At 33.2% G+C, this 60,948-nt stretch overlaps 3 protein-coding genes across 3 annotated transcripts; all 3 read left to right on the forward strand.

Moving 5' to 3' along the window:
* The first annotated feature begins 40,878 nt into the window (after positions 1 to 40,878).
* Positions 40,879 to 41,589, forward strand: LOC139431655 (uncharacterized). Its single transcript, XM_071199691.1, has 2 exons — positions 40,879 to 41,048; positions 41,109 to 41,589. Exons 1-2 carry the CDS (start codon positions 40,920 to 40,922, stop codon positions 41,583 to 41,585), a joined length of 606 nt encoding a protein of 201 aa, XP_071055792.1. The 5' UTR covers positions 40,879 to 40,919; the 3' UTR covers positions 41,586 to 41,589.
* Positions 41,590 to 42,051: 462 nt separating this feature from the next.
* Positions 42,052 to 47,424, forward strand: LOC139431654 (uncharacterized). The gene is made up of 2 exons (XM_071199690.1): positions 42,052 to 47,259; positions 47,313 to 47,424. The coding sequence occupies exons 1-2, from the start codon at positions 42,989 to 42,991 to the stop codon at positions 47,329 to 47,331; spliced, it is 4,290 nt and encodes a 1,429-aa protein (XP_071055791.1). The 5' UTR covers positions 42,052 to 42,988; the 3' UTR covers positions 47,332 to 47,424.
* A 16-nt stretch (positions 47,425 to 47,440) lies between these two features.
* LOC139431796 (uncharacterized) lies at positions 47,441 to 48,082 on the forward strand. The gene has a single exon (XM_071199976.1). The coding sequence runs from the start codon at positions 47,441 to 47,443 to the stop codon at positions 48,080 to 48,082; it is 642 nt and encodes a 213-aa protein (XP_071056077.1).
* Positions 48,083 to 60,948: the final 12,866 nt, after the last annotated feature.

A 60,948-nucleotide genomic window follows, 5' to 3' on the forward strand; every position in this document is an offset into this window, starting at 1 on the left:
CGAGAACATGGAGAAATTTGAAATTTAAATTTAAGTGATTACAATTTTAAAACTTTTTCATATTTTTACTTAATTCTAATTCTGGCTGTAGCTCTAAACCTAAGTTTGAATAATCTATTTGATTGTGTTCTTTCAGAGTATCTACAGAGACGCAAATGCATCAACCACAGAACCAGGTTTTTTGTTTTGTAACTCAGATTTAAGAGCGACTATGTTTATTGTACAGTTTTAATTTCAATAACTATTGATAAATTGTCTTTCATTATGTAATTTAAATGTTTTATGATAATAAGAAAGAGGTTATAATGATATAATGATATTCTTTGTCTGCTTTTTAAAAAAACACGAAAAGAAAACGTTGTGAAACATAGTTACAAAAAACTTTGTAAGTCTTTTAACGACCAATTATCTTTAAAAAAGGTGCATATATAACATGCTTAAATTGTAACAAAGCTAATAAACAATTTTCTATTTAACAGAAAATATGTCTATAAGTTGTACCGCATATTTCTTACAAGTACTTCTAATGGTTAGTTTGATTCGTGATTCCATTGAAATCGCGGATGAAAGATGTCATAAAATACCATTAATTAAGAATTTTAATATCAAAAGGGTAATTATATTTAATCTTTCCGTTTTTTTCTTTTAAACTATTTGCTGATTAATAGATCACTGGTCATTGGTATGGTCAAGAAATAGGAGATCTCGACGGTAACGAAAGCTCAAAACGATGTTTACATTACTTTACAACTCTTGATGAACAGAACTCGAAGACAACAGTTATTGGGTTTAGAATATTCAATGGAACGAGTACCATTGGGAATGTTGAAATGTTTAAAGCACACCAAGTAAATAATTCTTCGGAATTTTTGATAGAATGGATGGAGGGTCAAGCAATACTAAGTGATTGGCTAATTGGAACCGACTATGACACATGGTCGGTGTATTATATTTGTCGACCGGAACAAGTTGATAGAGGAGATATGTTTATTATAACAAGGGCTAGAAATCCGTCAAATACTACGCTGGAGATAGCACGCAATTCAGTTAAAAAATGTGGATTGAAACTACCAAAATCATATTTTAAACGAATCGATCAGTCCGACTGTGTCTATTGAGTTTCGGATTAATAGATAAATATATTATTTGTTAATAAAAATTGTTAATAAATATGTTAATAAAAATAAATGTCAGTATCAAATATTATTGTGTTTTGAATAGTTATACTATGATCAACATTTTATATTTACCCAGCTTTAATAATTAAAACGCTTCTACTGCTTTTTAAATTTCCTATGAAGGGAATTCCCTGATGTTGAAACACTTGTGAAGAAGCTTCGTCATAACATTTTTGGGAATAGCATACAATCTGTAACTGTTGATGAAACTTAATTTTATTTTTATGTAGTTTCGGAATAATGATGGAAGAAACCTCCTGAAATATTTTTCAAGAATATACAGGGTGAGTCTCAACCTATACGCATAAACTTGGGGATTTATTCCTCGAGACAAATAATGGGTAATAGGTGAAAAAAGTTGTAGTAAAAGATTTTTGGTTTCATAGTTATATCCGACGACATCTAGATAAGGTACTTCCCGGAAGATGGAGAGGTCGAGGTAGCTCATAGGCCTAGCTCATCTCGATCGCCCGAACTCAATCTCAGTCTCTCGAAGTTAATACTGAGCAAAGATTGCGAAATCAGATACAAACTGCTGCCGACAATCCACCAACACACAGCAGTTAACAGTAGTTTACTTATAACTCAGCATCACTCCCACACAGTGTTACCAACTTAAAGCTATTATATTCAACACCCTCTCTCAGGTTACAATAGCTTTGCGAAGATTTATTGCCAGTAATGGCAATATATATATTATATATTCCGATAATGACACTAATTTTGGTACTAAAAATCGGTTTTCCAAATTGAATTGCGTGGAAACAACAAATTTCGGCACAACGCAGAGGATCAAATGGCGTTTCAATCCGTCGTCTGCACCGATCACTGGTGGAGAGGTTGGTGGGAACGCTTCATAGGACTTCTCAAACAGCTCTTGAAGAAAGTGTTGGGAAAGATTAAATTGACATAAGAAGTATCATCCGTGAATCTTAGTTTTGTCAAATAGTTTTTAGTTCTTAATTGTGTTCAAATGTACCTGGGTTAACAATAAAGTTAATTAGAAAACCACTCAGTGCGTGTTCCTTTGTATGTGATCATAAAACAAAACTTATTGATAAAAGTGCAATCTAATGAACCACAAATACATATTGTCTACAGAGAACCAACAAAACTGGAGTCGACTTTAATGGACAACATTAATATCATCAATTTCGAAGAATCCGAAAAGGATAATATTATTAAGAAAATGATCGACAGAAAGAAGTTTACACTAGGCGACATATACATTTTGTCGCAGATTTGTGAAATCCATCAACTCAAGAGTAAGATTTAAATCCCACTCAGTCGTTGGACGCAATGATGTTTATATCAGTTTATATATAATATGGGAAAGCATTCTCATATAAATAAAATAAAGTTAAGATCCGAGTTAGCAAATTTTCTAGATCAAGAAGATATATGGACAAAACCCATTTATGGGACGGACATGATTCCATGCCACCATTTTTATGGTGGAGTAATTTGAGGGGAACCTGCGAATTGGCTGATATTGCCATTCGGATATTAAGTATACCCATAACATAAGCGGCAGCAGAAAGAACGTTTAGCGTGTTTAGCTGGCTGCACTGTAAAAACAGAAATCGGTTGACTACGACAAATGCCGCTAAATTAACGTACTTAATTTATAATTATAAGTTATTAAATACATATAAAAGTGACACAAACCAAAATGTAACAGATTCCGAAAAAATTAAGAAGAACTTGATGAAATAGACGAAGGTGAGGAATTGTCAACATATCATCAGACGCATCTGTCTTAATTTAGATCATATCAATTTACTATGATCAAAAATTAGTATATTATTTAGCGTTTCTTGTTTTATTTTTATGAGTTTTTGTGTAAATAACCAGTGTTAATGATTTTTATTAAAGAAAAACTTTTAATTTTGAATTAAACTTGTTTACTTTTTTAGTGATCTTTGTACTGTTTTTGAATTTTATAAACACCTATTTAGATAACACGTTTTACTTTATTTAATGGTTGTCAAAAGCTGTCGCCAAGTGTGTTTAATGGTTGTGATCTGTAAAAACTTTTTTTGAAATGTTAGAGAATCTCGATCTTTTTTCGCCCCTTTTTATTCCGAATCGTCACCGATGTAAGACGTGATAAGATCAATCTTGAATTTATTCAACGAAAGAGAAGAATTAAACATAAGTATATTTTACACAGTGTTTTATTCCTGAATTGGTACGGCACCTAATTAAAGTACAGTTGTGAAACTAAAAGAAAATTTAAACATATTTTGGTCCCGGTAATTGCCGCGCGTTCAATACCCTTGGGTAAATACCCCCGGGTATATATCCAGGGAATTTTCCCTTGAAAATAAATATCCGGGTGTTTAACAACACTGATTCCTAGATTATTTTTTGAATTATATGAAAAATGTAAAGCGTTAACCCTCTGGTCACACTATTCTATGTTGAAATCAACGTTCATAGTACATCAAAATATCGACATTAGCAAATATTGTAAATTAAATTTTAAATTAAATTGCTTTATAAAGCGTTCGTCTGGAAATTACAAATCAATAAAATCAAAAATCTTTGCTGAAGAAGATATTATAATTGAAGCCCCGGATAGTTCGTTCGTGATGTTCAAGGTAAATATAACGAGAATAAAATTTTGTATTAAAAATAATGTTATTTAGGTTGTGACAATATTGGAAATTGCAAGAACCTGCAGGCATCATGAGTTGTGCTTTGATAGTGAATATAAAAGAATGTGAAAATAAAGTTCCAAGAATATTTATGGTAATGGATAATAACAATCAAATACCCAGTCTTTTAGAAATTTTTAGGAAATATACATCCTTGAGGCCAGTATCAATAAACCACAAGCGATTGTTTATACGATACGTTAACGGAAAATGTACTAGTCAACCTGTAGGCATCAATCAATTTGGAAAGATTCCCTTTAAAATTGCACAATTTCTGTCGTTGACAAATCCGAACTCAAACACCAAACATCCGCCTCTTTACTGGCAGATTCTGGTGTCGATATTTCTGCAATCAATCGTTATGGGGGCTGGAAGTCAACTGTCGTTGTGGATACGTTCAAAATTTTTTAAGAAATAAAACGGAAGCTTCAAATAAGCTTTGTTCGTTGGGACTGCACTACTTGCACAAAGCAGTTTCGTGCAGTTGCACTCATACTGTTCGTTGGGCCATGCGCAGTACAAATTCGTGCAGCCGGTGCAAGTTAGTGCAGATTTTGTTGCACCTGCTTTCGGTTAAGTTTAACAAATGCAGTGTAATTCAGTGTAACTAAAATGGCGGAATATTTGGAAGCGTGTTTTGTAATAAATGAAGATGGAGATAAAATCATCGAAAAGAATTGTTATTTGATTATTGTTGTCGGTAAGTAGCTATATTATATAGCTATTTATTATTTGTTATCATATTATTTGATTGTTTAAATTTAAAAAGGAAAATTTAAGCAAAGGCAAGAGTTAATCGAAGAAATGAAAACTCGTAATGAGTATTTTTTAGTAATAGTATTTTTTTATCTATGATTTATTTTTTATATAATTTTTTTTCACCATTTTCTGCGACTATTCTGCTGACAATCTTCCGTTCGTCCATTTCAAATATTATACACTTTCTTGATAAAAACCTATTCGTTGCGACCACGCTTTACACACTTTTCTAACCTGCACTTAGTTACACTTAATTGCACTATGACGTCATAATAGTGCCATGTCGTGCAGAGTAGGGAAGACCCAACGAACAAAGCTATAGAACCTCAACCTTCATGCTCTTATAATGTTACACATAATAACACGTCGCCAGGGTTTGTCGACATTTTTGTTGACACTTGACCTCGACGTACTTGCTCGACACTTCGACAATGTCAAATGTCGACAACGTCAACAATTTGAGGTTATATTTGAGGTTATATTCGTTTGATGTATTGTGCGATTAGTTCGTGGTGATCTCATGATGAGTGGCAGAAACATCGATGGGTCGACAAAAATGTTTGTCGACCTGACATTGTCGACACGTCGATAATTGATTTCTTGACATGGTAATGTCGACACAGCATAGATCCGGTACCTAATATTTCTCTAAGAAATAGAAGTAATTGTACCAACACGGCTATAAATATAAACAACTGAAACATTATATTACTTGTTTATAGATAACATTTAAGTTTATTATTTATTATTTTGTCGATTGTGAACAATTAATATTGACTACGTTACTAATAAATTGCGTTCTCTTTTTTCTTGACTAAAAATACATTTTTTTTCATTTGACCTTCAGAGCTCTCTCCAGAAAATAATTAAGTACGTTCAACTTCAACACGTTTCTGATACTTTCAACTACCTTCTCAAAAATTAATTACCTAATAAAACCTTTCTGAAAGCTCGCTCAAAGAACGGTACTTGATAGAGAGTGCGGTTTGATCAAAAACACCAACAGTTATTAAAATTCCTAAAAATTCGCGATTGATTGAACTTCTTATTGAAGAAGCTCACCGTGTGTTTTTATATCCTAGTCGCACCCTGTCATCAATTTTCGCAGAACAATATTAGATTCAATCACTGCTCAATCAAGTATTATCAAGGTGTCGCTGTTGCTTTTGAGTCAAACCGAAGTAACAAGTTCCATTTATGGCCGATCTTCCTACATTCAGAGTTTCTGAAATGAAAGCATTCACCGTTCCAATCGACCTTGCTCGTCCGATTTTAACACCAATTCACTCATTCAAGGAGCTACGACTGTCATATCCTATATATGTATGTGTTTTTGTCTGTTCAGTTACTAAAGCTATACACCTTGGGTTCATTTCACACTTGTCCACGGCGGCCTTTATAGCAGCTCTTCGTAGGTTTATTACACGTAGAGGTCAACGTTCTATGATATTTTCGGATCAAGGAACCAATATTGTGAGAGCTGAAATTACTGGATCATCATTAAATATCGTATGACGTTTCATTCCTCTTGAGGCATCGCATTTTAATTAATTATGATGATCAAAACCTTACTTTTGAAGAATTATCAACAGTTCCTACACAAATTGAAGGTCTTAAACTCCCGGCCATTGTATCCATTGTCGGATGACCCTAATGATTTAATGCCGCTAATTCCGGCACACTATTTGATTTTGGGACCACTTGGGGCGCCAATTCTGCATCCAAATGTAACTCGATGTACCACAAAATCGATTGGATTCTTTGGAGTTTCTTACATCGGATGGTCCAAGACTTCTGGGGCAGTTGGAGGACAGAATACCTTCATACTTTACAACAGCGTCATAAATAGACCAAGGAACAGAAATACCTCTCAAAATGGACAACGGGACGCATAATCGAATGTTACCCTGGTCAAGATGGACACATTAGGGTAGTAGCTATCAAGACACCTACCGGTCAACTTACTCGTCCCGTATCTAAAATACATATGTATATTACCATTGAAATAACTGTAATTTGGTAGAAATTATGTTGCGAATTTGTGAAAAAATAATATTTTTGATGGGTGGAATGTGCTAACAACTTTTTAAACATACCCATTTTTACAAGCAAGAATACTAACACAATCTAGTGCTTACTGTAATGGGAAGAAAAACTGTGAGTTGTAGCGAGCGCTGCCTTATTCGTTCGATCGTGATAGTGTGAAGGTTCGATTCTTATTGTATTTACGTACCAAGGATATTATAATATATAATTGAGAGGGACGTGGACCCAAAAATATCTAAATTTACATATGTTACGTAGAAATGTTCAGTGATTACAACAAACTTTACCGCAATTTTTTTGATCTGGCGGTTGCTAAGATATCGATCTCTAAAGTAAATCAGAAAAGAATAAGGAAATTGTGCAACCCAATAAATTTAAGAATGACAATATGGGGACCGATCGTCGGTAACCTGTGTTAGCTACCGGCCCAGGTTGAGATAAAAAAAAGCGGTGTAATATTTTTTCACATGTCTTGAATTTAGTTGTTGTAGCAACATTCCGATTCTATCAACACTTGAATCACGAAGAGAACGTTTCACACTTTGTTATTATTATTATTATTGCTGCCGGGCTGAGGAGAGTGGCCGCTCTCGTTACCGCGACCTATAAGATCCATTGTAACTTTAGCCCTCCAAAGGTTTAGGGCAAATGTAGGTCCTTAATGAACCTTAGTATTGTCCTGAGGTCTTGAACCTTTATGTCGGTAGGTAACAGGGGAGTTTTACCGAAGACGTTGTGCCTTAGACGGCCTCTGGCGACGCAATTGCACAGTATATGTTCAGCAGTTTCTGACTCGTCGTTGCATAGTCGACAAGTTTGATCCTCAGCTTGTCCAATGTGGAAGAGGTGGTATTTTAGGAGCACATGGCCGGTCAGGTAGCCTGAGAGCGTTCTTAGATCCCCTTTGCTGAGGCATAAAACCTCTTTGGTTTTGTTTTGCGACGGAGTTATCATACTCTTCGCTTGTCTGTGACCTGGAAGTTCTTTCCAGCGTAAGGCTATGCGTTTCACACTTAGAATTTCGAAGAATTATTGCAATGGCTCTGCTGAAAGTTGATTCAATTGAGCGAAAATGAAAAAAAGGTAAGCTATCTGTACAGGTACAAAGGGATATCAGATTTAATGGTATAAACCACATACCTGTTACCGCCACTCTAGGACGACTTATCATTTCCTAGAAGAATACTATACCATTTCAATCTCAAATTGGCTCTACTCAAACTCAATATGGCATTAAACAAGACCAATAAAAATCGAAATGACATTAATCAATTACAAATATCCCGGTAAACCAATTCCAGATCGAAAAACATTTATAAATTTGTGCACAAACCTTACCAATTTTCGATCATTTAAGAAACCAAACGAAGAGAGAAACAGAGAGAAAAACGACTTCGAAGTGATAAAAATAGGTTTTTCATATATTTGCAAATAATAAATGATGACCCGCAAAAATCATTGCGGCAACTAAAAGAAGACACGGAAATTACTGTTGCGTCGTGCCATCGAATTTTAAAAACCAATAAATTTTTACCGTATAAGTGCAATTTTGTGTGCAACATTTACGACCAGGCGATGATATCCGTAAGCTTCAGTTCTTGGCTGAATTTTCAGTTTTGTCTGAAAGAGACAACTTTCTGAGTAGCATTCTACGGTGCGACGAAAGTCGTTTCTATAATAATGGAATAGTATGCAAACAACATAATCAATATTGGTCTCAGGACAATCCTAGATGGACTGCACAAACAAAGAATCAAACGATTTTTGGGATAATCAATGGAACTTTGGTAAGACCTTATTTATACCACGATACGTTTCAACAAGTCAGCGTTACCTGGAGTTTTTGCAGAACAACCTTCCTGAACTGCTGAATGATTTGCTGGACGCTTTAAAAAGAACAATGTGGTTTCAACAAGATGGTGCACCTCCACATAACGCACAGGATGGTGATTCAGTATTTGGATCGCAGGTTTCCAGGACGATCGAGTGGTACAAATTGTCTTGTCAGGTGGCCTCCGAGATCCCCTGATTTAGCGCCGCTTGACTTTTTTCTTTGGAATTCTTTAAAAGCGAATCTGTATAAAGTACCCATAACCGATATGTCGGATTTATACGCAATATTATTGATGCAATTAATCGCGCCACATTACTTAGAGTATGTAATGTTGAACTGATAAGACGATTCGAATTGTGCGTGCATGAAAATGAAAGTAATTTTGAACAGTGATTATAAGTTTTTTTCGTTGTACCAATTATTATTATGGTGAAAAAGTTATTTGATGAACATCTTAGTTTGTTTTTATTTTGTTAATTTATTTTGTTATTTATCTTAGAAAATAATGTTGTGGCCATTATGTTGGTTTCTATAAATAATTTTATTTCGTGTTTTTTTGCTTTCCTATTAAATATTAATAACGTTTAATACTTACGTTAATAAGGAAAGTGCACAGTTTTTGATGTTCTATCACATGCACCTAATAAAAAGTTTGCGTTGAAAGGAAAGTTTCTTTTGACTGCAGCGCCACCTTTATTTTTGTACAATACAAAATAATAATACTTAAGAACTGAAGTCATTTACGAACTCTAACAAAAACTTTTTACAAAATTAAAATACCTCAAGCCATTCCAGAGATACTTGACGGAAGTTTTAAGTGAAACATCCTGTATATATAGTTTGTTGTATATATTTTTATAGTTATTGAATAATTAACAACATTTGCTTTTATTCTTTCTAAAACTAGATTGTATTTAATAGTTAATTTTTGGGTAGCAGGTTTAGGTCGATATTAAATTGTTTCAAAATACGAAGTTTAACGCTCCTATAACAGCTGAATAAAACTTTACAACGAATTTCGAAAATTATGAAAAATATAACATGTTGAAATGCTATATATCAAATAAAAATACGACGCTAGTCGCAGAATTATATTGCACAAGACATCCGAGTTTGGGTCCTTCACGAAACGCATATCAACGCATATTTCCAAAAGCATGTTGGCTATAGTTGCGGTAAATCCATCTACATCTTGTACAGAAATTGAACAAGACGTCGGAGTACCCTAAAAGCCGCTGCTCTCGAATTACTACTTAAGAATCATTTACGTGCCGGAGATCAATCTAGATTACCATTTTATCGATGGTATTTGAAAAAATTAAATAATGCACCCAAAATGTGATTTGGACCGATAAAATTCGTGTTAGTAGTGCGGGAATATTTAATAGTAATAATGAACGTTTTTGGATCGATACTAATCCAGATTATACAATAGCCAGACGTTCTCAAGGAAGATTCGGGCTCTATGTGTGTTGTGCCCTTAATAATACAATTTTGACATATAGTACGTACCATGAAAATTTAAATGCAGATATATTACAGCGGCACATTGAGCTTTAATTGACTTATCTCGACAATTTGCCATTAAATATATCCCAAATGTTATAAACTGACCGGCAAAAAAAACCGGCCACTAAAATTTTGCCACAATTTCAAAGCTGGGTTTCTCGCGAACCACTCAATCGATTTTGATGATTATTTTTTTGATGGAAAGGTTGATTCTTCTGTAATAATGCTGCGATAGCAATTTTCGTTCAGATTTTAATTTGAGCATATACGGGGTGAGAAAAATGAGAAAAACTTTTATTCTCGAAATTTGTAACACCCTGTGGAGTGCAGATGCTACAGCAGAGGGTGTTAACTGGAATCAAACGGTAACCCAATCTTTTCTGAACATTTTGTTTTTTTATTCACTCTATTATCTCTGTTACTAACGAAGATGCAGTGTTTTAAAGCGAACGCCTGTGAAAACAAGACAAACAAGCATACAAAATCTAAGGTGGCGCGCTAAGTAGCGTATGTCAGTTGTTTCGAATAGTAAATTGACAGTTGTCAAAGATGCCGTTGTCAATAACTGATGTTGCGCGTATTATTAGTTTAATTGAAGATGGCAAAAGTCAGCGGTACGTTGCCCATACGTTGGGTATACGCTGAACAACAGTTCAGGATGCCTGGAACCGATATGTGGAAACAGGAAGTTTTACTAGGCGGCAAGGTTCCGGTAGAAGACGAGTGAAAACAGCAGTTGATGATCGATTTATTGTGCTAAACACTCTGAGGAATCGTAGAACGACTGCTATAGAAACTCGGCATCGTCTTCAAATGGTGCGTGGGATTGACGTAAGTGAAAGAACCATTCGTCGAAGACTTGCTGAAAGTGATCTAACTGCAAGAAGACCTGCCAAAAGACAGCGGCTGCTCCAGAGACATCGGCGAGCACGTCTTCAATTTGGGCGCCTACATACGAATTGGGAAATGGAACAATTTACCCCATTGTTCCATTTGTAGTGCTCTTCACTGACGAGTCCCGATTATGTCTCCGGTCTCCTGATGGTCGAGAACGAGTGTGGAGACGTCGTAATGAAAGGTTTGCGACCTGCACAATTTCGGAAAGAGTACCTTTCCATAGAGGTTCGGTCATGGTATGGGCGGGTATTTCGATGGAAGCGCATACAGCGCTCATCTTTGTTGAAAATGGCACGCTAAATGCCCACCGTTATATCCAAGATATTCTGCAAGAAGCTGTCGTGCCCTATTCCCATTTTATTGGTGACGAATTCATGCTAATGCATGACAATGCGCGACCGCACGTAGCACGTGTGGTTAGCGAATATCTTGATGAGGTGGGTATTGAACGGATGGAGTGGCCAGCGTGCAGCCCGGACCTTAACCCTATCGAACATCTTTGGGATCAACTTCAGAGACGCATTCGTCGTCGTCCTGTTCTACCGGACAACCTTCAGGAGTTACGAATTGCTCTTGAAGAAGAGTTTACCGCAATTCCTCAGGAATCAATTACAAACCTAATCAGTTCGATGCTGCGTCGACTACATGACGTTATTTTGGCTCGTGGAGGGCACACACGTTATTAATTTTCGTGTTATTATTAATTATTACATTAAATTAAATTTGTTTTCTTGTTTATGTGTCCTTGTTTTTACTGCATATTAGAACTGAGACCAGATTATTACTATAATGAAGGACGTACGCAATTCTGTAATTCTAAGAAAATGTAAGTGCTTCTGAAAAACTGTTTCGGGTGCCCAGTTTTAGTTTTCAAGGTCAGTGATTTAAGGGGCCACTTTTAACAATGATTAAAATTCTGTATAGGCTTCTTTGGAAATTCCCGGCCACACCATCACAGAACCATCATCGAAACTTTCGAGTTTCATAATTGTATAGTCCACAAATCTTTCATTTCAACGTCTTCATATTCGCTCCTGACTATCGGGTGATAGTAGACAAAACCACTACTCATCCGTAAAAAGGACCTCCATTGCACTACTCATTCCTGTATTGCTCGATCTCCCAATTCATATGTAAGCGCGCAGATTGAAGACGCGCACGTCGATATCTAAGAAGCAGCCTCGGCCCTTTGGCAGCCTTCTTGCAGCCAGACCAGTTCTAGCAAGTTCTCAGCGAATGGTTCTCTCACTGACATCAACAACACGTACCATTTGAAGACGATGCTGAGCTTATGCAGCTGTCGTTCTACAATTGCTTAGAACAATAAAACGGTCATCAGCTACTATTGTCACTCATCTTGTTTTCACAGGCGATCGCTTTAAAATGCTGCATCTTCGTTAGTAACAGAGATAATAGAGTAAATAAAAAAAGAAAATGCTCAGAAAAGATTGGGCTACTGTTTGATTCCAGGTAATGCCCTCTGCTGTAGCAGCTGCACCCCACAGGGTGTTACAAATTTCGAGAATAAAAGTTTTTCTCATTTTTCTCACCCCGTATATGCTCAAATTAAAATCTGAACGAAAATTTCTATCGCAGGATTATTACAGAAGAATCAACCTTTCCATCAAAAAAATAATCATCAAAATCGAATGCGAGGTTCGCGAGAAAGTTGTGCCAGCTTTGAAGTTGTGACAAATTTATAGTGGCCGGTTTTTTTTGCCGGTCAGTTTATTTTCAACATGTTCTTAGTGAATTTTTAAATATAAACTTTGGCAATAATTGCATCAGAAAAAATATTATACATAGATGGCTACCACGATCACCCGATTTATCGCCACTAGATTTTTTTCTTTGGGCACATTTAAAAAATATTTTGTATGAAATCACATATGAACATTTAAATAAATTAATAGAAAGTTTTGAAACTGTATTAAATTCTATCTACCATGTTCATATTTACAATGCTGTAATCAATTTAAGAAAACGTTGTCATTTGTATTAGTAATGGAGGCGCTAATTAGAGCTTTTGTAATTTGGTTATAAAAATATTTTACTTTTTTGTTTGCTTTTTTTTGTTATAAATGTTTATTGTTAATGGTTTGTTTGATTTTCTTTGTTTATTGTTTGATTAATTAAATAAATGCTTGTTATTTTTTTAATTCTACTGTGTTAAAACACATTCTTGTTATTTTGCAGAAACTGCGTAGAACAGGCAAAATAAATTATTTGTAGCGACTTAAAACAGTTATTTTTAATTTTTTGGAGATATATCAAAAATACGTTGCTCTACGGCCAAAAAATGTTCATACAAGAAAGAATATCACAAGAAAGAAATTCATACTATTGGAAGTACGCCGAAAAAGATTGCCCAATACCTTAAATTAGAACATCCTCGGAGCTACACGGGACAGTGTTTCCGACGGACGTCCGCAACTATTCTAACAAATGCTGGTGTAGTTTCGTCAGTGCTGAAGCGCCATGGGGGCTGGAAGCGCTCGTCGGTAGCTGAAAAATATGTTGAAGATGCCGTGGAACAGAAAACGAAAATTGCTAGAATGATGAAGAGGGTGAAAATGTTGTAGAAGTTTTACAACAACAAGAAACATCTCACAATATTTCCACTTCATCAGAATTTATCACTATTCTAAAAATTGTAACTGCAAATATTAATAAGTATTAGCTTCTAACATTTAGAAAATATTTTATTAGGTAGTTTAAAATTTATTAAAAAGTATATATTTTATACTTATTTAATAATATTGTAAACACAAATTTTTAAACATTTGGGTTTTTGTTTAAAAAAGAGAAATAGTCCGGTAAGTATTGCTTAGTAACACTTACCGCCCTTGTGATCTTATAGCTCACTTAACGGACTCAAATTACTGATGTAAACATCTATATATCTGTTAACAAAAAAAATGTCGGTTTGGCGCTGGCTAAGTGCTACGCAAAAGTGAACTTTTAATAGCAGTTTTCGAAAATAGTTATTTAAGTCATAGGCAACGTATGGGTAGTATGAATGTTATTTCTTCCGTTGCGCGTGACTTATTACGTTTTTCCCACTAGCAGAAGTTAATATGAAATTACCGGAAGCAAGTTTTTATACAGGACATTGTTTTCGCCGGAGCAAAGCAACGTTACTGGCTAACTCAGGAGTGGACATTTTAGGATTAAAACGTTTCGGTGGCTGGAAAAATTCGAGTGTTGCCGAAAGCTATGTGGCAGAATCACTTTATAATAAATTGAAAGTATCGAATCAAGTTTTTTATTTAGGCAAAATTTCTATCGAGGCATCTAAAGAACCAAAAGAGCATTTCTTAGAAGAGTTGGACAGTGCATTATGTTTTCCAGTTCCAACTGCATCAACTGCAGCTTCGTTTAATGAAAATAACTGACTTTGTAAATGAGAATTTGGTTCTAGGCAACTCATCTTTTTCGAACTGCTCCATTGTGTTCAATATTTATAAAAATAATGATAAATAAATAAAAAGAATGATTTTTGCTAATTTTGTTCATCTTTATTATTTTTCTAGGAATATAATGAATTAAGTTCTGTCGTCAAAGATTAATAAATAAGCAAATGATATGGCAACCTTACGATACTTGTAACCATGAATGCAATTTCATCTTACGAGATTGCCAGTGAGAAATAGTATACTATTATACGAGCTGAATAGCCTAATGAGGGCTATTATTCACTAAGGTCATAATTAACCTGAGTGAATAATAGCTCATTATATGTGAGTCCACGACTACTATTGAAATTGATTTCATAAATTTATTATAATGTGACAAATTCAATGTCACCAACTATAACCAACTTCACAATTTGTCAAAATTAAATGTCAATTTTATAAAACGTCATGTTATTTTTACGTAAATTAATTTATGGTTTAATCATACGAAAAAAGGAATTTGTTTACGTTTTCTTTAATGTCAAACCTTTAGAAAGTCCTAAAAAAATTAAATACATTGAGGTTTTTTGAAATTTTGACGTTTCATATAATTATTCAAGTCTGTCAAGACTATCGCTATTATTCACTCTATAAAAAATGACTACCCTTTTGTTTTAAACAACTCATTTATAGGGTATATATTATAAGGTAGTCGTGGACAAACATTATCTTCTATCATAGTATGGTTATTACCATAGCAACGTTAGCTTTTAATAGTTATTTTGAATACAAGATAGCGAAATGACATTTTTGCATTCGAGAACGAAAGTTTTTCATGCGAGCGATAACGAGCAAAAAAAATTGTCTGGAGCAGAATGGTTAAAAAGTTGTATTTGAACATATACACCTTCATGTTTAGAATGTTTACAATATTTAGAAAAATGGAGAAATAATAATGAGTGGAAACAAAAATAAAAATGAACTATGTAATAGACCTTAAAAAAGTAAAATAAAACTTGCAATGAGAACACCGAATGAGGAAACTGAGAAAATGACGACAATAAACGTCACGAAAAGGCGGCAATTAATGGAGTACAGAAGTTTCACTACTTATTATCTGCTTTAAATGGCGATGATCGCCAAGTTATATCCAGTTTGGAAAATAACAATTCCAAATTATGACGTCGTTTCGATAATCCGCGGGTACTTGTTCAAAATTATGTTCAATTGTTATTTGAAACGGAGAAAGTAAGCAAAAATTCTCAATGTATTCGAAAATTTATAGACCATATACGAAAATACATGAGAGCGTTATAACGCCCTCAAGATAGAAAAACCAACACTCTCCAACTTCAAAGTGAAAACACGCCCATAAATTATTGAGACGTGTTAGATTATATACATTTATTAATAATATGGTAATGCCATCTAGCGGATGGTTTAGTTAAGATAATGGTTTAGGAGCGATCAAATAGTTATTATACAGGTGTATCTGAATGACTGGAACAAACATCAAGAGGTGATTCTTTAGCGACTTCGGCTTGCCTAAGGAGCTACACCCTTCCAAAAATGGCGGAAAATTTTGGTTTAATTTCTCATAATAGGGCACGTTTTGACCCTTTTGTACTTTCAACCTATCCAACCCAACCTAACCCGCTTTACATTTTTGCTAAAATTTTTTTATGCAGGTGATAAATACATTAGAAAATTTTTAAATAGGTAGATGAAAATATCCTAAAACGTCTGTCTAAAATTTTTCGAAAAGCGACTACTTTTTGAGGAGAAAATAATAAAGCAAACACTGCCCGTTAAACAATGGGGTTGTCGATCAAAAGTTGGAATGTATTTATAAAAAAAAAGCTTAATAGGCTTTGGAAGTTTTTTGTCTAATTTTTTTTGACATTTAACTTTCAGTATTTTTTGAGTGTGTTACTAGGAGTTTAAGTGTTTTGAGTAATTAATCGAGCAAATTTACCAAATAAGAAGACTTGAACTTTACATAACTAATTAAGATTTGTTGAGCTTGTGCAAAGACATTGTATTTTAATTTTAATTTTATTATACATATATGTATGTTATTGTTGTATATTTTGTTTGTATTTTATGTGACTTGTGTAATGAATGTAATGTTCTGTGACACCAATAAATTTGAATCTGAAATATGCAACAATATTCTGATTCGGAAATGGTTGATATGCACTTTGTATACGGACTTGCCAACGGTAATGGTCGTGAAGCTCAGAGGCTCTACGAGAAAAAGTTCCTAATGCGATCAACGCCTTACCACAAAACCTTTTGGGTTATTCATCAACGTTTACGTGAAAAAGGTTCATTTTCAAAAAATAATGCGGATTTCGGGCAGCATCGGGAAGTAAGAACTGTTGCCGTTGAGGAAGCAGTATTAAATTGGATTAATAGGCATCCAGACGCCAGTACTAGGCAAATTGCTGATAATTTAAATATCAGTCACAGCGTGGGGTGGAGAGTTATAAAAGAACAGCACTGCATCCATATTATATTCAGCGAGTTCAAGCTTTGTTACCACGCGATTTTCCACAAAGAACTGCCTTTGCACAATGGGCTTTAAACAAAGTTGCCGAAAACCGGACTTTTTAAATAATATTTTATTCTCGGATGAGTCAAGCTTTACGAGAAGTGCCATATTACATTTACACAATAATCATTGGTGTGCCAATGAAAATCCACAGAAAATTACGGAAACGTGCCATCATATGAATTTTCTTTGAATGTGTGGATTGGGATATTTGATAATTATTTAATTGGATCTTATTTTTTGCCGCAGCGGTTCACCGGCGAAAGTTATTTGAATTTTATTTTAAATGAATTGAATGAACTCTTCAATCGAGTTCCTTATGGTATACGAAGACAAATGTGATTTATGCACGATGGAGCGCCAGCCCAGTTTAACCGTTAGCAATTATTTAAATAATAATTTTCCAAATCGGTGGATTGGTCGCGGAAGTAACTATGCCTGGCCTCGACGATCACCCGCTCTGAATCCAATTGATTTTTGTATTTGCTGCACACTTGGAATCAGTAATCGCATTGTAAGATGGATTTTGCATACAGACTTACAATTTCACCCTTACAAAATAGCGATAGTGCAGTAGCTAAATGTAACAGATTGATTAACAAAATGGAAACATCATGGTGGTAGTGAGTGATGAGGCCCATTTCCACCTTAATGGGGCCGTATAAACAACATTGTCGGTATTGGGCTACGGAAAATCCTTGATACCTCAATGAGAAACCGCTGCATAGCCCTAAGGTTACAGTTTGGTGCCCGATAGGAAAATTCGACATTATCGGTCCCTATTTTTTCGAAGAAAATGGGATTACCGTAATTGTTACAAGTCAGCATCACGTTAACATGGTGAACAGATTTTTCATCCCCGAGTTACAAAGACGAAATATTGATAGTCAGCATTTGTGGTTGAGCAGGATGGAGCCACGGCGCACCACATCGCCAGAGCAACAATGGGTATTCTTCGACCCTTGATTCATAATCATCTCATTTCGAGATTTGGTGACGTGTTATGGCCTTCTCGGAGCCCTAACTTGTCTACATGTGACTTTTTTCTATGGGGGTACCTGAAAAATATAGTTACAAGGAAAAGCCCCGTACATTGGTTGAGTTGAAAGAGCAATCCGTCAGCAAATAACCCAAATTAATAGCGATTTGCTGGAAAGATTGGAGACCAATTTTCTTCAACGTCTTCAACAATGTATCAACGAAAATGGTCATCATATGCCAGATTTAATTTTCCGAAAGTGAATAATAATGAAACGCTATGTACTTATAAAGATTTTTTACAAATAAATTTTATAAAAAAATATAATTAGGAACAATATTCTAAAAATTAATGTAACTATAACAGTTTTTATAATAACAGGTTTATAGCTAAAATTCAAAAACACATCACCTCTATTTTAAACATGGACGATATCACCTTTTGAATAAAAAATATTGTTTATTACCAAGTATAAAATTACACGAATTAAAGATTGTTTTATTAAATTATTGAATTTCGATGTTGATTTATTCCTTTCCCAAAAGGTTATATTGGCGTACTGTCAAGATATGAAGGATTATAAAGAATCTTCAGTGTGGAGTACTTACTCGATGTTAAAGGCACAAACCAGTGTTAAAAAAAAATGTTGACATTCACATACCACATTAATGGCATATTTGAAAGGAAGATCGGCGGGTTATCACGCTAAAAATCTATGATTTTTACAAAAGAAAATTTTGAAACCTTTCTTAAAGAGGCTGATAACAAGACGTTTTTATTTGCAAAGGTATAATTTGATGCTATTATATTGGAAACTTTAATCACATATCAATAAATGGGATATTTTAGGTAGCAATGATTACTGGAGTGGCCTGAGCTTGTAGAAAAGTTGAACTAACTGAGTTGAGTACCAGAGACGTTACAGACGAAGGAAATTTTTATAAAATTAGAATTTGAAACACAAAAACAAACGTAATGCGGGAGTTTGTAGTAACGAACAGTAGCATTCCTGATTACGAAGAGAATTTAGTAAGCATAATTCGAAAATATGTTAGTCTACGACCACAAATCGTAAAACGAACGTTTCTTTGCGAAATACACTAATAATAAATGTAGTACGCAACCTGCTGGAATCAATTAATTGCGCAATGTCTCAAATTTCCAAATCCTGCTAGTTATACTGGTCATTGCTTTCGACGATCATCTGCATCATTATTGGCGGCCAGGTGCTGATATATTAAAAATTAAACAACATGGTGAATAGAAATTTGGACAACATTCCGAGGTAGAATTAAACTAATTTGATCCTAGTCGATGGATAAGCAACAAGTACATATTTCAACTGAACATGTGAATCCGTTAGTTTCAGATCTTAAATTTAATATTTGCGTTTGGAATAATTTTGTTATTAATGTTTATTCAAACAAACTAACAGTTATAATGTAGAAATCAATAAAGTTACAATTGTATTTTTTCTCAAATATATTCAGTTACGTAAAATTTCATTACATAACTTATGTAATGAAAGAGTAGTTGTAAAAAATGTGACGTTACAAAACGTCAAAAAGACATGTAAAACCTGACATTTCCTACAGGGGTTAGATAAAAGTTATTGTTTTGAACAATACCATTCAAAAATCTAGATTCTATTTATTCTTACATCGATAGCAGTGATTAACTTTTGTATTCCGTTGTTATTTTCTGCTTTAAGATTCAAAAATAAAAGTAAGTGTTCTTGTGCTGTTAGTGCCCTTATACGCATAACACCTATTTATATTACAGTATTCTAGGCAACAAAGGACAAAACCGTTCCCTTTTGGGAACACACTGTACAGGGTGTCCCAATTTCAATGTCCGCATAGGCTATCTCCGAAACTACAAGAGATAGAAAAAAAGTAGCTTACATGTCATGATCTCGTTTTTCGAGAAAATGCTAATACCGAAAACTCCGAACAGCTATCGTCTTTTGTTTTCGTCCTATCGGCAAAAACTGAAAATTATGCGAAAACGACAATCGCGAATATCTCACTTATTATCAAAGATGGAGTATTATAAATAAAACATTATATGGGCAACTTTTTACGAAGAATTCAGTGGCGTAGGTAGAATTTTTTTCCCATTTTTTATTTTCGAGATTTTTGACGTAACTTTATTTTTTTAAATGGAAACCATAGTTGGCTATGACCTAAAATAATTTGTTATTTTCTTCTGATAACAAATATATATAGTTTGTGGGGCATATTTCTTATAGTTATTGAATAATTAACAAAAATTCATTTTGTTCTATCTAAACATAATGTATGTATTTAAAAGTTAATGTTGCTATGGTGATAACTATACATACTATGATGGAACATAATGTATCAAATAATTGCCAAAGTTTGTATTTAAAAATTCAATAACAACTCTGGCATTATGAGCTGGTATGATGCACCAGCATGTTAGGTGTCAAAGTATAACAAAACTAAATAAAACTTTACAATGAACTTCGAAAATTATGAAAATGTAACATGATGGAATGCTATATGTTATCAGATAAGAATGCGACGTTAGCCGCGGAATTATATTTCACAAGGTATTCAGAAAGAAGACAACCGCACGTAAGAACCTTCAGCCGGTTAGCAGAAAATTTAATAGATTTTTGGTCCACGTGCAAAAACATACCAAAATGGCCTGCACGAGGATGAAGTCAATGTGTTGGCTTCACTTGCGATAAATCCATCAACATCTTGCAGAGAAATTGAACAAGACGTCTGACCCAAAAACCGCTGCTTCCGAATATGAAAGAAAAATATGTATAAACCATACAAAGCGGGCCTAACTCATTATTTACGTGCAGGAGATGTCAATCTAAGATTAGAATTTTGTAGATGATGTTTAGAAAAATTAAATAATCTGCTGTTTGTTCAAAATGTCATCTGGACCAATGAAGTCTCTGAGTGTTCAAAGAAGGTTGAGGTTCAATGTATGGTGTGCCCTTTTAGATAATAGAATGTTGGCATATAGTATCTACCATAAAAACTTAAACTCAGGTAATACCTCAATATATCAAGGCAGCACATTGTGCCTTTGGTCGACAATTTGCCATTAAATAAGTCTCAAATGATATATTTTCAATATGACGGAGCACCAGCACATAATGCCAGAGTTGTCAGTGAATTTTTAAATACTACTACAAACTTTGGCAATAATTGGAAACAATGGGCACGTTCAGCCGGTGTCAACTGTTAAGTTGGTATATTAGCAGTCGCGGCTGAACGATATGCTAAGTCAGCGCTGTTACGCAGCAGTTTAGTAAATATCTCAGCGTAAGTAATCTGCGCTTAGTTTGTCAGCGGTTGTGAAATTCTAGGTTAGGATTAATATTTTTTGTTTCTCCCCATTAATTTTGAAAACTGGCAGAACTGTATAAAATGAAATGAGCCTTAAAATCAACATCATCATCCATTATCTCTTGTAATAACACAAAATTTTCAAAAATATTATTGTTGGCCATAGTTTTAGGTTATGCTGAACTGCTAATTCTCAATTGCTTGTTCAGCCGATTTCGTTCCGCTGTATTAAAGTTCATACAACTAGCTGACTGATTTAATTCAACTGTTGACACCTGCTGAACGTACCCAATGTTTTCCATCGTGGCATTGTTATCACCATAACAACATTAAGTTTTAAATACATAAATAGTTTTAGAAAGAACAAAAAAAATTGATACATTATGTTCCATCATAGTATGTATGGTTATCACCATAGCAACATTAACTTTTAAATACATACATTAGTTTTAGATAGAACAAAATGAATTTTTGTTAATTATTCAATAACTATAAGAAATATACCCCACAAACTATATATATTTGTTATCAGAAGAAAATAACAAATTATTTTAGGTCATAGCCAACTATGGTTTCCATTTAAAAAAATAAAGTTATGTCTCAAATCTCGAAAATAAAAGATGGGAAAAAAATTCTACCTACGCCACTGAATTCTTCGTAAAAAGTTGCCCATATAATGTTTTATTTACAATACTCCATCTTTGATAATAAGTGAGATATACGCGATTGTCGTTTTCGCAAAATTTTCAGTTTTTGCCGATAGGGCGAAAACAAAAGACGATAGCTGTTCGGAGTTTTCGGCATTAGCATTTTCTCGAAAAACGAGATCATGACATATAAGCTACTTTTTTTCTATCTCTTTTAGTTTCGGAGATAGCCTATGTGGACATCGAAATTGGGACACCCTGTACATACTATGGAGATTACAGCCACTGCATAAAGTTTAGCACATTATTTTGTTAATAATGTTAATTATTACAGCGAATTCAGTCGCGTGACACTTTTTTCATTTTTTTTCTATTTTGTTTGTTTGTTTTTTTTTGAATCAATTATCTGTTTATTGTAACATTCTCTTTATTGGATTGTAATCCGATGGGATAATAAAGATTATTATTCTTATTATTAGTTTTTATGCCGTTTTTGGAAGTTATGCCTTATTAAAAAAAAATATGGCTTGTTTTTGTCAAAATTCAATGCCCTTTTTCTGCGTTTTTAATGATTTTTAGTCCGGTCTCTATATATTACTTTTAGTGTTGTTTCATATTTATTAAGTTCTTCAAGTAGGGATGTTTTTGATGGACTTTCTTGAATAATTGAACGAACTTTATGGCTTTTGCGGGAATTTTATTTTTGCCAATTTTAAAGCAGAATCTTGTGCATCTTGTATATGACAAAATCGTAAACAACAACAACAACTTTTTTATATCACTATGCTTACAACATATAAATTATCAACAGGTAAAGTGATCTAAATACTTATTATAAAATAAACGTTGATCAAAATAATTATCAACTAAATTATTCTAACACCCTCCCTCAACGTTTATAATGAATATTCTAATTAAATTAAACCTAAACCTTTCCTAAACTTCCTAAGTTTTATTTTATCTAACGGTTTAGTCAGTATATCAGCTATCATATCTTCAGTAGGTAAATATTTTATATTTATTTTATTTTTATTTACTAAATCCCTTATATAATGGTATTTCGTATCTATGTGCTTAGTTCTTTTCTTTAACTGGTCATTTTTGGTAAGTTTTATGCAACTTTGATTATCCTTGTTGGGTATCTATGTTCCTCTTCGGTTTGTTGTTTTTCTTCTTGTACCCCTTCATTCAAATTTTTTTGAATTCGAAATGGTTCTTGTAGATCTTCATTATTTTCCAGATTTATCATAATTATATTCTTTTCATTACAAGGTTTTTCAACGGTTATCTTAGGTTTATTACATTTTTCGCCGACTGAAATTATATTTCTCGTAATCTTTACCTTTCCGTTATTAACAAGTATTCTGTAACCCTTTGTGTTCTCTTCATATCCAATAAATATACCTTTTTCTCCTCTATCATCAAGTTTTCGTCTGTCTAAATGATCATTATAATAATAAACTATACTTCCGAATGAAATCATATCATTATATGTTGGCATTTGATTATACCACTGTTCATACGGTGTTTTATTATTATTTGAAATTATTCTGTTCAAAATATAACAAGCAGTTTTAACTGCTTCGCCCCAATAACACTTATCTAACTTTGATTGAATAAGTAAGCATCTAACAGCTTCCATTAAGGTTCTATTCTTTCTTTCTGCTTTACCGTTCTGTTGAGGTGTTCGAGGACAAGATGTCTGATGTAAAATTCCTTTTTGTCTAAAATAATGTTTCAGATCTTTAGACATATATTCTCCGCCTCTATCACTTCGTATTATTTTTGGTTTTCTGTTAAATATATTTTCCAACATACTAATATGTTCTTTAATTATTTTTGCTACATCACTCTTTTCCTTTATTAAGTAAACAGTTGTATAGTCTGTACAATCATCAATTAAACTGAGTATGTATTTATAACCTTGATTCGTTACAACTTCTATTGGACCACAAACGTCATAATAAATAACTGTCGCGTCATCTTTGCTCTTAAACATTCTTCACATAAATCTGAACAGTTACAATTTGTAATATTAATCTTTTCAGGATATAATAACTGTAATTTCTTTATATCAGTTAAATTTCGGTGGGCTAAAACCTTATGCCATTCATGTACGCATCTTTTAATTATCGGCAATGATATTTTATATGTTTTTTCACCAAAATCTAACACAAATAGTTTACCTAACTTATTAAATTTCATTATTATATTATCCTTACATTTAACAAAACCTCCCTTTTCATTAAATATAACTTCTAACCCTTTACTTACTAGATTACTAACTGAAATTAAATTGCTATCTAAATTCGGTACATATAAAACATTGTTTAACTTTATAACCATATTACTACTATCATTAGCAATGCTTCTAATAACGCAAGTACCTGTACCCCTGACATTTAACTTACGACCGTCTGCTACACTAACTACTGTGGCACCGTTTTTATTAATATGTTCTAATAATTCTGGATTGTTACACATGTGGGCCGTTGCTCCAGAATCTATGTACCACATTTGGTCGTCTCGCTGTCCTGTTATAGTGTTGGATTTATTGCAATGATGAATTATGGTATTTTCCTTCGCTATATAACTCAAATACTCTTCCTTTTCATTGTCTGAATTTTCTTTCTTTTCTTCTGCTATCTTGGCTTTGTGTTTCTTCAACCAAGTTATATACTTTCGACAGTCTTTCTTCATGTGTCCTTTTTTCTTGCAAACGAAACATTCAATATTTTTCTTCTCTATACCTCTAGAATACTGCAGTGTCTTCATGGCCTTTGAAGCTTCGTCGAAGTCCCGATTTTTTCGTTTTTCATACTCCTCCAGAAGTCTTTGTTTCACAAATTCCGCTGTCAACGTGTCCGTTCTGTTTTCTAATGCAATTATAAGATGATCATAACTAGCTGGCAAACTTTGTAAATAAAATATAATAATCATTTCTTCAGGAAAAATATGTCCAGCAGTTGTTAATTGCTCCAATAGTTCCTCCATTTCCCTTATGTGAATCTCCATGTCACCACCTTCTGAGAGTTCCCTTTTGCATAACTTTTTGAGTAGTCTGGTTGTCACTCCTAATGTAGACTTTTCATGGAAGTTTTTTAATGACAACGACATTTCTTTCGCCGTTGTTTTCCCTTTTATAAGCTTCAGTTGGGTATCATCCACTAATAATCCAATTGTTGCTCGAGCCTTTTTATCTGTAAGGTCCCACATATCTTCTTTTGGAGTTGGTGGTTCATTTGTAACAACTTCCCAAAGATTTTCCCGAATTAACAACATCTCAACTCGAAATTTCCATGTCTGATAATTGTTGTTAGATAATAGCTTTATTTGACCCATATGCTTTCCGCTTTCCATCTTGAAATCTTTCTGTTATATCTCCTTATTATATATTATACTATATAAATATTTCAATCTTTATAACCCGCGATCTGGGCCCATAACCTGATGGACTTTCTTGAATAATTAAACGAACTTTATGGCTTTTGCGGGAATTTTATTTTTGCCAATTTTAAAGCAGAATCTTGTACATCTTGTATATGACAAAATCGTAAACAACAACAACAACTTTTTTATATCACTATGCATACAACATATAAATTATCAACAGGTAAAGTGATCTAAATACTTATTATAAAATAAACGTTGATCAAAATAATTATCAACTAAATTATTCTAACAGTTTTAGCATTCGAATTGACTTCGTATAGATCCGTCCATGTTTCAGAGGCAGTTTTTCAGGCTTCGCAAGTATAGGAGAAAGCATTTTTGTGATTACATACTTCATTTTTTGTTTAGTAAACAAATAAATATTTGGCAAAAATGGTAAAAAGCTTATCAAATTGAAAGGCTTTTTAGAGTTATTAAAAAAGCTGTTACTAGATCGTTAAATTTTAAATTCACAGTGTCGTCTACGGTGAATTCTATACTGAAATTCTATACTTGCTTGCAATTATGTAGATTAGAACCAAAACGATAAAAGAAAACCCAATTACTCTAGGATTAGCAACATTTTGTAATTAGTAGAAATACCATTGATAACAAACCTTTTAACAACCAATTAAATCCTTTGAAAATTACGCATATAAAATATCGCTTATATTTTTACAAAACTAACAAATGATTTTCTACGTTAACAGAAAACATGTCCATAAGTTTTCCCATATTTTTGTTACTAGTACTTTTAATGGTTAATAAGGTTTATAGTTCCAAGGAAGCAGAAAATAAAAGATGCCATGGAATACCTTTACTTAAAGACATTAATATGGAAAGAGTAAACACAAAATTTTTGTTTTAATTTATATTTTGATATCTTTTAAACCAGTTTCTATTTAATAGTTAGCTGGCAATTGGTATGGTCCAGATATTGGAAATCTGAGTGGTGATGAAATCTCACGAAAATATGTACTTTACAGTTTAACATCTGATAAAAGGAATACAAGTGTAATCCTTCCCGAATTAATGGATTTCAATAGATCAAGTACCGTTGGAAAAATTGAAATGTACAAAACACATCAAATAAAAAATTCTTCGGAATTTACGTTTGAATCGGTACGCGGTAAACAAAATCACAGTGCTTGGGCGATCGGAACTGATTACAATACATGGTCAACTTGGTGCCTTTCTAAACCTGAGCATCATGCTAAAGGAGTTTTATTTATTTTAACAAGGGAAAAGAATCCAAAAGATACTGTACTCGAATCAGCACGAAATTCGGCTAGAAAAGCGGGAATAAAAGTGACAAAATCTAAACAAAAGATAAAAGGTAAAAAGACAAAAAAGAATCGCGCTGTTTCAATGTCTCAATTAAATTTTGAATATTTTGTAATATTATATGTTATTTGTTATTTATATTAATTTGATTTTGTTCAGGATTTAATGTTAATAAAAATGTACTCTACAAACACATTACTTTATTTTTGGTAAACAAATAAAAGTATAAAGATGTGAATCACATAATAATTCTATAGAAATAATTCCTGAGTAAGCAAATAAGTCTTCAATTTTGAACAAACGAGATATTCACATATCATTGTAGTATACATATATTATTACCTTCGTGTGAATAAGCAAATGAGCCAAATATCTATCATCTTTTACCTAAATGTGATTTATCGATTACCGCAAACATTTATGCTTTGTGTATGATAACTATTTATAATTAATGTTATTCTATTTAGGGCTAATATTAGTCGTTGGTAATAAACAGATAACTAGACATGTCTCGATATTCACGGCTGCAATATTACAATTACATTTGATTATAAAGACATATATCATGGTGCACATAAAACCTTATTTAGTTATCTGTTAGTAGATTAAAAAAAGTATGCATGACAAGTAACATTGCAGACATTGAAAATTTAACACATAAATTAAGAAAATTTACATGTGACATAAGTGAAGACATGAAAATAACAAAATTATTGTCGATATTACCAGTAGAATACAAACATTTCAGAAACGTATGGGATGATTTCCATACGCTAGCAAAAGAACAAAAAAACGTTTACAAAATGAACAACAAGTGTAGCATGCTGTGCACACATGTAAAAACAAATCGTATTGCTGCATAAAATAATTATTATTTATAATCGGTCATAAAAATTAATTCAAATTCATTCAATCAACTTGTCAAATATAATTGTTATTAAATAAATTATTTTGTCCACGACTACCTTATAATATATACCTTATGAATGAGTTTTCTAAAACAAAATGGTAGTCATTTTTCACGGAGTGAGTAATAGCGGCGAATAATAATTATTATTCACGGGTAGCCATCTTGACCAGACTAATAATAATTATTTGAAACGTTAAAAGTTCAAAAAACGTCAATTTAATTCAATTTTTTAGGAGTTTCTAAATGTTTGACATTAAAAAAACCTAAACAAATTCGTTTTTTCGTGTGATTTAAGCATAAATTAATTAATTTTCGTAAAGAAAACGACGTTTTATAAAACTGACACTTAATTTTGACAAATTGTTGTGAAGTTGGTTACAGTTAGTAACATTGAATTAGTGTCACATTGACGTTTAACCTTTATTCAAAAATTTATTTAAAAAATAAATTTATGGAATCAATTTCAATAGTCGTGGACAAAGTCTCAGGTTAATTATGCCACTCGCTACGCTCGTGACATAAACTTAACCTTCGTGAATAATAGCCCTTATTATATGCTCATATAATAATATACTATTGTTCACGACTACCTTATAATATATACCATCATTTTTCACAGAGCGAATAATAGCGGTGAGTCATCATTATTCACAGGTAATCAACTTGTCAGACTTGAATAATTATTTGAATCGTGGAAAAAATTAAAATTAAGTTGCATGTGTAAACATCAACTGGCATGCAAGTTTCAAATCATGCATACATGGATCGGAAAAGTCTGCACCTTTCTGAAATCACTAGCGCCAGTGATGACAAATACCTGTAGCAAAACAAAATTTGCGTGTGTAAACAAATGCTTGCACATCGGCTCGCCAGTTTTTAGTTAGATTTTCGATTCGGTTGAGGTCCTAATTTGTGTTCATTGTAGTGTATACAGTGAAGGCTATGAATCTTTTCCGTGTTTATGAGATGTACATAGTAGTGCTTATTAGAACACAATCCAGAAGAGTGTCAAAATTTTGCTTTGTCATTCGTTGGTGTTTTTATAGCTTGCAGTATCTTTTGTTGCGAGTTCTCGTAGAAATTTTGTAGAAGCACCCAAAGTAGGTCGACGACTAATCCATGGTTTAACCTAGACACGACCTTTTCGTCGTTTCTTTTTCTGTATTTCTTTTATCTTTTTTTGCACTAAAAGTTTAGCGACTATTTTACATGCTTCGGAAAGTTCACTCGACATATTGTGCAATACACTGTGCAATACACTTTAAAAATGAAACTGGCGTGTCACTTATTTTTGTTTTCGCACATGTAGTGTAACCCTTTACTGGCATGCAAATAGAACTCTCGCAACTACTGGCGCCACTAATTCCATGCATGTCTAAACTCACCTTTAAGCATAAATTAATTAATTTTCGTAAAAAACATGACATTTCATAAAATTAACATTAATTAATTTTGACAAATTGTTGTGAAGTTGGTTACAGTTGGTAACATTGAATTTGTGTCACATTGACGTTTAAACTTTATTCAAAAATTTATTTAAAAAAATAAATTTATGGAATCAATTTCAATAGTAGTCGTGGACAAAGTATAGCCCACATATAGTTATACCCAGTTATACCCACATATAATGAGCTATTATACAGTCAGGTTAATTATGTCAATCGCTATGCTCCACAGTGGAACCAAAGCAATGAAAAGTTGGAAAAAGTCGAGAAATATAATTTATAATTAATGCTGGTATATATAATCTACTAACCTATTCAACTATAAAAATATAAAAGCGATGGCTGGTACTCCGAATATAACGGTAGAAAGCTTGACTTATTACAAATTAGTAAAAATTATATAGAGGTTTAAAAAATATTTTTACATAATTTCTTCGTGCGGCAATTTATTATTATTATTTATTTTGCGATGGAAAATCAACCTAAAGGTTAGTTCTTTACCTTTTTACTATAATTTTAATTTTGTAAGTACTAACGTACAAGAAAATGTTAAGATTAACTTGTGATAACCTTCCGGATGATATCAGGTCAAAATTTTTCCTCTATAACATAAAGTGACTAATATAGTTTCATAATCAATCAAACAAGTTTGCGCATATTTGCAAATAACTACTTGCTTTTCTTATGGAACAACATGCAACGCTATAATTAATAATGCCATGTTAGATACCTACTGAATTCAAAATATACTTATCGCTATATTTTAAATTTATTGTTTAAAAGGATTCAATTTAAAAATGAACGTGGGAATAAATTAATGTGTTCCAAAATATTCATCTTAAAAGACAGTATACTATAAAACGATTTTGTTTAATTATTTAGCATCCGGTTTATTTATCTCTGTGCTACGACGTACTCTCGTTTACGAAATGAGGGGTTCTCATGAGAAAAAATTGGATGAACAACTAAACTCGGTGAAACAGTACATCAAACACTTTACGAAATATCCTATGGATATGGATATTACTCCAGAAGTGAAGAAGACACTTTCTCATTTTGCATCGGATTTTAAAAGTAGATGGCATAAATCTCAACGAAAAGAAGATAGATTTTTGAAGGAAAACGAAAATTGGCTAAATACTTTCATAGGATTTGCTATTTATTGTGAAGAAACGGGGTAGAAAAACTTAGGAAGACCAACAAAATCTTTTGCGGATGTATGTGAAAGATCAAAACGTCAAAAAACAGAAACAATACGTGCTTCCCATGATTCTGATGAGCTGGCTTATGCGGCACAGATGAGTCTTCGTTCATCCGGATTGAGCGATGCTGCAAGCGTACTGAAAGATATAACAACCACGTCTTCAGCGCGAGCCAGCAAGTATAGTTGTTTTGTTCATTCACCTAATTAAGATGTTATTAACTCAGATATAAAAACTTATCTATTAGATGTTCTTTTATCTGGCTTAAAAACTATAGTTGTTTGCAAAAATCTTTTCTTTTCATTTTTTTATACTATACCTTGTACGATGCAGGTACAAGGCTGCATACCGAAAATCTCTAGAAGGTGTAATTCCTCAAAAACTTGCAAGAAGCGAAGCAATTTCTTTGTTTATTGATGCCTAAAGAGCATCGATTAAAGAGCAATATAATAAAATACGTCGGAAAGATCCATTGCGATTTCCTTTTTATAAAGAAATTCAACTTGCAAAAAAAGAGTGCTATCCACTAGAAGAATATATAATTGTTTCGGAAACAATGGCAGCGGTGAAATTGCAAAGACTGTTGGATCACACAATAAATCGTATTTTAGCAGGACAATAAGATCTATTGCAATCAATAGACAGCAAACTTTGTTTAATTTCAAAATGGGGATTTGATGGATCGTCCCAAGCACAATATAAACAAAAATTTTGGACGAACCCGGAAGCCTCAAATGCCAACATTTTTATTGCATCAATGATACCGTTACGTTTGACAATGAATGAATGTATGCCAAAATAACAAACGCTCATCCACCAGATTTTGCAGGCCTATTCGGTTTCAATTTGCACACGAAACAACAGACTTAATAAAAACGGAGAAAGAATATATAGGTACACAAATAAAAGAACTAAAACCTACAAAATATTATATGGATGAAGTGAATGTTGAAATACTCATCAATTACGTTTTACCATGGTAGACGGAAAAATTGGTAATACACTTGCAGCCACGACATCTACACAGCGTTGTTGTATTTGCGGATGAACATCAAAAGATTTTAATGATATAGAAAAGACAAAAAAAGCTGAAATTAAAAAAGATTCTTTTGACTTTGGTTTGTCAACACTGCACACTTGGATTCGATTTATTGAATGTGTTTTACACATTTCCTATAAATTTCCAATAAAGAAATGGTAAGCGTGTGGAAAGGAAAATCAAGACATTGTTGCTGAGACTAAAAAAAAATTCAAGCTAGGTTTAAACAGGAACTCGGTCTTATTGTCGATAAACCAAAACAAATGTCTGGGGCCACGAATAATGGTAATACGGCAAGGCGTTTTTTTATGAACCCCGAAAAATCTGCAGAAATTACTGGAGTTTCTAAAGATTTAATAAAACGATTCTGGGCTTTACAACACCCGTTAGACATAACACTAATCACAGAATTGTTACCAACCCACACTTACTGTGTCGTTTATCACAGATTTTTGCCAAACATCTCAAACATTTTGCTCCTTTATACCATTTATCAAAAACACTTTATTCACAAAAACTTAAATCAATCACTTCTTGTCGTGGTGATGTACCATAACATTTTTTTCACTACATTCAAAGAACTTTTTTCAAAATCCGTCACTCTTGCACACCCATCACCACAAACTACAAGTAAAGGCATAGGAGCAGTTTTATCTCGACTATAGACTATTTCGTTAAGAGAAATTGCTCGTTGTGTAAACCGAAATGTTACAACAGTATTGAGATGTTGGTCCAAATGGTCCGAGGAAGGGGTGCAACAATGTCGCAGCTCTTCCTCTGTTAATGGGATTCATCCTATTAATCTAGCGAGACATATTTTTGGAGAATATCATCATTTATATCCTGAGCTAAGACAGTATCCAGACCGATTTTTTAATTACCTAAAAATGTCTATTCGCACTTTTGATTATTTGTTAAAAAAGTTGGTAACCATTTGCAAAAGAATGCATACAATTTTGTGAAAAATAGATATATTTCAAAAACGGAACGACTCGTTATAACTATACGGTAAGAACATAAACTTACGTAACAAAGGAACAAAAAAAAAACATTATCCAAAAAATAATGATATTTAAAAAACCTCTTTTAGTATTGTTGATACTGATATTGATTTTCGGCATAATTAGTGTTAATTATTCGAAAATGTGGCTCCTGTAGTGTTTTCCATAGACAACAATTTGTTTAAAATCACTTGTATATCATTTCGAACTTGCAGTTTCTGAATAGGATTTTTTATTCTATCCATGTAGGGTATCAAACTTTTAAAAAAATTTTAATCTTCGTTTTTTGGTTTTTCTACCTCTTTCATCAAACTTTGTGTTAAGATCTGTAACTTTTTGTTTTCTTCTTCTAAAAATTTGTCATCTCTAATATCGCACAACCTTTTTCTAGTACCCTTATTATGAAGTACTGTGGAAGATGTAGAAGCAGATGATGGTCTTTCTTCTTCGGTTTCCAGTGATGCTATAGAAACTGTAGATGGCAGAGATCTAGCAAGTTCTTCCTCCTCTTCAATATCATAATTTTCTTGATGTAAATTATTAGTGGCTAGATTTCCACTTTTGTTTGCTGGAGTCATTAGGTCCTTTAAAAATGACATCATTTGAAAATATGACCATGTTGATTCATAACTGTTGCCTGGGTTCCCTGAACGTGGCTTTGGAAATTTCTTTATTTCACGACGGTATTTATCTTTTTTATTTTTCCAGCGTGTTGCTACTGTTTCCTCTAAAACTAAACACTTTTTACTCTATAGTCCAAAATTCAATACATAATATTGTTTTATATTTGTAATAATAATAATAATAATATTTTATTTTAATATGAAAAAATGGTTATTATAATCATCCGTATATTTTTAGGTTTTTAATAACGGGGACGACATATAAGCATGTAGCACATGAATTTAGAATTGGATACTCGACAGCCTCGCAAATAATTAAAGAAACATGTCCAATTATTTGGAATAGGCTACATGAAGATCATATGCCTGTTCCTAATGAACAACAACTGGAAGAGATAATCCGAGAATACAATACGCTATAGAACTTTCCAAATTGTTTCGGGTCAATAGACGGAAAACATTGTCAAATAAAATGTCCACCCAATACTGGAACAACATATTTTAATTATCTAAAATATTATTCCATAGGTCTGCAGGGCGTGGCAGATGCGAAAAAGAAATTTATTACCATTGAGGTAGGCTCACGAGCTATAATTTGTTGGAGACTAACCGATTTAATACGCCTCCAAAAAAGCACTTCCCAGTTCCAATATAGTTTTACCCAATGTCTTGATAGGTGACGAAGCATATCCTTTAAAAACATATTTGGTGACACCCTATCCGCGACCAAAAAATGGAGTTTTAGATAGCGAGAAGCAAATTGATAACGATCGTCTATCACGTGCCCGAAAATGCATTGAATGCGTTTGGAATTTTATATCAAAAGTTCCGAATTTTTGATACCAGTATTTTACTGCAACGGGAAACAGCAATTGACGTGATAAAATGCGCTTGCATTCTTCATCATTTACCAAAATCAAGACACAACTGGATAGACCTAGTTAATTTGGACCTTTGTTGTGGTGTACGGTAAGTCCTACATATTTTCCTACCTTCTTAGAAATTAGTAAGAAGAGTTTTTCATTATATTATCGCAAAAATTAAAAATTCATTAATAAAAATAAATAAAATTAAATAATACAAAATTCACATAAAACAAACTATTACAATTTATAACAATTTTATTGTAATAATAAAAACACCATATTCCTCTTTTTATTCATCTTTATAGGAGGGGAAGTGGCTGTAGCATGCTGTGCACACGACATGTAGAAAATCAAGATCGTGTTGCAAAACAAAATCAATTATTATTATTTTATCATTCATTCAAATTATTATAAACACACGTGTACGGTTCATTTTATCATTTTATTAAAATATTAATATTATTAAAATATGTATTTATTTATATTGTGGACCATATATATCCACATTATAATAATACACACACATATGTACAGGGTGGGCAAGTTTGGGTGTTATTGTAGGCTATCTCAAAAACAATAAGAGATACGAAAAAAGTAAGTGCCATGTCCCGGTCTCTTTTTCCGAGACTAATCCAAGTCCGCAAAGATCAAACCTCTATCTTCTTTTGTTTTTAAGTTATAGCCAAAAAGTTTTAATTAAATTTTAGCGGTTTTTTTGGACACTTTTCTGAGTAGAATATACTGCCGTTGAAAAATTGTAAACATAGCTGATAATTTTGGAGATATTACATAAAGTTGTATTTTTTAAAATACAAACTATAGTTGATTATGATGTTACTGAAAAGAGCATATTTTTAGCTTTCCAATGATGTATCGCACGCATGATGTATCTGCGGAAACTTAGAGGCCACCATAGAGGCACTGACTGCAATAGGTTTGAATCTGAGGGTGCTTTTAAGCGACATGGGGTCTAGCAATATTAAATTAGCAGGTCTCTTAAATATAACAGAAAGGAAGCCATTTTTTGAAATAGAAAGCAAAAAAATCTATTTTATGTATGACCCATCCCATATGATAAAAGCACTACGAAACAATTTGTACGCAAATAATATTCATTTTGAAAATTTAGTAGCCTCGTGGAAGTACATTGAAGAAATGTATAGTATCGATAAAGGGTTGCAAAGTCGTCTAGCACCCCGTCTTTCCGATATTCATATAAATCCAATAAATCGATTGATCGCGCGACAAGAAGCCGGGACAAATATTTTAAGGTGCTGGTGGATTAATAAAAGAAGAAAAAAGAAATAAAATAAAAGATATTCCAAATTAGTCTTACTTTTAATCCGTCCCCTGATTCTCACAATATTTAAATTAGTTTGTTTAATTATGTCTCATTAATGACGCGCACCACCGATCCTCTTCCGCTCACGCCCGGTCGAAGAGAGAGATTTTTGATTTTCCAAATTGGACATGGTCGTTTCGGGGGTGACGTAACCGTGAGCAAGCGCGTGGTCTTACAATTTTTTAAATTTAAAATTATCGGAGATTGGAGCAAGGGACGAACATCGATATAAAATGAAGGTGTCTTATGCCACACAAATCTTAAGCGCTTCAGTAGCTAATGCAATTGGGGTTTTAGTTAGCTTACGACACATAACAGCACAAGCAACACATACACAACGTGTATTAGAAATGTTTAATAACGTCTTTGACATATTTAATAGTAACACTTTATACTCGGCAAACATCAATAAAACAGCTTATAAGGGGGAGAAACATCATGTAGACATATTAAAAGAATGTTGGGATTATTTACAAAGAGTGAAAGTTTTGAATAAAGCGAACAAAGATATAACGCATAAAATTAAAGTATTTAAATGTTTCAAAATTTCAATTTGCGTGTTACAATTATTATTGTTATGGGAAGATTTAAAATTTGATTCTGGTTTTTCGTATTTGTTCTGTCGAAGATTAAATCAGGATTCATTAGAGAATTTTTTCGGCACAGTGCGACGGCAAAGTGGTTGCTGCATTAACCCAACACCTATCCAGTTCACTCGTGCGTTCAGAAAATTATTAACATTAAATTTTTTGAATTCTGGCATGGAAAATTGCACTGATTATTTTGAAAATATACTTTTACACTTTGAGGAATTCAAGGATACAATGGTACAAACTCCACAAGTCATTAAATAGGATGACAGTTGTATATTACCTTTAAATTCATCAGACTGTGAATACCAATACCAAAAAGTAGAGGAAAATGTGATCCGATACATAGGTGGATATTTAATGAAAAAAAACATTGAATGTTCATAGCTGTGAAATATGCACAACATTTGCCAATAACTACAAAGATTTGGACGAAACATCATTTCTAACCCACTTTAAATGTTATGACAATTCAACTTTGAGAATTGACAAATTAGAGAAAATTTTTAAAGACAATTTTCGAGAAATATGTGTTGCAGAAAAAATATTATTTAAATTTATTAATCTATACAAATCAGCAAAATTTGAACATCCATGCCCCCCCAATTTCCCTACACTTATTTTATAAATTTATATGGAAGAATGAGATTGTACTACACAATTAAATTTATTAATAAGAATTTCAAAAGTGTGACCAGCTCATGTGAGAAAACTCACCGTAAAATAATTATTTGGCAACACAATTAGAATTAGTTTTGTTATTAATTTAATTTCTATTTTATTTTTATTATATTTCGTTATTACAATATTAGTTACAATACAATACATATTGCAATATTGTACAATAATAAATTTTTAAATATATTTTAATATTTAATTTATAACATCGAAACTTTTATTTTTATTTTGTATTTTCATTGAATTCTGTTGTAGAAAAGACAAGGTTCAACATGGTTTTTGATTATTTTTCAACAAGCGTTTAAAATAACGTGCTTTTTTGCTGTCGCCATTTTAATCAATTTGCTGTACACGTTTAACACCGCATTATATTGCCTTCAGCTTTATACATGCATTCAATTGCCTTTTTGATGATCTTCACTTTACAATATTAGTCTTCTATTGACATTGTCACTGAGGATGGGGCTAGCCCCGAAACTAGTAGACTTCAAATTTATATATAGCAAGTTTGAGTTTCGGTTGCATCCACCGAGTCCGGTATCAGACCTATTGGTACAGTAATGCGATTCCGCGATAAACAAAAAAAGTTGGCGATCAACCCTGTTGTATCATCAATTACAATAAGTATACGGGATGGGTTTAACCGATTGGATCGGTTAGATCAAAATGTGGAATGTGGATGTTCTGATGTTTCCAGTGAATATTTCAATGAACAACGCCTTTCAGCTATACAAAATTTCTCTACAATATAGAAATAATCGCCATGACCTTTCATCTTTTACAAGGTACATCGTAAGTACATATTTTATGTTGAAAGATACAGCTAACTTCACATCAGCCACAAAGATTTCAGTGCCTAAATCGTGTTTGGCAGTTATAAAAAGTTTCTGACAGTGTACGGTTAGATGACAGTAATCATTACATTGAAAAACAAAATAAACAGAGTCGATGTGCACTGCGTCGCAAGAACACCACAATGAAATGTGTAAAGTGTAGTGTTGCTTTGCATCATAAATGTTCAACCAATTTTTGAACACAAAAAGAGTTTTTCTTTCACTGTCAAGGATCACTTGTTTTTTTAAAATTGATAAATACGTTCAAAATTAATCATTAATCAAGCAGGGCAAAGCCCCAAAAAATGACAATTAATATCGAAAAAAATTTACCTTTTATAAGACTCGTTTCAGCTATCCGGGGACACAGTGTATAGCCTCCGCATTGGCTTAAGCATTTATAAAGTTTCTGACCAAGGACCGGTTGTACAATATACCGATATACTTCCCGACAGCGTTATCTGGTCGATAAGTTAGTTTCTAGTGTAGTAAAATGTAATGATATTTTTGTCGGTGAGATTATCGGGTACTCAACGGTGCCGATAAGACAGTTATTTGCCAGATATATATGATTACTGGGTAGGTTGCGTATAACACCCTATACGTACGTTGTGTCAGTTGTGTATCGTGAAAAATTGTTTCTATTTAAGAAATTATGGAAAGGAAAAAAATAAATGTACCACAAATTATAAGCCGGTCATACACAGACGTTATTTCGCGCGGTTTATCGTGTTATCACTAAAACATAGAAAATCATGTGCGTAGGTGAGCATCGCTGCTCGAAGTGATTTCAGGGATTTCAGGCGTGCTATCCGCTGAAGTGAAGACTTCCACGCGGCACAACATGATTTGTGTTAAAATTTGCTGGTTTTCTTGCTAAGTAGTAGGTACTTTAAAATTTTTAACGATATTAGTCATATCGCCAAAGAATTCTTAACTGAACTTATAGAGATTTATAGGTCTCATCCAGCTTTGTGGAAGGTAAAATTGACGGACCATGTTAATAGAAACTTAAAAAAATTGGGTTATGCTGAGTTAGTGCAATTTTATTGCAAGGTGGACCCAAATGCTGATCAAGAGCTTGTCTCTAAGAAAATCCAATCGATGAGAGGCTCGTTTCGAAAAGAGTTGAAAAATTTAAGAGAAGTTGCGCTTCTAGTGATGCGTGTTTAATCTTAACTGTTAATTCTTTTACTTCTTATGTGCAGAAGTTGAACCGCAGAGCACAATCAGCTCTTAAAACCCTAACAGACCTGTTGCAATATGTATTTTTATTTGAGAGCTTACTTACATAACGTTATAATCATTTCTTTTAGATACAGAACAAATTCAAATTACAAACTCATTAATTTAAGCATGCAACACTACGCAAGGTAATTTTTAAATTTTTTTCATATGTAGATATTGTTTGTTTAATGTCTTATTTATAAACAATAATTGGTTTCTAAAAATTGATATTTAAAGGAATTCGTTTCGTTGGGCTACATCTTCAGGAAAAAAGGTATATAATAAACGATAAATGTGTAGGACTAATTTTTATCATAAGTTGTGCAGTTACTAGTATATGCCATGGCAGCAACGACTAGAAGTTCAAATAGTGAACGGAAGCTCATTAAAGAGTATATTTCCGAATTATTGGGAGATCCAAAATTTCTCGAAGAAATAGTCAAAAAGTCGCTGAGAATGTGAACGATGTTTTAAGGAAAAACATAGAACCACTGGGGCGTTCGGGCCTTGCGCGATGAAAACTTGATTGTGCGTGACGAATTAGTCTAAATAAAAAAACTCTTTGATGTAATACACCAGAAAAACGATGCTCTGGAACAATATTCCAGAAGAAATTGTATAAGAATTTACTTATTGTACTGGAATACCGTCTTGCTGATTTGTGAATAGCGTTCCTAACTTCTTTGATAAACATTTCCGCTCTCTCCCCTCCATGCTACGCTTGGTGCCTTTGTTTTTCAATCTCCTTGCGATTCCTTTTTGTTATCTCTCTTCTGTTGTTGCCACTGAAGAGACATCTCCTATTGATTGAGTTTTCATCTCCTATTTAGTTTCCATTTCCACCTTCTCTTTTCACGTTCATACCACCATCCTCCTTTTCTCCAGCTGTGTTCCTCTGCACTTCCCTCTTCTTGTTCACTTCTCTGCTTTCTGGTCAACGACATGTTTTCAAAAATTGGTTGAAACATCATGAAAACCCTTCGCCTTGATCATTAGATATAGTGGCCATTAGTAATTAACGTCAGTCTGAAACCTATCTGATTACACCATAAACCAATCTAGACTTAAATATACTATTAAGAAGTTCTCCACAATAATAAAAGATTTAACCAGATTAAGCTAGACAGAGTCAATATTAACATATTTAATTCATTAGAAATGAACCGGTTAACACTTACATTAAAATCACTTGACTAACACCACAGATTTAAAGAATACATCAGAATATTTATTAAATACTCCCAATTATTCCGATTAGTCAATTTTTTATATTCGCATGAAAGTATGTTGATTAGGTCTAAAATAGAAAAACATCCTATTTAACCTAGCTTTTTAGTTAGAAAAATTGATAACAAACTCTTAATGACCAATTATTAGCTTCTAAACTACGTATATAACATTTCGACTACGTTCTCGCGAAACTAGTAACTCATTTTCATTCTTAACCATAAACATGTCCAAAAGCTACTCTGTAGTGTCCTTGACAATACTTGTAATTGTCACTCTAGCTTACAATCTCATTGAAGCAGCAGATAAAAGATGCCATAAAGTTCCTTTACTTAAAAATTTTGAAGTCGACAAAGTAATCATGAAAATTGCGTTTCTTTTTTTTAATGTTTTTAAGTTGTGTTTTTTTTTGTAACAGTTAACAGGTAATTGGTATGGTCAAGAAATTGGAGACATGGACGGTGATGAAAGCTCAAGAAGATGTTTAGCTTATAGTGCATTTACTGATAAAAAGAAATCAAATGCAACTTTTACCGTGATAAGACTTTTCAATGGGACAACTACCGTTGGAAAGGCGGAAATGTATCAAATACACCAAATAAATGATAGTTCTGAATTTGAAGGCAAATGGAAAAATGATGTCGGAAAGCGAAGTTCTTGGGCGATTGGAACTGACTATGATACATGGTCGACATGGTATCTTTGTCAACCGGAGCAAGAGGATAGAGGGGTCTTGTTTATCTTAACGAGAGAAAAGTATCCAAATGCTGCAACACTCGAGGCAGCACGTAACTCGGCTAGAAATGCAGGATTTAAAATGACTAAACCCTATTTGAAACGAGTCGATCATTCTCATTGTTTTATTTAAGTTTTGAATGTTTCTGTTATAATGTAATCATGGTTTTGTTAAAAATTTGGGATTAATAAATATGTTTCGATTGATAATGTCACTTTTCTTGTCTTCATGTATGTACATATAAAAGGCGCTACATCAACAATGGAGTGTTGGATACACGAGAAAAATTTCTTTATTGCGAACGCTGATTTCAACAAGATTAAAAACTGGCGATTCGATGAGCGATTATGTTAATCACGCTGTGGAAACGGCGCAAAGATTGAAGGGTACAGCTTTTGAGATAAGTGATGAATGGGTTGGTACTCTCTTGTTGGCAGGTTTGTTGGAAAAACCTGAAATACATCACAACATTTATTAAATACTCCCAATAATTCCGGTTAGTTATTTTTTTATATTCGCTTGAAAGTATGCTGACTAGGTCTAAAATAGAAAAACATCCTATTTAACCTAGTTTTTTAGTTAGAAAAATTGATAACAACCTTAACGATCAGTTATTAGCTTTTAAATTGCGTATATAACATTTCGACTACCTTTTCGCGAAACTAATAACTCATTTTCATTCTTAACCATAAACATGCCCAAAGGCTACTCTGTTGTGTCCTTGACAATGCTTGTAATTGTTACTCTAGCTTGTAATCACATTGAAGCAGCAGATAAAAGATGCCATAAAGTATCTTTACTTAAAAATTTTGAAATCGACAAAGTAATCATAAAAATTACGTTTCTTTTTTAATGTTATTAACTTGTTTTTTTTTTGTAACAGATAACAGGTAATTGGTATGGTCAAGAAATTGAAGACATGGACGGTGATGAAAGGTCAAAAAGATGTTTACTTTATAGTGTAAGTACTGATAAAAAGAAATCAAATGAAACTCTTACCGTGATAAGACTTTTCAATGGTACAACTACCGGTGGAAAAGCGGAAATGTATAAATCACATCAAATAAAAGACACTCCTGAATTAGAAGTCAAATGGAAAAATGATGGCGAAAAGCGAAGTTCTTGGGCGATTGGAACTGACTATGATACATGGTCGACATGGTACCTTTGTCAACCGGAGCAAGAGGATAGAGGGGTCTTGTTTATCTTAACGAGAGAAAAGTATCCAAATGCTGCAACACTCGAGGCAGCACGTGACTCGGTTAGAAAAGCAGGATTTAAAATGACTAAACCGTATTTGAAACGAATCGATCATGCTCCTTGTTTTATTGAATTTACGCTTGTTTTTGTTACAATTTAATCATCGTTTTATTAAAAATTTGGGATCAATATATGTGTTTCGATTGATGTCACTTTATTCTTTGATATTAATAGACGATTATGAATATGTTATAGCTAATGTGGTACCCAAAAACCCAAGAGCTACTTAGTGTGCATTACAGCCTTGGCCATAAGTATTGAGCTCCCAGGTTAACTTTGGAAATATTAAATTAAAATAAATTGAAACAACTTGTATAAGTTTATAATGTTTATTGTTAACAAAAAATGAATACTTAGTGGGCCCACCTTTTGCCTTAATCGGGGCCAAAATTAAAGAGGACACAAATTTTCTGCAGTCTTCGGAATTTATAGCGTTCAAAAAAAACTCAAAAAGAAGTATTGGATCAACAAAATCCTAAAAACTTAACAAAAATGTTTTTATTATCCAAATGGGGTTTCGACGGTTCGGGCGGACAGAGCGAATACATACAAAAAACCAATAACAACGTTGTTCGCGCCACCCTTAAACTATATATTTGTCACTGCGCGAATTGTATGCGCCGTAATGATAAATCTCAGCGAAGAGATTTTTATCGATCTCTTTCGATCGAACGGTGGTTGCGAGCACATCTCTTACCTCCACTACAATAATTATTTCACGTAAGCTCTATATTATTTATTTTATACATCATTTTTTCGTCAATTAAATTACAATTATTATTATTTATATAAATTCTTTTTCTTTATTAAATACTTCAATCAGCACCGATTTAAATTTTTGTACCCGGTTTTTTTTTACCGCGCGTTAACATTTGGTCCTTCGAGCCGGATGGCAACGACGATTTCGGATTTTTTTTCATTGTTTTCTGGTGATTGCTAGCCTTTCTTATCGCTAATTATCATTCAATTTTTCCGTTATCGAGTCCATTATTCAAATCTGGTCGCCATCCGTTCTTTCAAAAACCACTTTTTTTCACGGTCATCGATTCATCAAAACCAACTTGGTGCACATCTGGTTACCTGAAAAAAGTAGTTACGGCTATTTTAGCCATTTGCAAACAAGAATTATTTTCTTCACTTATTTTATTTTTAAACTTATTGTTAGAATACGTAATTATACATCAGTTTATGAAGTTACAATTTTTCTTAATTTATTTTTTGTCGAGGATTTCTATTTTTTCTTTCTTTTCTATCTTTATTATTAAAGAATTTAATTTTTTATTTTTTCTTCTTTTTCTTTAAAGGGAAATTTATTAATTACTCATTAATTTGCCTTTAGAATTTATTTTTTTTGCGATTGTTTACGCAAGTTTTCATTCCCTTTGGAATCTTTATTTTTCATATATTTGTCTGCTCGATTTTTTGACGATTTCTTTTCCCTTTGGAAGCATTCTAATTTTATTTTGATTATTTTTTTTTGAAACTTTTCTTTTGGTTTCAATCATGAGTGATAAACTCGCTAAGTTAACCTTAAAACGCAATATATTCATTAATCAAATAACTGAAACGTTCATGTATGGACGTGCCTTACCTACTAACCCTTCCGATCCTATGCAAAATCAAATTTTTGCTGAAAGAGCCAATGATGTTTCGCAAATCTACGATGATTTTAAGGCCGCACACAATTCCATTATTGGCCTGGTTGAAGAAGTCGACTTCGATGCCCAAGATGCTATTCGTAAAAAGGTGGATTCAGAATATTATCAAATCAAAGCTTTATTACATAATCTGTCAGATCTACCGACATCCACGATTTCTTCTCCGATAACTGCAACACCTAAATTAAACAAACTTCAACTTCCAACATTTGATGGTAATTACAAAGAATGGCATACCTTCTTCGACTTGTACAAAACCATGGTTCACGAAAACACATCTCTATCGCCAATAGCCAAGTATCAATACCTGCTTACTTCCTTAAAAGGAGAAGCCTTCAATCTTTTAAAAGGCTTTCCGGTCACCAATGACAATTACGAAATCGCCTACAACGCTTTAAAGGGACGTTACCAAAACAAGAGGCATCTAGCCACCCTTTACTTCCTTGAAATCTTAAACTTAAAACCTATTAAAGAGGAATCTTCAAAAATTTTTAGAACGTTAATAGATACCTTTAAAGAAAATACAGAAGGTTTTCGTATGTTGGGTTTCCCAGTCGATAATTGGGATTTTCTATTATTTAATTTGCTCTTGCTGAAACTAGATACGCAAACTAAAACCACTTTTGAATCAGAGCACACTTCTTTTGAGATTCCAACATATCCTCAGTTGATGGATTTTCTAGAAAAACGAGCGAAAGCATTAGATTCTGTTGTATTAACATCCAACGAAAAACCTTTCATGAATCGTATAAAGAATAATCCTAGAGAGAAAGTCACAAATCTAAAGCTTGAGACAAATTCGATTTCTCCTAAATGTTTATTATGCAAAGAATCACATCCAATTTATCGTTGTGCAACTTTCAACGCCAAATCATCTGCTGAACGTCTATCGATAGCAAGAGAACATAACTTGTGCCGTAACTGTCTAAGTTCCAAACATACAACTCAAAATTGTGCATCTTCCCATAGATGTCGCATGTGTCAACAACATCATCATACATCTCTTCACCTTGATACTAAAAAACCTTCTTCAGTTCATGTGGGTACCTCGTGGAACATCAAACAGCCGTTAAATCAAAACGAACATCAACGAGTAATCTTACCATTAGCATTTGTGAAAATTAAAGATCGATTTGGACAGTCTCACTTCGTACGAGCCTTAATTGATTCGGGCAGTATGTCCAACTTTATCACCGATAAATTGTCAAAAAAATTACGTCTTCCTCGTTCATATCACTCTTCTTTAGAGATAAGAGGACTCAACTCCATGACATCCATATGCAACAAAGGCTCCGTTCAATGTCATGTTCAACCGATTCAACATTCCGAACCATCCTTAGACTTCAAAGCTCTCATAACACCTAGTATTTGTTCCCATCAACCTTCAGTACAATCCATTATTAAAGCTTATCCTCATCTTAAACATTTAAACTTCACTCCTGAACCCGATTGCAATTCCATGGAAGTGGATCTCCTACTTGGCGCTGAATTGGTTCCACAAGTTTTCCTCAGCGGACGCATTCAAAACAAACCCAATGATCCTGTGGCTTTAGAATCCATTTTCGGTTGGATTTTGATTGGAAAATCTTCTATTTCATCAACAACATCTACATGCCTATCAACTACCGACGCTTTCTTAGATGAATCCCTTCCAAGATTTTGGGAACTTGAATCAATTCCAAGAAGTTCTACTTTAACTTTGGAAGAGAATCAATGTGAAAATCATTTTAAGCAAAATTATGTAAGAACTGAAGCTGGAAGATTTATTGTTTCACTTCCTTTCAAAAACCAAGAACCCATACTGGGTAGTTCTTATCAATCAACGTTAAAACGATTCACTTCTTTAGAAAACAGATTATTGAAAAATCTGTCCCTAAAAAACGATTATGTCAATTTTATGAAAGATTACCTGGATTCAGGGCACATGTCGCTTATCGCAAATCCTGAAGTGTCTTCGAAATCCGTTTATTATATTCCTCACCATTGCGTACTACGGCCAGAAAGCGCCTCCACCAAACTTCGTGTGGTTTTCGACGCCTCGTCTGTTACTTCCAATGGTCACTCATTAAATGATGCTCTTTTAATTGGACCTAAATTACAACAAGATATCGTTAAAATTTTATTGAAATTTAGATGTTTTCCATTCGCATTTACATGTGATATAAAGCAAATGTACAGGCAAATTCTAATTTCACCGAAAGATAGAGATTTCCAACGAATTCTATGGCGATTTTCACCTGATGAATCAATAAAAGAATATGTTCTAAACACAGTTACTTACGGTGTATCATCTGCTCCATTTTTGGCACTTCGAACGCTTATTGAACTTGCACATCTTTACAAGCATGAATTTCCATTGGCTTCAAAGGCTGTACAAAACAATGTCTATATTGATGACATCGTCACTGGCGCTGAATCCGTTGAAGAAGCTTGCCAACTACAGCAAGAATTAATAGATCTTTTAAAAAAGGGAGGATTTGAGCTCAGAAAATGGGCAAGTAACTGCTCCAATATCCTGCAATCAGTATCAAAAGATGACTTACAACATCCAGTTTCAATGGACTACGATGAAATCAGCTATATCAAGGTCCTCGGGCTTCAATGGGATCCTGCTACTGATCATTTTTCCTATTCCCATACCAGTCGAAATACTCCTTGTACGAAAAGATCTATCTTGTCAGACATTGCACGTATTTACGATCCGTTGGGATTTCTTACTCCTTGTACTCTGAAAGCAAAACGTTTCATTCAACAATTGTGGCAATTAAAGAGTGGTTGGGATGAAACACCGCCAAACAATATCGTTCAAAATTGGCAAAAGTTTAAAGACAATCTTAAATTTCTTTCAAACTTACGCTTACCTCGCTTAACTATTCCTTTAAAAACTCAGTCAATTCAACTCCATCTATTTTGTGACGCATCACAAGTGGGTTATTGTACTGTTGCTTATCTGCGTTGTCAAAAATCTGATTTATCAATAACAACAACTTTTCTTTGCGCCAAATCACGAGTGGCTCCATTAAAATCAACTTCCATTCCCCGATTGGAACTTTTGGCAGCTGTTTTACTTGTCAATCTCTTGGAGAATCTAAAAGAAATTTTATCGCCTCAAATTAATTTTGATTCAATTACCGCCTGGTCAGATTCACAAGTTACCTTAGCTTGGATTGCATCATTATCCTCTCGATGGAAAATCTTTGTCGCCAATCGAGTCAATTACATTCAGGAAATTTTACCATCGTCTTCTTGGAGATACGTACCTTCATTGGAAAACCCTGCCGATTGTGGTTCAAGAGGTCTTTTTCCTGAAACCTTAATCCCATTACAACTTTGGTGGGAAGGTCCCTCGTGGCTCCGATGTCCTCCAAAAAATTGGCCAGCTGATCGTCGCATCAATCCTGAAATAAAAGAGATACACAATGAACAAAGAGTTCTTCAAGTTAATTCTACTGAGGTGCAAACTCACATTTTATCCACTCTTCTCAATAAGTTTTCTTCTATCAACAAAATCAAACGTATCCTTGCATACATGTATCGTTTTATTCTTCATTGTCAAAAACAAAAACGATATTATTCTCTAGTTTTATCTCCCTTTGAGATTCAAAACTCACTCCATGTTCTTATTCGATTTATTCAAAATCAGCATTTTGCTACACTTTTCACTGCTATCAGAGAAAATAAACCATTGTTAAAACCATATCGTCAATTGGCTCCTTTTATCGATCGAGACAAGCTTCTCAGGGTGGGTGGTAGATTAAAAAACGCAACACTACCGTTCGATCATAAACACCCTGTGCTATTACCTAAAACATCACGTTTAAGTGAGCTAATTGTGCAAGATATTCATCAAACTTACCTACATCCGGGACCAAGAACTTTACAATCTATCGTACTACAACATTTTTGGATAATATCATCTCGACAAGTGATCCAACGTGTCATCTCCAAATGCATACGATGCTTCCGATGTAAACCAAGGTCCTACGCCCCATTTATGGCGGATCTTCCCTCTTGTCGAGTGGCTGATGTGAGGGCATTCTCTACCGTCTCTGTGGATTTTGCTGGCCCTATCTACACGACATTGAATCGCACTCGAGGCTCCCGGTCTGTTAAGTCGTATTTTTGCGTATTCGTCTGCACGTCCACCAAGGCTATTCACCTCGAATTAGTTACAGATTTAACCACTGAAGCATTCATAGCCGCATTACGTCGATTCATAGCACGAAGAGGTCGATGTTCTTTAATCCTGTCGGACCAAGGGACTAACTTTGTTGGAGCGAACAATAAATTAAAAGAGATGGCAGAAGCTTCGGGAACACGTCTAGGACTCCATTGGATTTTTCATCCACCTGGTGGACCTCACTTTAATGGTCTCGCTGAAGCAGGCGTGAAATCAGTAAAGTCCCATCTGCTTCGAGTTATTGGAGATCAACGTCTTACGTTCGAGGAGGTCTACACCGTCCTCACCCAAATAGAGGCTGTGCTCAACTCCAGGCCCCTCACACCGATATCGAGTGATCCAAACGATCTTCAGCCACTGACACCAGGTCATTTCTTATGTTTAGAACCACTAAATAGTTTAATTTCAGAACCAGACTACACAAAGGTTCCCCTAAATCGATTGGATCGATGGAAGCTCCTCCAACGCATGCTCCAGGACTTCTGGAAGAGATGGACCATGGAGTACTTATCCACTCTTCAAGCAAGATCCAAATGGACCTCACCAACTCCAATTCCTACTGTCGGTGATCTGGTCATCGTAAAAAATGAACAACTTCCACCTTTGAAATGGGAGATGGGGCGAATCACACAGCTCCATCCTGGCGACGATGGTGTGATTCGTGTTGTAACAATTCGAACCAAGAACGGACTGTTCACAAGACCAACCATAAAAATCTGTCCACTGCCGGCCAACGAAACTAAAGTTCCTAAACCTTAAAATTGTTAATTCTTTCTTTATTTGTTTATTTTATTATTTTTTTTATTATTTTCATTGTTATTTTTTGGCATTGCCTAACTATGTAATTTTTAATTATTAATTATTTCATGTTTGTAAAAAAAGTTCACTTACCTTTTTGTTGGTGGGTGGAATGTTCGCGCCACCCTTAAACTATATATTTGTCACTGCGCGAATTGTATGCGCCGTAATGATAAATCTCAGCGAAGAGATTTTTATCGATCTCTTTCGATCGAACGGTGGTTGCGAGCACATCTCTTACCTCCACTACAATAATTATTTCACGTAAGCTCTATATTATTTATTTTATACATCATTTTTTCGTCAATTAAATTACAATTATTATTATTTATATAAATTCTTTTTCTTTATTAAATACTTCAATCAGCACCGATTTAAATTTTTGTACCCGGTTTTTTTTTACCGCGCGTTAACAAACGTTGTAAAAAAACTAAATAATGATTCAAGTATTTTCTTGACGTCAATGGTGCCCATACAATTAAAAATTGGAGATCTTACAGACAAAAATTTTGTAATTGTATGGCAAAATCTATCTCTATCCACGAGATGGTGTCGACCAATAAAATTTATATTTAGTCTAGAAAATATCGATTTGGTAGTAACCGCAAAAAAATATTTTGACGAACAAATAAGGAATATAAAACCAACGAAGATTGTAGTAGAAGATTTTACAATTGAAGTTTATCACCACCTAACGTTTACAATGATCGATGGCAAGGTATGTAACTCTGTTACAAATACCAAGTCAACTCAAAAGTGTTATTTATGTGGGTTAACATCCAAAGATGTTAATAATCTGAAGAAATCATTTGGTGCAAAAACGAATAAAGAATACCATGAGTTTGGAATCTAAGTGCTGCATGGCTGGATAAGATTATTCGAAACATTATTACATGTGGCATATAAGCTACCTATTAAAAAGTGGCAAGCACGCAAGGAAGGAACAAAAAAGTTGTAGATAGTAGAAAAAAAGACATTCAACAAAAATTTAAAATGCAACTAGTCGATAAGCCAAAACAAGGGTTCGGCAGTACAAATGATGGGAATACGGCCCAGAGGTTTTTTTCAAACGCTGAGATTTCAGCAGAAATAACTGGCATAAATTTAAACATAATAAAACGCTGTCATGTTATATTACAGCTTATTGCTAGTGATTATGCTATTGACAAGGACAAATTTGCAATATATACGGGAAGAACTGCCGAAATATTTGTAGAAGAGTATTCGTGGTATCCGATGCCCACTAGTCTACATCAAATATTAGTTCATAGTCTGGAAATTATAAAAAATGCAATTTTGTCGATTGGACTATTGAGTGAGGAAGCACAAGAAAACCGAAATAATGACTTTAAACATATCAGAAGAGACCTATCTCAAAAATGTTGTCATACTGCTACAAATAGGGATATTCTTAATCATATGTTAATATCTTCCGACCCGTTCTTATCCACAATAAGAAAAATACATCAGAGAAAATTAAAGAACTTTTCTAAAGAAGTGATAGTGATGTATGTTTGAAAAGCCTCAGGTATCTCATACAAAAGATGATGGAATTTGAATATGGTAAGGATAATGAAGAATATGGTGAGAATAATGAAGAATATGGTGAAGATAATGAAAGGATGATGATGATGATAATGAAGAATATAGCGAAAATAATTAAGAAGATGATGGAGAAGAAAACAATCAACAATAAATAAATACTAAACTGATTCTTAAAATAAACATTTTTCAAACAGAAAAGTACCTATACAGGATGATTCAAAAGTAGTAGTGACCAAAATCGAAATGCTTATGATGCTTTTTAATATACAATGAAAAAACATCATAAAAAACAAACCCAATTGCAAAATATATGATTTTTGTTTAAAAAAATTATTTTGATATCAATTACCTTGAAAACAAAAGTTAATTACGTCACAAATCATAAGTATGTGTTTGGTTAAGTAAAGTAGGTACAACTTCCGGTTATGCAATTTAATCGTAATTTAATATTTAAATGTTTGACATCATTATAGAGAAATATTAAAAATATTTTTCATTTATCATTAATAATGTCCAGGTTTACATAAAACATTTGTATATATGTGTAGGTAAAGTATCACTTCCGGTTGAAGGATTTGGCTCAAACGGCCAGGAGTTATGTATCCTGCCCCACTGTGCGCCGGCTTGAATCCTGACGTGATCCCCTGATAGTACTTTCGATGAATTATTTCTATCGCCTACCGCGTAATAACATCGCAGGTATTGCCGATAATAGATCTAGATGCCATTGAAACAGAAATTTGTCATTTCACATCGGTAGTATTGCGGTTTTCACTGATTTGCAAAGTAGCCATTTTCCCATGAGCAACGACTTTTTATTGTTAAACGATATTTTTCGAATCATTCAAATGCACGTGTTGCAGATGAATTTCGTGCGATATATCCAAATGTTGGAGTAACTAATAACTGAACAATAACGAGATTAATCGCCCGTTTCCGTGAATGTGGATCAGTTGCTTGCTAACAAGAAGAAAACCGGGCGACGAGAAACTAAATGAAATTCGAAATGTGATAGAGGAGACTTAACACTGAGGAGACTCAACACACACTCAAATTTCATATAGTAGTGCTCAGAAAGCGATAAAAAAATACAAATTTCGTGCATATTATATTCGCAGTGTACAGCAGTGACCCGGATAAGCAAAAGCGCCTAGAATATTGTAGATTGTTTCGGACGTTCGTCAACAGCCATGGAATTGTAGAACTTGATCATGTTTTCTTCACTGACTAGGCATGGTGTCATCTTAGTGGATACGTGAATAGCCAAAACACCAGAATTTGGGCAACCGAAAATCCTCACGTCTTTGATGAAAAGCCTTTGCGCTCCCAGAAGATTGGAGTGTGGTGTGAGGACATCATAACACAATTTACTGCTTTGCTTGAAAACAATCAATCAACGTTACTGTTGCAGCAGGACTGACCCCGTCTCACACCGTCGGCACACTTCTTACGCCAGTTTTTTTTGGCGAGCGTATCATCTCTAAAGGATTTATAGTTAGGTTTACGTTTATAACTTAACAAAATAAGGAATCAAAAAAAAACTTGCTTTTAATTAAATAATCGATACTATAATAATAGTAAAAATAATGACTGGAAAAACATAAAATGTATAAAAAGAAAATTAACATGGTAAAGGAGTCGGAGTTGTCATTATGGACAAGAGTTTGTATTTGAAAAAACATACAAATTTATGCAAACAAATACTATATAAAACTCAAAAATAACCCATTGGAGAAAATTGTTAAAACGACAAAAGAAATAATTAAATGTAAGGAGACCTTGGTTGAATATACCCCCCACATTTGAAAAAGAATGTAAATAAGATCTTTAACACTTCTACGTTTTTGAATATGAGCCTCAGTGTCCTCCCAAAATTGCATAAACCACACATAGCCATCAAACCTACTACCCCTTTTAGAAATTCACCGGTTCAGGGTCTTGTAAAGTTTATGAAAGATATATTTAAATGGATTAATTTCATACCCTCTCATCCATAGAAAATTGAAATCATCCTTTCAGCCTTTACATCAAAATGTAACAACCCGAGTGTTCCAGTTGACTATACCCTTGGAATAATTTCTAAAATGTTCGATTCACATTTCGACAATAAAAACAATGTAAAGGATTTGAATGACATTTGGAAGCATATAGTAAAACAAAACTACTGCATTTTTGAAGGAGAATTTTATTTGGTTTCTGTGGGTTTACCTGTGGGAATGCCATTGTCTGGCTGGCTGGCCGATATATTCTTAGATTACATCGAACAGAATTACATTATAAATGAAGTTAATCCTTACGCCAGCAACATTGGTTGTTGGGTTAGATATGTTGATGTTTTTTGTATATGGAGGGGTGATGAGAAATCTTTAAAAAATTGTCATAATTACGTTAATAAATTACATAATAGTCTTAACCCTAGAATGGTAACGTTCAATTCTACTCTATTATCTTTAATAGCAGATGACGTCGTATATGACGCCACGTTACCGTTCTAGGGTTAAATATAGAAGAGAAAGGAAAACTTAATTTTTGAATTTGAGTTTAATAAGAACCAACGACAGTTTATTGAATATAATATTTTTAGCAAACCTTCAACTATAGCCACCACTATCTCATATAAATCAGAACACTCCAGTCCCAAAAACTAGCTAACTTTAGATATCTAATTAACAGAGTGATTAGCTACCCCTTAACACAAACAAATACGATAGAAGAGATTAATTATATTTTTGAATTAGCCCTCTGTTCAAAGATTATATAATATATTTATTAATCAACCGTTCCGATTTTTCTTATTTTAATTTCATGTTCAATTTTATTTTTCTTTTAGTTATTTTCAATGTATTTTTCATGTGTGTATTTTCAATGTATTCATTGTACAGTATTGTAAAGTTAAAAGTGTTTCGACTTTTATTTTTGATTGGAACAAGTTTTCGAAGTTTCCACGATAACCGTAAGACTTTTCTATTTTTGACTGTTTTTCTAGCTAATATACATAGGATTAGATCAAAAAATGACTAAAGAGATCCTATTTGACATAATAACTGCAATGCACAATTTAAGTTATGAGATTGTGGAGCAAGTAATATGGGTTTGTGGAAAAAACTGGAGATCACAACAGATAACACCAATTTCTAACATCCTATAACAAATGAAAAAATTTATATGCTTGCGGGTGTACCCCACTTATTAAAATTAATACGGAATTGGATGTTAGATAATTTTTTTCTTATTTAACAACTCCATCATAACTCAACAGCCGTTAATAAATTTAACAGACCAAGAGTTAAATGTTTGTTTTAAATTGTCATCCAGACATGTTGAGTGTGTCAAAGCAAAGCGCCAAAATGTTAAAATGGCTTATGAGTTGTTATCACACACAACCGCCATTGCTTTGAAGCACTATAAGCCGGGGTCATCTCAAGAACTTATGGATAATTTGGCAAAATTTATTAATATAGTTAATCATTGGTTCGATATATTTAACAGTTTTATTGAAACTGATAAGATATCAAGTAAGAATGCTTATTGTACTAATGTAGTAACCCAACATGAAAAACTTGATAGAATGAAATATTATACCATTAGGGAAGAAATCTATGCAAACTTTCCAGAACGAAATAATCATGTCAATTATTTTTTTGAAAGAATTGTTTCAAAAATTAAAGGTAAATAATAATATAAAGTATATTTGCACATATATATAATTATATAATTACACCAAGATGCATTAGAGAATTTCTTCTGTCAACTGAGAGGTAAAGTTGGATCAGACGACCATCCATCGCCTTTAAGTGCCGTATACAGAATAAGAGCGGTTTTACTTGGAAAGAATCCAGCAGTTTTACAGGCCGCCACCAATATTGTAGATTTTGCTCAAGAAGAATATGTTGTATCTTCCATAGTAAAGAAATGGCAATTAAAATCACCGATGACTGCTTTCTGCAGGAAAGCAATGATCCGTAACCAGTGATTTTTCTATTTCTTTGAGATCAGGGAATTCAGATTTGGATATGACAGATAACATTAATAATGAAATGAGTAAAGACTCCCTTGAGTACATAGCTGGCTATTTAGCCAAAAAATATTGAGATCGGTATGAAAGGTTGAGTGATTACACTTACAAGTTTAAGGTGCTGACAACTATAATACACCGTCTTGGGTGATGCATTTAACTTAGAGCGAGTTAACTAAACCCACAAATAAATGTGCAAGATATCTGGAATAATTAATTAATTATTTACTGTTTTATTTAAATTCACATATACTTCAATTTATTTCCAATTTAGTTTTTGCAGCGACGTTATTACAGAGAAAATGGAAAAGTATGGAAGATAATTTCGTCAGAGCGACGAAAAAAGGAAAATCTGGATCAGGTGTGTGTAAGATTCCTTACATTCATTACAACAGATTACTTTTTCTGAAAAGTTCCGTACCAAGAAAAGATAGGTACAACAATTTCATTAGCAATGATCAACCTGATGCAGGAGAAAGAAATAATGACATAACGAATGCAGAAAAGAGAAATAGCGACACTAATGACGCTGAAATGCTCCAATCTTCCCAGCCGAAGGCTAAAAAATTGAAACCAAAAAAACAGTGATGACAAGGTTATTTAGCGTTATAGAAAAGAGCATGGAACAGAGAAATTTTCAGTTAACTGAATTAACAAAGAAAAAGGAAGAAATAACAGATAAAGATAAATTATTTTGCTTATCTTTAGCGAATGATTTATAAAAATCTCCGAAAAGAAGCGCCTATCGCCTTAGACCTAATGGATATATATAATATCATAGCACAACGTCAAGGTCTGCGTTACGAATTCAGTAGTAACTCTTGGTCCTCCCAACAATATTCACATGTTTATCCTACCCAAACCAACCCAACGCTATGCAACTCAACCCAACCCAACAATACTCATGCAGTTATCGTTCTCAACCCAACCATAACCAAATTAACCCAACCCAACAATATTCATATGTTTATAGCCACACAACTGCAGCGCGATGTGTAGCACCAGGGACGCCCCGTTAATGTTGAATTTTGTTTATGAAGCTAGTTGATATAAAAATATGAATGTAGTTAGTTATTATGCACAATGTAATAAACAAATGTAATAAAATAAAAAAACATAAAAGGTTCTTCCTCTTGTACAAGCTTAAAAAAGCTCTCTGAGCATAAATAATTACCCTACCATCAAAATAAATAATTACAACAGTTAACACTTATCTCTAACGATTAATCACAAATGGATTTGTTTTCAGATAGTTGGTAACAAATTTGAGATATAATCGTGTTGATTAAGTAAACAAATACCTGAAAGTTATCGAAATCTTTCAAACTCGATTAATCTAATCTAAAATAATTCATCAAAATTTTAGAAAAGGTCTCTTTTTTAACGGTTTTAGTTGAAGATGTAAATTTAATTGTTTTCCAAACTTTAGGATGGAATATTCTGTTTCAGAGTGCGACAACTGAATTGGCTCGTATTAGCTCAAACTGAATTAATTGTGTACAACTAGATTTGAGTATATAGTATTTAACCGTGAGGGTACGCATAAGATGGGAATGTTCAGACTATCCAGATGTGGCAATATTAGGTGCTGCAGATCAGCTTAAAAGTGTTTAAATGTTCCTTCTGTCACAGAGGAAATTAAGCACGAAGATCACTTTCGTTGACACCTCAACGCACAAAGCACATCTTGACTGTCTGTGAACAAACCATTGTATAACAACTGCTATAAGAATTAGGAGGGAAATAGCAATATCTACTTAATTTGCTTAACTCTAAAAATATGTGATTAATTTGTTAAGTCGAGGCCTTTTGCGGCCGAGGCGTTACATTTATCTCTGTACCAATATAATATTGAAAAACATACTGCTCTCTGTTTAATCTTTATCCACATGAGCCTAAAGCAGAAAAAGCATTTACAGTAGAGTACGTTTATTACGTACCCGGGTTATAACGTTCAATAGGATATAAAGTATGTTTTTTTTTATCCGTTCAAAATGCACTTGCTTATGGTATAACGACTACCTGATATAGCGTACTCGGCTATAACATACATCAGTTGTAACGTTCGAACGTTATAAGCACATCAAAATAAATCACATAAAGTACTTTAGTTGTGGGATAAAGAGCTGAGACGAAAACATACAAAATCTTACTATCAGTGGACAATTGTGCTACTCACTGCCGTAAAAATTTATTAAGAAAATTGATTAAAGTGTCGGATGATGGGGAAAAATTTGTAATGTGTTTCTGCAAGTGTGGAATACAGTTAGTCTAGAGGTAATTAGAAATTGCTTTACACATTCAGGCTTCAGTTATAAAACTTTTGCATTTTATTAAGAAGATGATTTAACCGTTGCTGAATGGCTACGACGACACAAAACTAGTAATTATGATGCTGATTAATTGAAAAGTAATGTTAGTGATGCAAGTTTCTACCTACAAAACACAATCAAAGGTCATTTTCAAAACCCCAACACGATGCCAATTGATGGTCCCACAGGTTATGCAGTTTAAATATCTTGGAGTCGATATAACAAGCAATAACAACACCAGAAGTGAAATCACAGAAACCAAAGCCGCAATAATACCTGATTGCCTACGGGAGATTTTATGGCAAAACAAACACATGACGGTAGAAATCAAAGTAAGTATGTATAAAACCTGTGGAAGACCACTGCTAACATACACAGCCAAGACGAGAGTCGAAAAATCAACAACCAAACAAGTCATGAGAGCCACAGAGATGGGAACTCTAAGAACTATTAGAAGTTTAAGCTTGAAAGGTAGAGGATGCTCAAAATATTTGCACCTTAAACAATGAATTTTATAATATCATAGAAGGACTTCCTATGGGAATGACTTTATCAGGTTTACTAGCCGATATCTTTTTACACTTGATAATAACAACATTATTGACGATAATAACCCTTTTAAAGAAAATATCCATAGCTGGATCAGATATGTCGACGATGTTTTTGTGTATGGGAGGAAGTAGGGCTTCACTTTTTGAATTTTAAGAATATTTTAATAACCTGCATAAAAACTTGCATTTCACCATTGAAATAGAAAATAGTAAAACACTCCATTTTCTGGATTTAAGTTTGACACATTCAGGTGATGGTAAAATATGTTACGATATATCATGATATCTGTACACAGGGTGATTCTCAACCTTTACTCATAAACTGAGGGATTTATTCCTCTGGACAAATAATGACTAATAGATGAAAATTATATTAGAGAATTATAGTAAAAGTTTTTTAGTTTCCTAGATATCCGATAATCTAGATAAAACATCTAGATAATGTGTTTCCTGGAAGATAGATAGGTCGAGATGGTCCAATAGCATAGCCTCAATCCTCTTGATTTTTACTTTTCGGGTCACTTAGAAAGCATAATGTACGCCACGGAAATTAATACTGAGCTAATGTTGCAAACTCAGATACATGCTGCTGCCCAAACAATTCGCCAACACCGCGCTAGTGGAATATCGTGAATTCGGGGAGCCCAATTGATAGAAAATATGGGAAATAACTTCGAACACTTGCTGTCATGATATTTTAAAATGTTCCATGTATTCTTGATTTAACAACATTATTAACGATAATAACCCTTTTAAAGAAAATATCCACAGCTGGATCAGATATGTCGACGATGTTTTTGTGTATGGGAGGAAGTAGGGCTTCACTTTTTGAATTGTAAGAATATTTTAATAACCTTCATAAAAACTTGCATTTCACCATTGAAATAGAAAATAGTAAAACACTCCATTTTCTGGATTTAAGTTTGACACATTCAGGTGATGGTAAAATATGTTACGATATATGTATATAGAAAACCTTCTACAATCTACGATGCAGCCCATCCTCTTAATCAAAAACTAGTTAAATTCAGATTTTTAATTAACGGAACATTAAATCATCTAGCCATTGAAAATAAAATAAAAGAATTTATCAATCATGTATACAGGGTCATCCACGACGACCGTGCATTAAAACTTTACAGGGTTCTGGCTAATACAAAAATTTGAAAATTCAGATTTAAGTATTATTAATTGCGTTCTCTTCGACTAAAATATTTTCAGATTTCTAGCACTTCCGGTTATACCGGAAGTCGCCACCTACTTTATTTTTTTAAATGAAACACCCTGTATATTTTTACATATTTGGATTTGTCTATTTTCAAGGTTTATGAATAACTTTACTTTTTGCAATTTGATTCGGCCGTTCTCGAGTTATTCGAATTTTCCCAAACTATAAATGTTAGGTATAGGACATATGGGATATAAAAGATGTAAAATGAGACACCGAAGACGACTAAGTAATAAAATATGGGGGGTGCCATTTAAAAAAATTAAGTTATGGTATTTCCAAATTTCGAAAAGGTAACATGCCATAGTAAAGTGACCAAACGTTCTAGACAGCCATACTCGGCACCAAAACATACTCCATCACGTTGCTTAAGCATGTTCTGAATCCTAAATTGATATCCCAAAAATCAAGTGTTCTCTGATTTTTTGTCTACTGGAGCAGATTTTTCTAGAAAAATTCGAATAACTCGAGAACGGAAGAATCAAATTGCAAAAAGTAAAGTCATTCATAAACTTTGAAAACAGACAAATCCAAACATGTAAAAATATACAGGATATTCCATTTAAAAAAATAAAGTAGGTGGCGACTTCCGGTATAACCGGAAGTGTTAGATATCTGAAAATATTTTAGTCGAAGAGAACGTAATTGATAATACTTAAATCTGAATTTTCAAATTTTTATTTTAGCCAGAACCCTGTAAAATTCTAATGGACAGTCGTCGTCGTGGATGACCCTGTATAAAACACCTCTTCTCGGTAGTAAATTGTTTTATTTTTTATAAATTCATTCCATCGATAATTTTGCAGTTAGTGACACGTGCTATCGTTAGAATAAAATTTACAATGTAAGATTGCGCTAAGATGATACTAATTCTTGATAATGAGCATTAAAAGCTCGAAACGTCGAGGAAATAACTTTACTACTGAGAAGAGGTGTTTTGTATATATATGATTGAAAAATTTGGATCTCGGTAAAACAAAAATTTCTATATTAAAAGAATTTAATTTGATACAAAATTCTATTATGTTATTGCTTTGCTATGGACATTCCAGTATTCGTTACAGTGGTTACAATTAGTTGGGAATATATTTAAATTCGTCCTAATAGCTCCGTATATCTTCTAGAAATAAATAAACGAAAATATTTGTTAAACTTTAAAAAATCACATCGACTTTATGTTTAAAGATATTTAATTATAGCAATAAATGAATGAAAACATTTGTTAAATTAAAAAAAAAAATCATATTTATAGGAACTAAGAAACAACTTTTGTGTTAAATTATTATAGAAATTATTCAAACTGATCCTTTATATTCAAAACCTGAATTAACTTTAATAATATTACTCATTATTACAAATTTATTTTTTCAAAATACAATATTTCATTGGCTTTTTCAAATAAAAACAACATACTTAATATGTTTCTCTATTTACCGTTATAATCCTAATAATAAAATGAAAGAAATTTGTGTGTATTTCAGTCAGTTGATCGGAGTGTAAATGTGTCTATATTGACCTAACTGGCAGAAAACTGGAGACACGCATCCACAAGCACAGGACTAAATCCAATTCTAACGTCTTTAAACATGCCAACGAAAAACAGGTCATAAAATTGATTTTGAAAATATTTCCGTTTTACATAAATGCGATAAAAATTTTAAACTCGACCCTTTAGAAACTTTAGAAATTAATAAACATAAAATTTGTAATGATAATATTTTACTTAATGATCAAGGTCAACTTCAATACAAATTTTTGTTCATGTTTTTAAAACATTTGAATTCATGAATTTTATTAAAAATATTTCTCGTGCTCGTGAACGGCGAGATCTTGACCTTGTCCTCTAACCACAAAATCTTTTCCTTTATACCGGTCTCCTTAGAACTGTCTTCTTTTCGTCGTCATTGTTCAATAAGATTTTCATTTCGTAAGTGAACAAATGAATTAAAATTTCCTTTATTGCTTTTTTATATTTAACTATAAATCTATTTTTAGATGTAGAATGTAAATTTATCGACATCACGTGGTATTTTAAGGTTTCAATGACTGTAAGTTTTTTAACATTTTAACATGTTCATTTTGTCTATTTCAAATTAAATTATAGATTCCGACTGAGGATAGGGATGATTACCACGAAACTAGTTTATGAGTAAATATAACATATTTAGCAAGTATAGAAGTTTTTTAGACATGTTTATTTCATATATTTCACTTGCAACACGGACAAATTCGATTTTAATAAAAATGTGGCTTCTATAACATTACAGATGTAAATCAATCGGTTAAAAATTCTTCGAATTCTGTCAATCACGATAGTTTGAAAGCGTTTTCTGACTTCACATTAACTTGCTCAGTAATGTCAGTCAAAAACAACTGTAGTTGGAAAATTAAATATCGGTGATTCATAATCAACTTAATAATTACAAACTTCAACAATCTTGTTCGCATTGTAATTGTCATAATCATAACTATCTCGTTTTAGACAACATTTTCATTCTTCCACGGTGTGTTCATATCACGAACGATTCAGACTTTTAGGCTTTTAACTCCAGTAAGCAAAGATCCAAATCACCATCTACTTCTAATCCAAAAAACGAATAACTGTTTCAATGAAAAATGATAAACGCAAATCTATGTTTGATTTGTTCCCGTTTTTTCATTTTTGATAAACAAAACCGATAAAATTTTTTAATTGTCACGGGTGCAGATATTTCTGTTTTACCTCACTAAATTTTTCTTGATCGACAAAAAAAATTTAGATCTCTTTGCGCTGCAAATGGATCTACTATTAATACTTATGGTAAAAAGATGTTGACAGTAACATTAAATCAAAGAAGAAGACGTCTGCATTCAATAAAATTTGCAATTGCCAAAAAAGAATTTGATTTAATGGTTTCCCTTGGTATTTGTTGCCCTTCATCTTCTTTCAATGCTTTTCCATTACACATGGTTCCTAAAAAGGATTCTAGTGATTGGATTCTTGCGGAGGCTACAGCCAATTAAACTTGATTACTGTTCCAGTCATTACCCACTGCCACTCACAATCAAGATTTCAATCTTAACCTACATCATGGTTGTAAAATTTTTTCAAAAATTGACTCAGCAAAAATTGAATCAGCACAAACATTGCAACGAGATTCATTAATGAAGTCACTAATGGTTTAAATTTTGTATTC

This window comes from Onthophagus taurus, chromosome 11 (genome assembly GCF_036711975.1).
Source record: "Onthophagus taurus isolate NC chromosome 11, IU_Otau_3.0, whole genome shotgun sequence".
NCBI classification, from domain to species: domain Eukaryota; kingdom Metazoa; phylum Arthropoda; class Insecta; order Coleoptera; family Scarabaeidae; genus Onthophagus; species Onthophagus taurus.

Coding starts and splice junctions, on each gene's coding strand:
- LOC139431655 (XM_071199691.1), top strand. CDS start 40,920: ATGCCCAAAGGCTACTCTGTTGTGTCCTTGACAATGCTTGTAATTGTT. Junction 41,049..41,108: donor AAAATTTTGAAATCGACAAA/GTAATCATAAAA, acceptor TTTTTGTAACAG/ATAACAGGTAATTGGTATGG.
- LOC139431654 (XM_071199690.1), top strand. CDS start 42,989: ATGAGTGATAAACTCGCTAAGTTAACCTTAAAACGCAATATATTCATT.
- LOC139431796 (XM_071199976.1), top strand. CDS start 47,441: ATGGCAGAAGCTTCGGGAACACGTCTAGGACTCCATTGGATTTTTCAT.